Source organism: Meriones unguiculatus, chromosome 5 (genome assembly GCF_030254825.1).
Source record: "Meriones unguiculatus strain TT.TT164.6M chromosome 5, Bangor_MerUng_6.1, whole genome shotgun sequence".
Taxonomy (NCBI): Eukaryota; Metazoa; Chordata; class Mammalia; order Rodentia; family Muridae; genus Meriones; species Meriones unguiculatus.
In genome coordinates, this window is record NC_083353.1 from 118,078,141 (window position 1) to 118,150,229 (window position 72,089).

Here is a 72,089-nt window from a genome sequence, read left to right on the forward strand (position 1 = left end):
AATATGAGTTCTCAATGATAGTAAGCCCCCAAGGTCCAATTTCACCTGGGATTCCTTTGCAAACCTCAAAGATTAAGATCCAAGAGGCAACAGAAGCCAGTCCCTCAGTGTTCAGAGTGCTAGAAAAATTAGATTAGTTCCTTAACCATTCTCCAGTTGGATATAGGTCAGAACAGCTGCCTATGGCTAGATCCGAGGGCCCTATATTATCTTGAGAATGAAACTAATCAACAATAAGCCCTATTTCCAGCCATAACAGCTATAAATGGACCAACTAAGCTCACGTGGGTAACCTCCAGAAAATGGGTGCCTGTTTAATCTCACCAGCATATACTCTAGATAATTCTGTATGAAGATTGTTGTAGCCATACATACCAGGTCAACCCCAGGAATGGCCGTTAAGTGTATCTCTAGGCCCAGAGACAACCTGGCTTGTTTGTACTAATTAATGGCTTAACCACGTGCGTATCTTCTGAATTGGTTGTACTGGTGGAAAACCTACTCCTTTGTGACCTTGTGCATATTATACTGCAGGTGTTCATCTATAATGGAAAAAATAAGACAGGGCCCAAGTCAGTCTAGGATCTGGGCTTCCCTATATACTATGAGCCAGCTCCATTTTCATTCCCCTGTTGGTAGGGGCAGGCATCACAGCCTCCATTGCAGTTGGAACTTGAGCTCTATTTATGTGAAGTAAAAACTTTGAAAATCTCAATGTTCATGTAAACATAAATCTGGACTATCTATCAAACTTAACTTCTCCTTAACAGGTCCAGCTAGATTCCTTAGCCACGGTTGTTCTTCAGAATTGAAGAGTATTGGACCTCCTCTTTATGAGACAAATAGGTCTGTGCATGGCATTGGGAGAAGCCAGTTAGTTCTATGCCAATCCGTCAGGAATAAGTAAAGACAGTTCAGCCATGGGGGGTGGGGTGGGGGAAGGAGGGAGGGGGAAGCCTCCAGGAAACAGAAAGGAAAGAGCCAGCAAGAATCTAACAACTGGTACCAATCATTGTTCTTCTGGTTTACTTACACTCAGGGCTGGGCAATTAATACTTTTGCTCCTTGCTTTCATTATAGGACCCTGCTTACTCAACTGCCTAGTTAGCTATGTAAACAGAGAATAAATTCTGTTAAAATACTACCTAAGGGAATGATATAACCACCTGCACTCAGGTAAATCCATGATTTGACTCATGCCCATTGAACCAGGGAGGGACTCTAACAGGCCCCTAGGGCTTGTAGGTTACCAGGCCTTAGCACAACAGACACCATGATGAAAGTACCGTTCAGGCCTTGGAACCCAGAATGTAGACAGCACCACCTGCCAAAATGAGAACCAAAACTTAAACCATTAAAGTCCGTAGTTCTGGGAAAGCATCTAAATCTTAGTTTTGGCTTCTGTAGTTTTCTTCTGGCTAACTGCTCTTGATAAATGAGGTTTGTCAACCCAGTATAATATTTTTTGTGCTCAAAAGTCACCCTGAAAAATATTTGAGATTACACTGGGTTCCTGAACACTGGGTTTAGTCACTGGCTGGCTAAGTAAAGAACTTATGTTTTTTTTGAACTCATGTCTGAATGTTTTTCTCTGATGGATACCTTATAACCTGACAAGTAGATGGGAAGAAATAATCATGTCCAGGACTGATACCAATAAAATATAATTAAACACACAAAAAAATCATTCAAAGAATCAATGAAACAAGGAGTTGGTTTTTTGAGAAAATTAGCAAGATTCCTAAACCCTTAGCCAAAATAATTAAAAGATACAGAGTGAGGTTCCCAATTCATAAAATTAGGGAGTAATGGGAGAGGATATAACAACATACAGCCAAGTCCAGGTTAGTAAAAACATACTTTAAAAATCTGTAGTCCACCAAATTGGGAAAACCTAAAAATAATGGAAAAATTTGTTGGTTAATAAATATTACCTATCAAAGTTAAATGCAAACCAGACAGACATTTAAACAAACCTATAATCCCTAGTGAAATAGAAGCAGTAATTGAAGTTCTACCAACCAAAAAACAAAACAAAACAAAATAATAATAATAAAAAAAAACAAACCCAGAGCCAGAGCCAGATGGTCCAGAGCAGAATTCTATTAGAATTTTAAGGAAGAATTAAGGCCAAATATCCCTCAAATTATTTAATAAAATAGAAGCAGAAGAAACATTGCCTAATTCCTTTTACCAGGCTATAATTATCCTGATATCTAAACCAGATAAAGACCAATTGGTATTGTAGTCCATTTTCTTAATGAACATAGATACAAAAATTTTCAACAAAATATTTGCAAACTGAATCCAAGAACACATCAAAAAGACCATCAGCCATGATGAAGAGGGCTTCATACAGAGATGGGGGGGTCATTCAACATATATAAATCAATAAATGCCATCTACCAGATATTCAGACTGATGGAAAAAAAATCACAAAAGACCTGGAGGGTATAGGAGCTCCACAAGGAGAACAACAGAATCAGGAAATCTGGGTCTTTTCTGAGACAGATACTCCAACTAAGGACCATGCATGGTTCTAATCCCTGCACAGATGTAGCCTATGGAATCTCAGTCTCCATGTGGGTTCTCTAGTAATGGAAACAAGGACTATCTCTGACATGAACTCAGGGGTTCATAACATGACATGGCTCCTTCATCACCTTCCACCCTGGGGGAGCAGCCCCACCAGGCCGCCGAGGAAGACAGTGCACCCAGTCCTGATGAGAACTGATAGGGTAGGGTCAGATGGAAGGGAAGGAGGACTTCCCCTATCAGTGGACTTGGAGAAGGGCATGGGAGGAGATAAGGGAGGGAGGGAATGAGGAAGGGGGCTACAACTGAGATACAAAGTGAATAAACTATAATCCACCTTCCCGATGGTGAGTGCTCTCTGTCACGAACAATTCCACATTTGGCTAAGGCTGAGGATCTGGCTTGCTTCCATGTATGTGGACCTATCTGCATTGCCCACGTGGCACGCCTGGGTTGGCTACCCAGAGGCTATTTAAGCTGTGGGCTGGCTTTCCCCAGGGTCCGAGGATTGTTCAAGGTTCCTGAATAAACTGCATTGAAAAAAAAAAAGAATGTAAGACAAAAAATATATATATATATATAAAAATTAAAAAATTAAAGAAATTCTTCTATGATTATGGAAAATGATAAAAATTAAATATTTATATATTTAAGTAGCAAAGAGCACCTGAAATCGCTGTAGATGAGTTATTGTACTCATAGTTTCTATCACATAAGCATACATAGCAAAACATGATTTATCTGGGAGATTAGGTGTATGTACTAAATTCCCAACATAGAATCTTAAACCTAGCTCCAAGTGTGAATTTCTTCCTCATGGTTGACTCAACAGTTTCAAAAATTCATTTAAGAAATAAAAATGGATGTTAGTTTAAAAAAAAAGGGAAGGAAAGGAAAAAAAATCACACAATCATCTCATTTGATAAAGAAGAGGCCTTTAACAAAATCCAACATGCCTTCATGACAAAAGTCCTGAAGAGAGTATGGTGACAAGGGACATGTGTCAACACAACAAGATGGTTTGCAGTAAACCACAGCTAGCATCAACAGGAATAAAGAGAAACTCAAAGCATCTCCACGAAAATCAGGAACCAGAGAAGGATGTCCATTCTGCCTGTATATAGTCAATAAAGTACTTGACATCTTAGCTAGGGCAATGAAGACAACCAAGAAAGTCAAGGGGATGCAAATAGGCAAGGAAAAAGAAGCGTGTCTCTAGTTGCAGATGATATGATACTATAGGTAAATGACATTAAAAATTGTATTAGGAAACTCCTACAGATGATAAACACTTTCAGCAATAGCAAAGACATAAAATTAACTCACAGGGAAACAACATCTTTTATAATAGCTTCATTTTTTAAAAAAATATCTTTTGATAGTTAACCAAACAAGTGAAAGAGTTTTAAAACATTGAAGAAAGAAATTGAAGAAGGTATAAGAAGATGAAAACATCTTGGATGCTCATGGATCACTACGATTCATATAATGAAATGGCTGTTCTACATAAAGCATTTTCCAATTCAATGCAATACCAAACAAAATTCTTCACTGATCTTGAAAAGACAATCATTAGTTTTATATAGAACCACAAAACCAATACCAAACAAACAAAACAGAAAAACAAACAGGATAACTAAAACAACCCTGACCCTTTAACACAGGACTGCCAAGAGAAACACTGTCTTGAAAAATGACAAAGAAAGAAAGAAAGAAAGAAAGAAAGAAAGAAAGAAAGAAAGAAAGAAAGAAAGAAAGAAAGAAAGAAAAAGATTTTCAGGTAAATGGATAGAGTTAGAAAAATTATCCAGACTGAGTTAACCCAGACCCCAAAAGGCAAATATGATTTGTATTCACTTATATGTGAATGTTAGCTGTTACGTTCTCAATAAGCAGATTATAGTTCAGATAATTACAGAGGTTAACTATAGAGTAAGGAACTAGGTTGGAGGGAAATTTTTTCCTAGAAAAGAGAAATAGAATAAATACTTCTAAATGGACAGCCACATGGAGACTGTAATGGGAATATTAAATAATGAGAGTGAAGGACCAGGAAAACAAGGAAGGGATTATGGGAAGAGACAGCTAAAACTAAGGGCCATTTGAGGAGCTTTATTGAAGTTGTTATAGTGAAAGCTTCTTAAAATGCGTTCATATATGAGATAAATCTAAATGGAATAACTAAATATTGGGGAAACTAAGCTCCAACTAGACATCTCTTGCCATGAAATGAACCTCCAGTGTGGGGAATGCATTACCTCTGATCAAGTTTTTGTCCAAGGGGGTCCCATGGAAAACCCATATAACATGAGCTTCTGGACACAAAGTGATGGTGAGGCCCATTTGCTGAATGCAACACTGCATAATTCGCTGAAGAGAAGTCTAGCTGGTGACCACCTAGGGCCTCCGTCCCTGCTGACTGGCGTTCATGGTAATGGAAGGCACTATTCATGCTGCCAGCAGAGAAAGGGTTGTACCAACCCAGATACAAATACTTCGATCTACAACGGTTACCAGCCTTTGAGATAAGCTGATGCAATAATACCTCAAAAGTTGATGGAATTTTTAAGGCCTACTCCATAAGATGGAACCCATGTCTGAGATGACAAGTGGCCAAGAACCTGAGATTAGGTAGGCCATGGATGTAGGGAAAGCTAAATACTACTGTCCTGCTAAAGGAACACAGCAATAAAATGATTCCTAATGACACTGTGCTATATTCACAGATCATTGCCTTGCTCAGTCTTAATTAGAGATTAACTGTGTGGTAAGTGGGACAAATAAAGACACTCACAACAGGACAGTGTTCAGAAACAGAGGGACCACAGAACACTCAGCCCTAAATGAAAGATCTTTACCAAATACCTTTCCTTGGGGTCTGGTGAAGTCTGCAGAAGAGGATGCAGAAAGATTGCAAGACCCAGTGGGGATGGAGAACACCAAGGTATGAGACCTAGAATCAACAGGACTGATGGACATATGAACTCAGAGAGTACAGCAGCATGCTCAGGGCCTGATCAGGTGTAACTAACCCAGAAGGATGCGTCAGTGCAGAGAGCAGATGTGGACACGAGCTCCCATCCCTAAATCCAGAAGCTAACTCCAATTGATATACCCCCTGCAAAGAGAAACTATTTCTCCACTGGTCTCACTGGACACACAAATCACATTTAGGTCTAGGCCACATACCCAGAAGCAAGCAGATGGCCTACACAAAACAAATGCAAAGTATTTTTGGAGGTGTTTTGTCTCATAGTGGTTTTCCTGGATTAATCATTTTAAACTTACATGTCTTTTGGTTACACATTATGGTTTTGGATTTTGTGTTTCTATGGGATTTCTATGTGTGTAAATGTGTGTCTCTGCATCTGTGTGTGTTTCTTGTGATTTTGGTTCTTTTTTTCTCTTTGTTTTGTCCTATTCTGGCTTGTTTGTTTCTCTTTCACCTTATTACATTAATTTATTTTTTACATTCTTGTTTATTTTTTAATGAAAGAGAGAAAGAAAAGGTGTGATTTGGGTGGGTGGGAGATAGGAGGATCTAGAAGAAACTGGGAGAGGAGGGAAACCATAATTATAATATATTGAATGTAATTACATCTATTTTAAAAAAATAAAATTGAAAACAATGTGGTTAAAACAGCTACAATTCAAATAAAATTTTAAAAATTGTTTGAGATTATAATACATAACATTCATCCTTCTATATTCTCCCTTTAACCCTCCTATATATGCACTTCTTCCTTGCTCTCTTTCAAATTAATAATCTATTTTACATTGTTTGTTACTGCATGTAAGCGTATATATATTTATATATATATATGGAATCTGCTCAGTCTGTATAATGTTATTTGTATGTAGGTTTTCAGGGCAGACCATTTGACATTGGATAACCAACTGGTGTGCTCTTCCTCATTAGCATTTCTTAATTGCCTGTAGTTCTTTGTGTGGGCTGAGCCCCAGTTGGCCATTTATTCTGTGTATTTAAAGCAGGTAGTCAGCACAGCTAATGTTTATGCACTGAATGGTTTCTACCATCTTTCATCTTTGGTGGTGAGCCCAGCCTTTAACAGCTGAGCCATCTCTTCAGTCCTCTGACATCTTTCTATTTCTATTTCTAATTCTTCCTATTCATGAATCTGAGACATGCTCACAGCCCCCAAAAGGGAAACACATTTTTACAAATTTTTACATTAAACTGTGATGCAACACCTTCCTCAGGAGTCTCTTCCGTTCTTCCCAGATAGAGTCGGCAGCTGTGCACTGAAGAGACAAGAACATCCCAGTTCAGCTAAGGAAACCAAACAGTTTTCTGTGGTTGCTCAAGGGACAGGATTGACTTTTAGGTCCATCCATTACAGAAAAGTCCTTGAGACAAATGTGGGTGATGAATCACAAAGCTGTACATACATAACAAAACGTCCAGGTAACTTCTGCCTCACTGCTCTTGGACCCTCTGCTTTTGATCACCTGACATTGTAAAGAGACTAGATGAATGATGAGCATCAAAGACAGTGTTTTATGAGGCAAAAGTTTTGGAGCAAGTTTTGGAGCAAAAGCAGATCACACTCAACCATCAGACCCTTGAATCCTGATGGTTGTTTAAACTCACACATGTGTAGTTACAAGAGTGATGGTTTCAAATATATACCTTTCTTAACCCCCTATCCTATATGCAGGCCACCTTAGATAGAAAAAGGGACTTTTCATAAGTGAGTAAATAAAGACTTTGAAATGGAGAAGGGGTGGAGAGGGGGGCAAGGTCTCACTACATAGCCCTGGCTGGCCCAGAACTCAACATGTAGCACAGGCTACCTTCAAACTCATGGAGATCTTCCTGGTTTTTATCTCGCAGGTGCTGAGGTTAAAGGCTTCCATCACAGCCCACAGCTTACTAAAATATATCACTGCACCCAACCTATAAAACTCTGATATTATATTATATAACATACACACAGATATACACACATATATATGTACTGATATCTACCCGATAACCGCATCTAAACAATGGTGGCTAAAGGAATACTCTGACCATGGAGCAGCTGGTTGCTGCAGCTCACTGCTGTTGCCATGCATAGCAGAAGCATATGTACCATTTATTGCTTGCCAATATTGCTGCCAGGAAAGCAACAAAGTTCAAATTTCATATCTTTCAATTAATAGTGAGTCCTTGGGATTATGAAAAGACAGTAACAGCTGTCCTGATGGGGGCAGCAGTGTCACTCAGAGGTTACTTTCTAGTGAAAGTAGATTTCTATTGCTGTTCTTTTCATTTTTTCTTTTTTATTTATTTATTGCAATTTATTATAGTTTATCCACTTTGTATCCCAGCTGAAACCTCCTCCCTCATCTCCTCCCAGCCCCACTCTCCCTCCCTCTTCTCCTTCTTTGCCCCTTACCTATACACTGATAGGGGTGGTCCTACTCCCCTTCCATCTGACCCTAGCCTATCAGGTCTCATGAGGACTGGCTGCATTGTCTTCCTCTGTGGCCTGGTAAGCTCACCTCTACATGGGGAGTGATCAAAGAGCCAGCCACTGAGTTCATGTCAGAGACAGCGCCTGCTCCACTTACTAGAGAACCCTCTTGGAGACTGACTTGCCTTGGGCTACATCTGAGCAGGGGTTCTAGGTTATCTCATTGCATGGTCCTTGGTCTGAGTATATGTCTCTGCCAAGACCCCTGGGCTCAGATTTTTGGTTTGGTTGGTATTCTCGTGGAGCTCCTGTCCCATCCAGGTCTTTCTATTTCCCCTTTCTTTCATAAGATTCCCTGCAAGCTGCCCAAATGTAACTGTGGAGGACCAGGACATTACACATGTATAGAGATTAGTAAAATACATTCATGGGAAAGCTTACTAGTAATATAGCCATCTATGACCTATTTTACATATGAAAAAGCCCTGTGATAGCAGATACAAAAAATTTTCAAAATATGGGATTGTATACAGAGTAATCTACGTTTTCTTGTTATGTGACTTAGAAGCTAGTTTGTGCATGAATATTATTCAAGCCATGGTTACAACTGTTAGTATTTTGGAACACAACCTGCTTCTGGGTTACCTAACAACTTATGATGTCATCATATGTCACCAGCCAGGTGGCCACAGGGTGTGGTTTCCTTGCCCCTTAACGGGACAATTGGACACGTGGTCATTCTCTTGCTTCTCTTGCTTCTCTCTTCTCTCTCTCTCTCTCTCTCTCTCTCTCTCTCTCTCTCAGGATGCCCCCTCCCCTTTTCTCTCTCTCTCCCTATCATGTCCTATTCCCCCCTTCCCTCCATACCCACCTAATAAACCTCTTGCATAGAAGATCGGTTGACAGCCTCATTCTTTTAATAGATCTAACATTGGTGCCATGACTCAGATAGGGTCTCTCCTGGCTTTGGTAGGACCCCTTACAGACTCCTGTAATCTAGTAGGATGATTTCAACCGATTTTCTCTGCTCTATGTCTAAAAACCCCTACTTTCACTGCTCTCATGCAAACACTTGCTCTGGCAGCAGCTCAGCGCCCACGTTCCACTCCTGCTATGGCTCCTGCTGCCGCCTGCACCAGCTGACAGCGACACTCTGCCCCTGCCAGTGTTTTGAGTCGGGAGACTCACACAACGCAAAAATCAACTTTGGAAGATTTGGGGCACTGCTTTAGGTAAGGAATTTCTAAAAACCCAACATAGCTGCAGAGATTTAAACATTTCCTGTGATACCTCCCCGCCATGTTGATTTTGGGAGGAAGTGGGTGGAACCATGGCCTCACCATGGACTTTCACGTGGTTGTGGTGCCATTTTGAATTCAGGCAAATGGGCTCCAACTTGCTGTGCGCTCCCCCTCCCCCGCCAAGCTGCTTTCGTTTTGCTTCTAGCTCCATGCTTTCTTCTAACTAAGGGGCTATTTCCAAGCTTTTTTCTTCCTGATTTCTATACACTCTATTCTTATATTTTAAAATGTTTCAAATTCTTAATCTAATGCTTTAGATAATTTTCTCATTGGGTTTACATTTATAAGCCTTAATCATAATTAACTTGTTTTTTTTTTAATCTTTTAGAGTAGGCCACAACAATGAGCTTCATTTTAAATTGGCATGGATTTTTATAAAAATTCAAAGTTACATATTATTATCTTATGATTCAATCCTTCTTCAAAGTAAATTTTATATAAATAATAAAATTTCAAAGTTATAAATATCTATTTAAATTAAGTTGGTTTAAAATATAAATCTATTTTTTTTTATAAATCTAAACACCTATGTCTTTTTTTTTTTTTTTTATAAATCTAAACACCTATGTCTTTTCGTTTCCTAAATTAATAAAGGCTGTTACTGTCTCCTGCTATGTGTTGCTCAAATATAATTTTAAAATTGCTTTATGCTGTTCTATTATATTGTTGGTTTTAAACTTATAGCTCAGGGGTTCATTATTACATACAAATTGTTTACCAATATTCTAAATTAAGATCTATTAATTTTAGAGGTATTTATTTATGTTAAAGCTGGGTCAATTTGCTGTATCTCTACTATCAAAAGGTTAAAATATGCTTGGTCTTGTTTCTAAAAATGATGTTATTAATCTATAGTATAGCCTTAGACTATTATAAGCTATAAACTTTTATATACTAAATCATACAAAAAACTCTCAAGCTCTCACTTTAATATATTACATTCATGACTTTTAAGGTGCTAACTTAGCAAGGACAAAACCTAAAGTCCTAATATTTAATGGTTAACAAATGCAAGTTAATAGTCATCTCATATATATATATATGAGATGACTATTAACTTGCATTTATATATATATATATATATATATATATATATATATATATAGTCCTATAGATGCAAACATGGTCTCACTGCAATTTTAATAAACAGCTGAGGATGGTCCTTGAGTCACCATATAGGAGTTGGTAAAAATAGTAATAGCCATCCCGACTGGCTCCAGATCTTAGCTGTGCTCTGAGGCTGCTGGCATTCCCGCACAAAAGACAGGTCTACAGTGAGCCATCCTGACTGGCTCCAGACCTTAGCTGTGCTCTGAGGCTGCTGGCATTCCCGCAAAAAAGGCAAGAGTTTTACATAGCCAAAAGTCAGTTCTGCCAGGTGACTTTTTCAAGTGCAGCCAAAGTGGATGCTGGTCCCTTTGCTGATGCAACATGCCATAGCTAGCTGCTGGCAGACTGGCCTCTGGAGGTCAAAACACTCCCAAGCAGGCTTGTCCTCTGTGCCCAGCCAAGGAGGTTCAACCAGCACAAGAGCCACAGACACTTCCAGCCTTCTAGCTCTTTGGCCTGGCGGAGGACAAATGGCTTCCTGACTCAGCAACCTCCACAACTCTCATCCTGCACTGAGCAACATCACAGGTCTGCTTTTGATCTCACAATGAGGTCCCACGGACATATTGCCAACTTCTGTGTTGGGAGACTTCAGGTGCCTTCCCAGGTCTTTTCACATGCAGGAGACCAGGCCTTAAGCCTAAGTCCTAGAGCTGCTATTTTCAGGCCTAGACACAGTCCAGACTCAAGAAACAGGCCTAAATTTTAACCTTTTACCATCCCTTTAGCTAAAGGACAGTAAATGTTCATAGCAGTTTCAATTATGTCTCATGGTAAAAACTAAATACAAAAGTCCCTTTCAAAAAAATAAGCATATTTGAGAGTCTTTAAAAAAGTGTCGTAAGGTTGATAAGTACAAGTTATTCATGTTTGAGAGCCTAAAAATGTGTCTTAAGATTAGTAATGCAACTTATAAATGTTTGAGGGTCTAAGAAAATGTTTTAAGTTTGGTAAATGCACGTTATAAAGGTTACAAGGTCTAAGGTGATTTAAGGTATCTTAAATAGGTAAAAAGACTTAATATTTCCTCCTGTTGCTATGTTACTGTTGTATTGACTGTCCAGAGTTTTAACATTTATCAATAGGGCTCTCATTTATTAATCTGACTCTGATACAAAAACATTCCACTATACCAGGTACTATTATGGTTCTAAGCTCAAGATTGTAAGCCTCCATAATATGTATGCTTATACTAAAAGTTAAGATCAAGTGAGTTTCCCTTTTACTTCATAAAAGGCTTTTGCCTTTTCAGAGCTCACCTTAAAAAATACTTATGCTAGTAACACAAATATGTATGTCTACTGCCTTTTTCTACAATGCAGATATCATGATACTAACATGTCTAAAGTTTTATCTCCTTCTTAAAACTTAAAAGTAATTCTTGTAAGCTGCAGAAAGTCCACCTAAATCCACCTCTCAGGTCAACTGGACTCCAGATAAGTACTGCACTTATTGCCTATCTCAAAAGGTGGGATTCCTCCCTTTTCCGTGGTTTTGGGACTTCCTTTCCTGGCTACCAGACTGCTATTTACTGCATGCAACATTGGCTGGACTGGTGAGTTCTCCTTATTGACCAGCCACTAGATTGGTGAGTTCACTCCATTTTTTCAGTATAAAATGCCTCTCTTGTTAGGGAAGCTTGACCACAGAGTTCCGGCAACTTCACACTATCTTTTGAGACGGAAGGATCCCCTTCAGCCATAGCCTTAATTGTCTAGGGTTGATCCTCTATGCTGACCCCCATTTTGGGGCCCCACTCTTCCTCGGGCAGTAGGTCCCCACTGGCACATGGTTCCTTCTCCCCCTCTCTTGCTTGCTCGCTCGCTCTTGGGAAGACCTAGTGCTAGACAAACCGTTGTACCCTCGGCTGTGCCCTGCTGGGGATCTGCGCCCAGGTACCTGGCCAAAAGCTGATGAGCTATTGGACCATGTAGCACCTCTTGCTTGAGTCACACCTTGCCATTGGGATGCCATTGGAAGGTCCCTGACTTCTGCCCCCAATGGTAGACGCCCAGATGCCCGCCCCTCCAAATAGAATGTCCTCTGGAGGATTTTAAGCTTCTACACCTAGTGCCAGCTAGCACCAGGGCCTGTAAGTTTACACACTTATGTAACTAAACCTCCCCTCAATGACAGATCCAAAACAAAGCCTTCTTTAAATACTGCCAGTGATTAGGTAAATAAAGGTCCCCCCAGGTAGACAGAGGTTCCTATGTTCAAGTCTCATTGATTCAAACCTTCCACCTCTGTTTGCTCTCCCAAAAGTTTTCAATGTATACCTAAAGGATTTTTCTCCATAACCTACTCAACTTTATCTTTTGCCTATATATATATGTTTCAGTGTCCTGCCAGACACAGACTGTTTCCTATAGCCACAAAAACAGTGCTAAATCAGCTTAAAGTGTTTAACTCTGACCTTACAGACTTCCAACAAGCTGGATTTCCACCTTCCCTCCCAGCCATGGATGTTCTCATAGACCCTGGAAAGCATCAAACCAGCCTGTTCTTCCTGGATTTGGCCAGCATTTCAGCCTTTTGACCTCCCTACAGCACCCCCAGTGTCAGCAGGAAGTAGCCAGAAGAGAATCTATGTCCGTTATTCACTTCTCATTAACAAAAGGCTGGAATGATGTGCTTCAGGACCAGGACAAGCAGCTCTAGGTTCTCCCAGCATTCCCCAGTCTCTACCTGCTGCCTTGCATGGCTGGAAACTCTCCTATTGACAACCCTCTACCCTAAATTTTCCAGGGCAGAAGCTTCCCGTACTCTTGACCTTGTAATCTGACCATTTTGTTGCTATAATTCTCTCTCTCAACCCCTTGCATGACAACCAAGAGCTGCTTCCAATGAACCTAAATTTATATACTTTAACTTACTTTATAAAAAGCAGCCCAAGCTCTTCATTTTTTAATTATTGAAAAAGGGAGGAATGTTAGTATTTTGGAACACAACCTGCTTCTGGATTACCTAACAACTTATGATGTCATCATATGTCACCAGCCAGGTGGCCACACCAGGAAGGCGTGGTTTCCTTGCCCCTTAAAGGGACAATCTGACACATGGTCGCTCTCTTGCTTCTCTTGCTTCTCTCTTCTCTCTCTCTCTCTCTTGAGGTACCGCCTCCCCTTTTCTCTCTCTCTCCCCATCATGTTCTGTTCTCTGCTACATGAAGTGCTAGCAGAACACCGAGGAAGGTACTTTCCTGAGTGAGCCATGCTTGTATTAATCTGAGAATGAAAAAACCGATTATGCCCAGTGGTGGTGACACATGCCTATAAACTATAAATTTCTGGGCACTGTGCAGTATAACTGCTGGATATGCTACAAATCCACTTCCTATGTGTGTAGTCTCTGCTGCCGATCATTCAGGTAGGGGGCAGAGGCAGGCAGATTTATAAATTCAAGGCCACACTGGTCTACAAAGAAAGTAACATTCAGGACTGCCAAGAATACACAGAGAAATCCTGTCTCAAAAACCTCAAACTAACTAGCTAACTAACAACAAACTTAAACATAGACTACAAAAACAGAACTTTAAAATATTTATTTAATTTCAGTATTTATTTGCGTGTGTGCATGTGTACAGTGCAAATTTGGGGTCACAGGACAACTTGCTGCAGAAGGTTTTCGCTTCCAACTTGTGGGTCCAGGTGTCAAACTCAGGTTGTCCGTCTTAGTGGCAAGTGCCTTTACCTTCAGAGCCATGTCCCTGTGCCTGACCCAGTACTTGATAGGAGTAAATCTCTGTCCTCTGTAGTGATGCACAGCTACCATCCCAGTCATCTGGGGTTAAACTGTGGCCTTGTTATGAAACAACATTTACAAGAAGGGACGGTGGTAAGCGTCAGTAGTGCAGCATTTGCCTAGCATGCGTGAGGAGGTAGAATTCAAATATCCACAGACAAAGTAAGAAGAATTGCTCGTGACCTGCTATTTCGTCCTACTTGGGACTCATCAGTACAGTGTAGCACCTGATCTGATTTCTTAAAAATATTTTGTTCTTAAAATTTAACAATGTGTAAATGATTACAAGATTAGGCATCAAATATTTTGAAGGAGATTCAGGAGTTAACGGTCTCCTGATCTGAAATGAACCTAATAAGAATAAAATTCAAATGGCTTATTCATATATAAAATTCTCAAAAAAAATTAAATTGGGTAAATAAAATGGCATTTGCCTGTAACATATTCTTATTCTGTTTTAATTTAAAAATGAAAACTGAGAAAAAAAGTGTAAAATCATCTTGCAATGCTATTAAATCAAGGAGTGAACAGCACTGATTTTAATCCTGTTTAGATCTACCTTCATATTGGTCATTGACAATTGTAGATGAATGATGACCATGTTTATAACAATCTGTGGAGGCCACCTACCAATTATCATCCTTCTTTTGATTATTGAGTCATTTCCATGGGTTCAGTCACCCTACCATTTTAGGTCTACTGCATTCAAAGCAAGAATCAATAAACAAATTCATATCTGATCATAAATTGGACCTCACTAACACAAATGTGTTTATAATTTAGGTTGGAGAGGTGAGTATGAGTATTAACCCATACTCAAACCCTATTTGATTTAGAGTCATCTCTGCTCTCCTAATTCCTTCTGTCTATAATTTTCTAAGCCAGTTTTCATCATTGCTGTGAACACATATTACTGATGGGTTTGATAATGATTTGGTAGATCAGTAGTAGAGCAGCAACTGTAGATAGCAGGTCACAGAGCATCTGTTTCTCACGCATGCTTTGGCACATTCCCTAGCCTGGATTTAAAATTTCTGGGCACTGTGAAGTACAGCTGTTGGACTTGCTACAAATCCACTTCCTAGGTATGTTGTCTTTGCTGCTGCTGATCCTACTGTCATTCAGGTAGATACCTTCTCCTCCTCCTCCTCCACCGGAGAGAATCCTAAAGCAAACAAACAAACAAACAAACAAAAATTTCTTCACAGGTGAACACTGCATTCAAACACCTCAACTAGTTTTGCACCTAGCATCTGTTACATCTTCAGGGTTCCACTTGAACACCACACCTTTGTCATTAATCCATGTGGAAACCTGCAATGTGTACAAAGCTTTTGACTGGTGCTTGCTGTCACATTCAAATGGAGTGCTGCCATGGGCGGCCTCACTGAGGGCGATTTTCAGTTTTACTTGAAGTATTTTACACATGTATAAAAAGCAGGTGAAATCCCACTTCTTAGTACATTTCTGCAAGGTCTTTGATGGTGGACATGACTAGGTCTGTGTTTTACCATTCTGATAAGATGCTTCCATTCAAAATGGCTAGCTTTGCTCACACCCAAGAGCTGTCTCTGTGCTCTTTGATGAGGAGGCTTCAGGAGGTTCCCAGTGGCCCTGGAGTCTCTGCTTCTGTGAACAGGTGCAGCTGTGCAAACAGAGGACTGACAAGTCTTACCCATGCAGTTCTGCACTGGCTTCCTGGGATTTGGAGCTCTCCCTACCCATCTATAGTTCAGACACCAAGTGTTTATCAGCTCAGAAAAGTCCATCATTGGTGATGGACCAGAGACCATCTACCTCAGATGCCATCCTCAGGCTAAAGATTTTGAGTGAAATCACACTGAGAAAATACATTGGAAACGATGGCCAATAATTGGGAGCACTTAGAAAAATGTAGATTTGTAGAATATGAACACTCCTGTGGATTAGCTCTGCTTGTGAGCTCACACCCTACCTCTGAGGCACACCTCCACTTAGAGGGTCTATATTTCTCCCTTTCAGGTAAAGTTGGCCTCCCAGGACACAGCCATTCATCTCTTACAGTGAAAACTCACACACATCGCAACAAATGATCATAACAGAAGGAAAATTGGTCTGAACAACATACAAGTTGTTATACTCAGGGTTGTCTGTCCATCTCCAAGGGTGCTCTGATGAGTCTCTGTGCAGGCCAATCCAGTGGTCAGAAGCCCCCGTGTACCTCTTCAGGAAATTCTGTGATAAAACATGGAAAGCAAATACATGTGTCTCTCGACTTCTGATGACCTTTGAGCCTCTGCCCTCCAGCCTCCTCTCAGGATGGCAGCAGGTTGGAACTGAAAGTCATCAACTTTGAAGGCTTAAAACCCTCACTTCTCAGTGGATGCATTTTACATCCATAATCCAAAATACATGAATGATCACCATCCCACTGTGGCTTGGAAAATCCTTGGTTAAGAATGTCCTTGACATTTGTAGCAGATGCCACATTCAGTCTGCAGCAGGTGAATGCTTGGAGGGAAACTTACTTGACCACAAACTGTCTTAGGAGATAGTACATCTCACCTGGCAGGTCTTCCTATGAGCACTACATGATAACATGGCTCTGCAATGTCTCACGGCTTGAGCCAGAAGTAAAAACATCAGCAGATGGCACAAACTAATGTGTTCCGCGTATGCCCAGTTTGCCTGGGTGATATTTTTCTTCATCCTTAAGTCTCAAGCTCTCTCTCAAAAGATAATACATAGTAAAAAATTAGCTATCATTTCTTACCAGCTCTTCTTGGCTGTCATATAGAGCCAGATGGGCCTCTAGTGCCATGCAGAAGGTCTGGCTGAATGTCCAGTTTCTCATGTCTTCAGAAAAATAAAAACATTTACTCCCAAATCCAATCCATCCACTTCGGCAGGTAGCATAGCAAGGTTCTCCACTCTCCACAGCCCAGTTGTTTCTTCTCACTAAAATGCAGACAGCGCCATGCAACACTCAGGAACATTTTCACATCTGGTTACTTTGTCTAGCCATCCCAATCCCAGCTGTGAGGTGTGTGCTTGAACTGTAGCTTTTTTTTTTCCAGTTTCAAGATATTTTAATTTCAACCATTTTTTTCTTTTCTTTTTTTTTTATTGATTGTTGTCTTGTTTTTATTTTTTACTTTTTTTATCAGTTACATTTTATTAACTTTGTATCCCAGTCATGTCCTGATCCCTCATTCCCTCCCAGTCCCTCCCTCCCTTCCTCATCTCCACTGTGCCCCTTTCCAAGTCCACTGATGAGGGGGACCTCCTCCCCATTCATCTGATCCTATTTTATCAGGTATCTTCAGGGCTGGCTGCAAAGCCCTCCTCTGTGGCCTAACAGGACTGCTCCTCCCTTGGGGTTGGGGAGGCCAAAGAGCCAGTCATTGAGTTTCTATTAGAAATAGTCCTTGTTCCCCTCACTTTGGGAAACCAATTGGTTACTGAGCTACCACAGGCTACATCTGAGTGGAGGTTCTAGGTTATATCCATACATGGTCCTTGGTTGAATGTCAGTCTCAGAAAAGACCCCTCGTTTAGAAAGACAGATGGGATGTGCATTGAAATTATGACAGGAGTCTACTGAGCGCATCGGAAAGACTCTAACTAGCAGTGTTTTCAAAGCAAAGACTCATGAGCAAACCTTTGGCAGAGTACAGGAAATCATAAGAAAGATTGGGAGTTAGTCTGATACAGAAAGGATAGCAGCTCCACAAGAACCAAATATATCTGAACTGTAGCTTTTGTAATTGATCACCATGACCCCTCCTAGCATGAGAGTCCCCAGTCCAGTCCCTTCCAGTAGGGCTCTTAAGAAAATGCTTTTCTTTTCTTCTTTGTATTTTTGTTTTGAGATAGAATCCAGCTATAGCCTCCTGCCTGGCCTGGATCTCACTGTGTGGCCTGCACCTGTCTGGAGCTGGTATCAATCCTCCCGGCTGTGCCTCCTGAGTGCTGGGACTAAAGATACCATACCCTGCAATGAAATCATTTTTAGGCCATCATCCATTTAGTTCTATCTCTGATTCCTGGAATCCTCCAGCTTCCTTTCCCATAATTCTCCTTCACAGCCTCCTTTCCTGACAAAAGAAAGAAAACTGCCTTCTTGTCTGGATTTTACTATAGAGAAATGCCAGCTTTACAAACCATGATGTGGTCAAAATAATTTTTTGATATCAAAATTTTTGATCCTGGGCACACATATACATACACATTAAATATATGTAAACATCAGAATGGCTACCATTTAGAAATCTGACAACTGTGCTGGGTAGTGATGGAACACGCCCTTGATCCCAGTATGTTGGAGGCAGAGGCAGAGGCAGGTGGGAGTCAGCCTCTGTAGAAGCATGTGCAGCAATAGGGACCCTTGGTTACTGCTGGGGGAGTGAAAACTGAGCCAGCTTGTAGAGAGGTCCCTCAGAAAACTTAAAAATAGACTGCCAAGTGACCCAGCTGTGCCACTCTTGGCAGGTAAGAAGAGCATTCCGTATCTACCACAGAGATACCTGCACAGCCAAGTTTCTTGCTCTCCCAGTTGCAACAGTAAAGAAAAGACCTGACGTAGATGCCCATTAACGGAAGAACCGATAATGCAAATTTATTATATGCATAAGCAGAATATTATAAACTTATAAGGAAAAATGAAATGTGTAGGTATGTGGGGGAATGTAGAAAGTACAATATTGAGTAACGTCACCCAATCTGAGAAGAAAGAAACCCACGGCACTCCCTCACATGCAGTCCCAGTCTCTACTGTGTGGTGTAGACATCTGTGAGGGTGAGCATGGCATGCCTTGTAGAAAGGAGACCAAGGAAGAATGATACAAGGAGATGAGGAAGACCAGGCTGCAAGAAAGGGCCTGTAAGCTGAGAAAAGGGTTATAGAGAGAATTGTTCTTCTACTTTCAACTCTGTCTTAGTTTTTGATTTTTTGGTGGCAGATAAGTGCATGAAAATGTGACTGACAGTGAAAGTCTAAAACCATAACCAAAGCTCCATAGCTCCAGAATGGCTCTTCTCTGTGTGGACATTTCTGAGCTACACAGGGTTTGAGACTTGGCAAGTGTTTGAGTGGCTATGTTGACGGAGCTGTGTGCTGCGTTCACCTGGAATTCTACTATAATAAAGTGGTGTGTGTGTGTGCAAGTGTGCAGGCATGTGTGTGTGTTGTGTATGTGCATGTGGTTCCAGAGGACAGCTTAGAAAAAGAACATACACTTCTATACCTTCATCTTTTTCTTCCTTTAACAGATCAAAACGAATGTGCTGCTGTTTCAAAGGTCCAGTGAGTTTCAAGAAACACGTGATCTTTGAAGCAAGATATTTAATACCAGAAATGACCCCCAATTATTTTAGTGAAGGGGTCTTTGCTGTAGTTGATCCCAGTCCTCATATCCAGTACCAAGGCTCCAGTGAAAGGAACAAATGTAAAGAACACTGAAGGCGATGCTCACTTCTTTTTATCTGACTCCTCTTGAGTTGCATAATAGTTTACGTTACACTAAGGTTTATTATGTTTGTCCTATTTAGACACATATTATCCCTTAGTTCAGTCAAAGTTGATTGCAGTTAAAGCAATATTGGGTGTTGTTGGAGCACACCTTTCATCCCAGCACTTGGGAGAAAGAGGCAGGCCTATCTTAAGTTGAAGGCCAGCATGGTATAAATAGTGAGTTTCAGGACAGACAGGGCCACTCAGAGGAACCCCTTCTCCAAAGACATATATAAATATATATATATGACTTATGTATATATGTATAATATATAATAATAAAATATGTAATATACAATATAATAGTATAATATATAATATAATGTATAATATATAATATAATATAATATACAATATATAATAAACTAAGTAATATGTATAATGCACACAATATAACATAATATCCATATACACAAAGCATAAGGATGTATGTCAACACATACATTCATATAGTATGTATGCATAGTGTATATGTATTTATATAATATACAATATATAATAATAAATATAATATATAATGTACAATATATAATAAACTATATGATATGTCAAGGCACATAATACAATATAATATCCATATACACAAAGCATATGGATGTATATCAACACAGACACATGTAGTATATATGCATGTTGGATATATGTGGCATATGTATATTACATATCTCCACACACAACACGCAATACCTTATATTGCATACTATATAACATACCGCTGTATATGTATAATACATGTAACAACGTGATGGAACATTTACTCCAGCAACGGCAGTAAAACTGTAAAGATTTTATCACGTTACTCAGAACAGTTTACAATTAGGAATCACATATTCTGGAACTTTCTATTTAATATTTTCTAACCACGGTTGAAGATACTAAGTTAAATCCTAGATCATGGGGATTCGTGCCTTCCCAACCATATTACTTTTCACTGCCTCCCTTCCTTCCAGCTGAAGCATCCTTCTTGAGCTTCCCCCTCTGAGATTTTCTCTTCTTGTTCCCTATCTTGAATAGTTCGCCAGTGTAAACATATGTCTCCTGCATCTCTGTCTAGAGCTTGCTGATGTCATCTTCCCAGGGAGGCTGAGCCTGGCCTCCTGTGCACACCACAGCCTGTGCTGTTCCTTCACTGCAGCTTCCTGCTGGAGCCTGAGTTCCCAGGGAACAGGAATTTCCAGTGTGTTTTCTCACGCCCTTCCCACAGTGCCTGGCTCACAGTGGTCAGTAAGTATTTACTGATGATGGCAATGTGGACAGAATGTTACAGAATTTGGAGAATAAGTCGCTTACCTGACAAAGCAACAGAAAGCACAATTACTGCTACAGTGAGGACTGTGATCACTGCATAGCAGCAGTAAAGCTTAGCAGGCGACTCAGGGGAGACGATTCTGAGACATTTTCCTTGAAGCTTTTTACCTGAAAATATAAATATATGAGAACATCAATTTCAAGACCTTTTATAGAAAAAGATAATTTTACCCAGAATCATTGTACATTTGGATTTCACTCCCTAGTGCAAACCTCCTTCACCAACGTTCTCAGTCTGAAAATTCTGTCTTTGACTCCCACATGACTAGAGGAAAGGGAAACAGAATTTTTGTCACAGAGTCTTCCAGTTATTGAACTAAGGGCTAGTCAAAGAGCAAGAAACAGAACGAGTGAAGCTCAGGATGAAAAGAGATGACAATAAGGTTACATACAGATTTAGTTCTGTAAGAACAGACCTGGTTAGGACCTAGGGGAGCATAATAATAATAAAAGTATAAAAGCAACCTGCCAGGTGTGGTGGCACAGGACTGTAGTTCCAGTACATGGGGAGTAGAGGTAGGAGAGTCAGGAGTTCAAGACCAATTTTGGCTGAAATTGAGTAAGAGGCTGAGATGAACTAAGTTAGACTCCATTTTTTCAATCTGTCTATGTTTCTAACAACTAACTGAACAACCAACTAACTCTTAAGTGAACAACCAACCAACTAACTCTAATGAAGAAAGTACATGGAATTCAACATATTAACGGAATAAGAAAATTAAAAACAGCATTTCAGTAAAATCAGCAAAAGCATATGCAAAATGCAATGTAAATTCAAAGTAGCAACTATCAATACATTTGGAATTGAATAAACTTCCTTAAGGTAAGAAAAGCTAAAATCATCTGAGACAGGGGACCTCAATTAAGAAAACATCTCCTGTTAGTGTGGTGGCAGAAGCTTTTGTTCCCAGCACTGCAGAGGCAGGGGAATCTCTGTGAGTTCAAGGACAGCCTGGTTACAAAGTGAGTCCAGGATGATTGGGCTCTGTTATACAGAGAAACCCTGTGGTTTCTGATTTTGTGTTTTTAATGTGTGTTTCTTGTGCTTCCTTCCTTCCTTCCTTCCTTCCTTCCTTCCTTCCTTCCTTCCTTCCTTCCTTCCTTCCTTCCTTCCTTCCTTCCTTCGCATCCTGGTCTTAGCCCCATCCCTCCTCACCTCCCAATCTCACCTGCCCCTCTTCTTCTCCATCTCCCTCCCCTATTTCTCAGCAAAGGGGAGCTCCCCCTTCCCATCCATACCAGCTCCTCAAGTCATATCAGTGATGAGTGTGCCCCCCCTCACAGGGGGGAAGTAACTGAAAAGAGAGTCCATGTCAGAGAGACACCATTCTCCTATTATTAGGGAACCCACATGAGACCTGAACTGCTCATCAGTTACATTTTTGTAGGGGGCCTATGTCCAGTCCATGCAAGGTCCTTGGTTGGTTGTTCAGTCTCAGGCCCCTCGTGGCTCTGGTTAGTTGTCTCTGTTGGTCTTCTTGTAAAGCGCCTATCACCTCTAGATCCTTTTCTCATTTCCCCTACATTTTCCTAATTAGTGACTGATGTGGAAGGGCCAGTCCATCGTGGGTGGTGCTATCCCTGAGCTGGTGGTCTTGGGTTCTATAGGAATGCAGGCTGACAAAGCCACAAGGAGCAAGTCAGTAAGCAGCACCCCTCCATAGCCTATATCAGGCCCTGCCTCCAGCTTCCTGCCCTGTTTGAGTTCCTGCCCTGACTTCCTTCAGCCATAAACAGGACTATGGAAGTAAACATCAAATAAACCCTTTTGTCCCCAAATTGCTTGGGTCATAGTGTTTTCTCCCAGCGATAGAAATCCTAATTAAGATACGTGTTTATGATACATCAAAAGAAAAATCCCACTACAGTCAGCATGAATGTTTTCCCCAGTAACACAGAACAAGGTCAAGGTGTCTGCTCACTGTTCTAGTGTGACTCTAAAGGTCCTATTCAGCGCAATAGGGCAAGAATAACAAATAACAGTCAAGCCTCATAGAGATAAAGGACTATATGGGTATATCTACATATAAATTTCTATTGAAAAGAGTCTGTTGAAGTGCTCTAAAATAATGAATGACATTGCAATGCTGCAGGAAAATATTTCAACACCAAAATTAACTTTCACTTTCATAGACCAGAAATTGTCAAATGCAAACTAATGTATAAGAATATCAGCACTCGAAGCACTGCCAAACACACATTATACATGTAAGAAATATGTTCATAAACAGTGTCTGGAAGAGCAGCAAGTGCTCCTAAACTCTGAGCCATTTCTTTAGTTCCTACCATTCAGTTTTTAAAACTATCAGCACATTTTAGGTACAGTTTCTTGAGGATGAAAGAGAGAGAGAGAGAGAGAGAGAGAGAGAGAGAGAGAGAGAGAGAGAGAATCCTTTTTAGGGACCAGAGCAGAGTGTTTATTATACTAAATCCAATTTATTTTTCTGGTGTGTTGATAAGATCTTTTGGATCTTAGTTTCATAGAAAATTCTTAACCCTTTTTCATTCTAGTTGAACTTTAAACAAAGATGTCCTTTGTATTTAGTAATCAAGATTCAGGGCTTTCTTTTTCAATTAGGTAACACACAACTTTACCTTAAAATATCTCCACCCCTCTCCCCACAAAAAAAAAAAAAAACAGTGGCTGTTACACTTCTGAAAGTTATTTTATCTATCTATCTATCTATCTATCTATCTATCTATCTATCTATCTATTTATCTATCTATCTATCCATCCATCCATCTATCCATCTATCTATCTATTGACTTGCATATGTGGTCTTTCTTGCTTCTTTTCACATTCTTCAACTTCCTTCTTTTTCTTCTCCAATTTATACCTCAAATGTTTATTATGGAAAATCCCATGGATATACAAAATCAGAATGATAAATTCTCACCTCAGGCTGGCATCTCTCACAGAAATGTAGAGTGTGTATGTGTATCTGTGCAGCAAATAAAAGTGGTTTCAGGTATGAGAATTATTGGCTAAGCTTAAAAGCATCTACATTCCTCTCTACCTTGTTTTTTGTTAAGTATGAACACTGTATTTAAGGAAAGCTAATATTCTTTCACTAAACCAAACAAGGGAGCAAAGAAAAATTAAAGTAATGGAAGAAGGCAGAGAAAATAAAAATAAAAGAATAAATCAGACAGTTTTCAAATACAGAAGACAGTTTCCTTTCTGAAGACTGAAACATAAATTTGACAGGATTCTTTGTTTCAATAATGTACCACAACATAGAAATGCCAGAGGATTCATTGAATGGGGGAGGAGGTTCAGCCAGCCCCAGGACACCTCACCTCCCTCCTTTCTTTTGAATCACAGTGGATCTGAGAACTATGAGTCCCAGAACCACAGATGACATCCTCAGCTGTGCACATTGAAAGCTGTGCTGTTAGAGTTTCCTTCACATAAGAAGCATGTTCTGTAGCAACTTCCTGTATTTCACTAGAGTGAAGTAGCAAGCTAAACACACACCCACACCAAACACAGACTGAAGAAAAGAATGAAAAACAAATCGTGACACAGGCTGTTATTATAAATGTATTGTTCATTTCTCCTGCCCAGAAATACTTGCACATTTTATACTCTGATAGAGAAACTATTATAACAGAGGCCTTCAGTCATCTCTACTTTTAAAGAAACCCACCATGACAGGCCACAGGCAAGAGGGTCAGCTCCTCTGTGTTCCTGGTGAATCTCCCCTCTATTATTTTAGTTTGGTTCAATCACATTGAAATACTTACCCATGTCTATTTTTTGCAGGCAGTCTGGAGTAGCAGGCTCTGTCTTCAGCATGCCTATGGAAGTCTCTTCAGTCTTTGCAGCACCCATCTGTGAGCTGAGGGGAAGCCACTCACTGAATTCAGGAAGAGGTTTGAAACTTGAAAGCCTGGAGAGGGAGAAAAGCCTTGTGTTCTGTATGTGCTTCCTGCTATGCACTTTGCCAACCCAGCCCAATCAGGTGATTCCTCAATCACTCCTTATCAGTCCTTAGCAAATCACCTCTCAGCACATAGATTTCTGTTTGGCAGAGAAACAGAATTACAAAGTAGGAGATTATGACATGAAATGAAGTTTATATTATGAAGTGAACTTTAAACACAATATATGAAACTGATGAATGCTTTAGAATTTGAAAATGTTCCATACTTATAACTGATTCTTTAAGAAAAATACTGCTTTGATGAAAGTTGATGTTATTAATTAGATGAAGTGTTTATTTTACAACAGGGTCTCACTCTATAGCTCTGGCTAGCCTCAGTTATCACTGTGTAGACCGGGTTGGACTCAAACTCACAGATATATGCTTGGCTCTGTCTCATAAGAGCTTGTATTAAAAATTCAAGCCACCACACTTAGGCTATGTGTGCTAATTTTGGAACAATTTTACTCATAGAATATCTAGATTTGGATTTTCTGATAATAGACAATATTTGTATTTCAGAGAATAGTTATATTTCAGGGATCTGCTGAAATGTAGATAAAGGCAACACACAGCTACAGAGCTATGACCTATCCAAGGACCAGCTACTCCATTCCTCAGTTTGTGCTCCACAAAGGGCAGACACAGATTCATATGAGAGGGCTCATTGTATTATGATTTGCAATAAATAAATTGGAAGGATACAGCATTCGTGTCAGCAGTTTGCTAAGGACCTAAGTACAACAGATAAGACAGGAAAAAGCACACAGTGCATATTTGAAGTGTAAGGTGTGGAGTGTGTTATGGTCCCCTAATGGAATGGACAGTGATAATAGAAGGCAAAGTCCAGGCAGATCCAACAACATGGTGATGGTGCATGTGTACTTTGCTCTGCTTTCTTTTTTTTTTTTTTTTAAGAGAGAAGCAATAACAAACCCCTAGGGAGACCATTAAACATCTGTTTTATTGGCTAAAAAGACAAGTATATGAATTTTCAGGAGTGATTCCTTACAGCTAATAAAAGAAGTGTTTGTACCTATGTGGTAAGGTGCTGTGTAATACATGGTAAACAGCTCCATTTTTACCAAGTGCAAACGCATGTACTTACACACACCATAGTGTGCAGGGCATGAAAAGGAAGAGCCAAGGGAAGAGGACTTATAAAAACATTGGGTTGCTTAGTTTAAGAGTGTCACTCCAAGAACACGGAACAATTGTCCAGAAACAAGGAGACTCGAGCCAGATTGAAGTGGATTCTGATCTTCCAACCCAAAGAACCAGTGTTTATTGTGGCTGTAGCTTTACCAAGCTTCCAGCTCATAAAAAACTGCAAAGCCAAAATTTGCACCACCTTCAGCTATGCTGTCTCTCAGTTGATAGCAAAATCACTAATTTTCAGTTAACACAACACGGGTAGTGTCTGCTTCCTCTGAAAATCTTTAGCCAGCTACCATCTACCTTACACATAAACTCTATTATTTAGATAAAGTTTTGTCCTAGACAATGAGCCAGACGGTGCCTGATTATCTTCTCCTATCTCAGTCTAAAGGTTGGTACAAGGAATAAGGGCTGAAATGCCAGATCAAGCAGATGAGATCATTACAGGAAGGCAGAGAGAACAACAGACTAAGCATTGAAGAGCAAGACAGTCCTTAAATATTAAAATCTCTTTTCAAGAGACAGTAGTAATGACTTGCTTACCTGAAGTTGGCTGGAAGCTTCAGCAGATGTTTCCTGCCATTGCTGACTTCCTTCCCCAATCCTGACCTTTGACCAGCATTTCAGTCTTCCTGGGCCCTGACAATCATGTCCTAATTTCAGCTGAGAAGCAATGATAATTACAGAAGAGAGTGTGTGATCCCTTATCATCAACAATATCAGATCCAAAGGAAACTGCCAAGTCCTACAGGACCACCCGGGGCTGGCAAAGTGCAGGCTCTGCTGGAGCAGTCTGGAATGCTGGTCCAAAGCAGGGGCTCAAGCTGTTAAGGAAAATTAGGAGACCTGAGGAAATTCTGTCAGAAACATTTTTTTATTGACTATTGTGTAATTTTGCCAATTCTTTCCTGAAAGGAAAGGACCTGAAAAGGGAGTGGTTATTTTTTTAAGGAATATGAAAATCAGTCTGCCAATGAGATGCAAGAGCTTGAGGCCCAAGAGAGTCCACAAATGAGAGTTCTGCAATAAAATTGGCCTCTGGAGTTTATAAGTTTTTGCCAGCTCATGTATATGTTTAAACATTTCTTCAACCTGGATGGGCTGGTTTACATCAACTGTTCAACAAGTCCAGGGCTTCCTGGTTCTGCATTGTGAATGCAGTTTTAGAGAAGTTTGCAGGCCCCAGCTGATTTCTGGATGGTGTCTGTTAGCTGAGTAGAAATCTGCTGTGGTGGGTACAGTATAGGGACAGAAGGTAAAGTTAAGGAATTTAGGGGAAAATCTTTCTCTCAGGTGTATACTTGAAACATCCAAGCCTGTGGTCCTGGTAGTTGGTTGGGGGGTGTTGAAGAAGACCCAATACCATGGAAGGATCAGGGATGATAGTAGGAGGGAAAGTTTAAGCTTTTGAGTGATAGGAGTGCTTATTTAAAGTGCAGTTTGACCTGTGACAGATGGAGCTAAGTCTGGACTTCCTGAAGCTTACATGATTTTTTTTAAGTTTACAAAAAAACAAAAAACAAACAAACTAACAAACAAAAAACACCCAGATAACGTTTAGATAAATTAGCATGACCATTGTAATCTGCAGTGAAATCTGTAACTATAGGCCTTTCTATGCCAGCTCCTGTTCTGAACAATGACATGCAGACTCATATTTCTTTATGAAATTAGGCATTTTTTTTGCCTTATATTAGGCTTATTCCCAACTAGCTCAAACTTAATTATCCTGTTCATGCTAATATAACTTCCACAATGTGGCTGGTTATCTCTCTTCAGTCTCAGACCCGAATTCCTCAGTCTCAGATGTGAACTTCTCAGCCTGAGTCTTTCCCAGAGTTCCTCTCTTTGTCCAGAAGTCCCACCTTACTATTCTGCCTTTTGCTATAGGCCATAGGCACTTTATTTTAGCTAATCAGAAGGTGTCGTAGGCAAGCAAGGAAAGACAGAGATGCATCTACACAAAGTTTACAAAAACATTATTATCCAACAGAAATCCTTATTGTAGATAAAGCAGTTAACATCTGCCTGAAAATAGTTGGAAGAAACTCATACCTTTGAGTCATAGAAAACAATGAAAGGAAGTTTTAAAGCTTGAGCCTGTAACTATGATAAGAGTAGCCAGTGTGTTATTAAGGTTAGATTAATAGCTCATTAGAATTCCATAGGTAATAGGTGAAAATGTTAACCTTTGTAATCTTAACCACGTGTATCATCTTTAAATCTCATATTCCCCATACTTTCACAACTTTCATTTACATCCTAACAATTACATCACTTTCACATACTTTAAATCACTTTCTTAGATCCTCACAACTTAATTTCAAATCTAGTCATTTATCATGAGACATAGGTGGTTGGTTACTGAAAGCAGGCACTGAAATCAAGCTATTTTAAATGAAAAAAATATTAAATAGTAAAATTTTAGTGTTAGCGTGTTAGCAGCATGATAGCTTGAGTCTGTCCTTACACTGAAACCTGTTTTGTGATTTATCCCATGAGTCTGCCTTTTCAGCAGGAGACCTTGTACCTTTGGAGAATGCAAGGCCATGTTTTTACATAGAAAATGGACAGAGGGGGAAATGGGGAGGGGAGGAGGAGTTGGCTAAAATCAGCTTATTGCTTCTAAACTGCTAAAACTACAGCTAGCCATCAACATCATCAGATATCCTGGAAGAATACATTTCAACATATAATCCAAGAGGCCTCTGTATCAACTAAAATGTCAGAACTATCTGGACAAACAGCCCAGGATCCTCCATGGTGACTTTAATGGTTTTGTTGGGGGCAGAGGGCATCAGTCTTTAGCTGTCATTCAGAGCAGTAAGTCTTCTGCTTACACACAGAGCAGCATCAGCCTTCTGCCACCAGACACGGAAGGTCTGAGAGTCTTTTCTGTGGATGAGGAACTTGGAAACTCACCTACCTTAGTGAGGAAGAATAGGGCAGTCAACCCCACATTGTCCACTGTTTGTGCAGGACCCTGACAGAAGGTGTGACATGGGGCACCTCGGCCCAATGGTCAGTGTTGCCACAAGCCAGGTATTTTGCATATCTGTAGAAGCATTGTCATTAAACACTTTAAATTCCATATTCAGCAGAACTCCTTGAGGGTTTGAGGGCCATCCTCTACTTTATGAAGTATGCCTGATTTTAAGCAAACTTTACTTATTTTTAGTTACTTGTCTCAGTCTTAACTTGAAATCATACATGAAAACATATACAAAGCTTGTCTCTGTAAATGAATTATATTTTTACTTAGCACGACTTCAGGCATAGTTCTGAGCACAGTAAAGAATTTGGTCATTTATAAGTTAACTGACCATTAACTTATATATCTGTTTCTTGTCACCAACCTGCAGTGACACCTGAATCTCACCTGAGTGAAGGCTAGGGGGAAAGAGACAGGGTGACACAAAGAAGGACACCAAGTCTAGATTCTGATCAAGGTGTTGTTCACTGAAAGTCAAGTTAACACTTAAATAGCAGGAAAGTACAAGCAGTTTCTCATGGAGGCAACTTTATTTGACCAAAACTTAGGAGGGCTCACTCAAGGTTACACAGAATCTGCTGTCTGGTTACCATGGTTGCATGGAATTTATTATCTAGTTCTCAGGGTCAGAGCCCTCTGCTGTAGAACTGCTAGGGTCAGTCTCTGAGACACCAAGCTTTAGATTAGAGCCAGGACCAAGAGGCCAAATTCCACTGCTCAGATGTGCACCCCAATTTTGCCATTAACTTCAAATGGGCTGCCACGGTTTCTCTTTAACAGTTTACAAGTTAATAATGTCTATAACGTAAGAATCTCATATTTTTACTCTTGTTAAGTTTGAGTTTTAAAAAGTTGAATTGAAGACCTTTTAGAATTAAAAAAAGTACTTAGTCATGAATAAAATTCACAAAAAGACTGAAAACCTTGTTTTTCTGATACTTTCATAGAGTACCTTTATAGAACATAACAGTTTGCTGTATGACTGAGATTATGCAAACAGCTAAAGCCTAACAAAGTTAGTAAAGACAAAAAAAGCTAGCCATACATCTTTAAGTCAGTTCCTGCTAGTATGAACAGACCTCCAATTCTCTTCAAACTGTTTCACAAAATAGAAACAGAAGGAACATTACCAAACTCATTCTATGAAGCTACAGTCACCTTGCACCTAAACCACACAAAAACCCAACAAAAAAGAGAACTTCAGACCTATCTCTCTTATGAACATTGATGCAAAAATACTCAATAAAAGACTTGCAAATCGAATCCAAGAACACATAAAAGATATCATCTACCATGACCAAGTAGGCTTTATCCAAGGCATGCAAGGGTGGTTCAATATATGGAAATACATCAATGGTGGATGCACCATATAAACAAACTGAAGGAGAAAAACCACATGATCATATCCTTAGATGCTGAAAAAGCATTTGACAAAGTCCAACACCCATTCATGTTTAAAGTCTTGGAGAGATCAGGGATACAAGACACATACCTAAACATAGTAAAGGCAATATACAGCAAGCCTATAGCCAACATCATACTCAATGGAGAGAAACTTAAATCAATCCCACTGAAATCAGGAATAAGGTAAGGCTGCCCACTCTCTCCATATCTCTTCAACATAGTATTTGAAATCCTAGGTATAGCAATAAGACAACTAAAGGAGATCAAGGGGTTACAAATCAGAAAGGAAGAAGTCAAAATATCACTGCAGATGATATGATAGTATACATGAGCGACCTCAAAAATTCAACCATAGAACTCCTTCAACTTATAAACACCTTCAGCAAAGTGGCTGGATACAAAATCAACTCAAAAAAATCAGAAGCCCTCCTGTATACCAAAGACAAAAGGACCGAGAAAGAATTAGGGAAACAACACCCTTCACAATAGCCACTAATCACATAAAGTACCTTGGGGTGACTCTAACCACGCAAGTGAAAGACCTATTTGAGAAAAACTCCAAGTTTCTGAAGAAAGAAATTAAAGAAGATATCAGAAGATAGAAAGATCTCCCATGCTCATGGATTGGTAGGATTAACATAGTAAAAATGGCCATTCTGCCAAAAGCAATCTACAGATTCTATGCAATTCCCATCAAATTACCAACACAAGTCTTTACAGACCTAGAAAGAAAAATTCTCAACTTCATATGGAATAATAGGAAACCCAGAATTTCCAAAACAATCCTGTACAACAACAGATGATCGGGAGGTATTTCCATTCCTGATCTGAAGCTGTATTACAGAGCAATAATGATTAAAACTGCATGGTATTGGCATAGAAACACAAAGGAGGATCAATGGAACCAAATAGAAGACCCAGAAACAAACCCACACATTTATGAATACTTGGTTTTTGACAAAGAAGCCAAAACCATTCAATGGAAAAAAGACAGCATCTTCAACTATCTGGTCCAAGTGGGTGTCTATATTCAGAAGAATGAAAATAGATCCATATTTATCACCCTGCACAAAACTAAAGTCTAAGTGGATCAAAGACCTCAACATAAAACCAGATAATCTAAATCGATTAGAAGAAAAAGTAGGGAAGACCCTAGAACTCATTGGCACAGAAGACTACTTCCTGAACACCAACAGCACAGGCGTTAAGAATAAATGGGACCTCAAGTAAAGCAAAAGACACTGTCATCAAGACAAAAGGACAGCCTACAGACTGGGAAAGGATCTTCATCAACCCTACATCTGACAGAGGGATAATATCCAGTATATATAAAGAACTCAAGAAGTTAAAAAGCAAGAAATCAAGTAATCCAATTAAAAAATGGGGCACGTAGTTAAACAGAGAACTCTCTGTAGAGGGTTGTAGAATGGCAGAAAAACACTTAAATGCTCAATGTCCTTAGTCATCAGGGAGATGCAAATCAAAACGACCCCGAGATTTCACCTTACACCCATCAGAATAGCTAAGATCAAAAACTCAAGTGACAACACATGCTGGAGAGGATGTGGAGAAAGGGGAACCCTCCTCCATTGCTGGTAGGAATGGAAACTTGTACAACCACTTTGGAAATCAATCTGGCACTTTCTCAGACAAATAAGAATAGTGATTCCTCAAGACCCAGCCATACCACTCCTAGACATATATACAAAAGATTCTCAAGTACACAACAAGGCTATTTGCTCAAACATGTTTATAGCAGCTTTATTCGTAATAGCCAGAACCTGGAAACAACCCAGATGTCCCTCAGTTGAGGAATGGATACAGAAATTTTGGAACTTTTACACAATGGAATACTACTCAGCAATTAAAAATGAGGAAATCATGAAATTTGCTGGCAAATGGTGGACCTAGAAACGATCGTCCTGAGTGCGGTATCCCAAAAGCAGAAAGACACACATGGTATATACTCACTTATATAGACCTATAAGATAGGATAAATAAACTGAAATCTATCCACCTAAAGAAGATAAACAAGAAAGAGGACTCAGGGTAAGATGACCAATCCTCACTTAGAAAGACAAATGAGATAGACATTGGAAGTAGGAGCAAACAAGTAACAGGACAGGGACCTACGACAGAGGGCCTCTGAAGGACTCTACCTAGCAGTGTATCAAAGCAGATATTAAGACTCATAACCAGACCTTCTTCAGAGTACAGGGAATCATTTGAAAGAAGGGGGAGTGAGTAAGACCTGGAGAGTACAGAGCGCCACGAGGACCAAATATATCAGGGCACAGGGGTCTTTCATGAGACTGTTTCTCCAACCAAGAACCATTTATGAATATAACCTAGAACCCCTGCTCAGATATAGCCCATGGTAGCTCAGTGTCCAAATGGGTTCTCTAATAAGGGGAACAGGGACTATTTCTGACATGAACTCAATGGTGAGCTCTTCTATCCCCCCACCCCTCGAGACAGGAGCAGCCTTGCCAGGCCACAGAAAAGGACATTGCAGCCAGTCCTGAAGAGCCTTGATAAGCCAGGGTCAGATGGAAGCTCAAGGTCCTCCTCTATTAGTGGACTTGGAAAGGGACAGGGAGGAGATGAAGGAGGAAGGGTGGGATTGGGAGGGAATAAGGAAGGGGACTACCGGTGGGATACAAAGTAAATAACCTGTGATTAATATAAAAAATAAATAAATTTAAATTAAAAAAAGAAAAGTGTTGTAAACAGGGACTCGGCTAGAAGGAGAATTAAAATACATATATAGAGGGTAAATGCTTTAGCAGAGAGATGCCTTGAATCACAGTGGAGAAGCATGACTTCCTATGTCATGAGTACCCAGGAGGAAATATTAGGCTCAGAATCCAGCAGGGCAGAGAGGACATTTACAGAGTGGGCAAGGAGAGAAAAGTGGTTAAAGCAGGTTAGAGACAGAGTAAGCTGCAGGAGAGATCTGAAAAACAGAGACAGCAAGTTCCAGGAGTGAGCTAAGAACATGAAAGGAGGGGAGCAAGATGGGAGACAGCAGGGTAAGTGTCCTGGTGACAAGAATCTTAAACCTGGCAATGCCCAATGCCCAAGAATCTTAAACCTGGCAATGCCCAAGAAGTCAAAGAGAAATGTCCCAAATCAAGGAGGAGAGGCATCCCTTTCCATGTGGTCTGTGTCCAGTGGGGTAAAACAAGCTGCCTGGTGCACTGGTGTGGTTGTAGAAGCAGTAACAGTCTCCAGAAGCTGACAGAGACAGAGAAGGCAGTTCTAAGGTGACATTTACCTGAGGACCAGGAGAGAAACAGATCTTCCACATGACAGATGCCCAGGAGGGCGTAGAAGGCACCAGGAGTCAGGGAGACTGAGAGAGTCCCTGGATCACAGTGGAGAAGCATATCAGCTAAATCTAAAATCTAAAATCTAAAATCTAAATCTAAAATCTAAAATCTAAAATCTAAATCTAAATCTAAATCTAAATCTAAAATCTAAAATCTAAATCTAAATCTAAATCTAAATCTAAAACCTAAAATCTAAAATCTAAAATCTAAAATCTGGGGTTGTGCATGGTAGGTGACAGAAGCCAGGAGAAACAAATGATCCGTACCTTAGGGGATTCAGGTCAGCGGCTTGGTTCAGTTAGGAGAGGCTGGGCCTCTTGGAAATGGGTCCATTTGTACCTCTCCAGGGTTTTGGCACCAGATGCATAAACTACTGTGCATACTGTGATATGACTACTCCAAGGCAGTAGAAAGCAGATGCAAGAGATTGAAGAAGACGTGAAAGGGAAGGGATGTGAGACCTACCTGAGAGGGAGGTATAGAGGTAGCCACAAGCTGGGTCGTGGGCTAGAATGGTTGAGTGGCCTTTAAATGGTAGCTAGGAGACTGCCCCAGTGAAAGGCTTGAGCTTTAAACTTTATGGCAGCCTTCGGGGCGTATTTATACTGCTGGAGGGCCCGAGAACATCCCACTGTGATCATATCACTGATGGTCCAGAGCAGGCTTGATTCCTGTCACAAGGGCACTACACTCTCCACAGGGCACTGTTTCCTCCCTCTAGGACCAATTTACCAGTGCTGTGAAAGCCTTAAAGTCTTGTCTGAGGTCCCAGAATAAGTAACTAGAAAAGTTTGTATTTAATTCCATATAAAACAAGCCCAGCAGTGTAGACCCAAGGCCCTGCTGGCTCCTTCCCCTTCCTGGACTGGCCTTGTCCATCTAGTCAAAGGCACGCCTGGCTTTGACTTAGTAGAGAAAAGCAACTAAGTGAAGATATGGACTGAAATGGAAACATTAGTAAATATGATGCCATCTATTAAATCCAGGAAATATAAAAGCATTTGAGAGTGAACCAAATGGATAAGGAAGGATTCAGTGTCAGTGACTTGGTGGAGTAAGACTCTGTTGGTTAATTTTCTTCACTCTGTGACCACACAGCAGACAGAAAGGACTTTCTGAAGAATTCATTCTGGCTCACAGATTGAAGAAGACATGGTACAGGTCCTCAGCAGGAGCATTGCACTGGCCTGGGGTGACAGGACTGTACAGCAACTTCTTATTGCCTGACACCAACCAGGATGCGGAGAGCTGGGCCTGAGGCTGAAGATGAACCTCAGCTCCCACCTGCAGCTGTCAGGTCTCTGCCCACCTGCAGCTGTCAGGACTCTGTCCACCTGCAGCTGTCAGGACTCTGTCCACCTGCAGCTGTCAGGTCTCTGTTCTCCTGCAGCTGTCAGGTCTCTGCCCACCTGCAGCAGTCAGGTCTCTCCACCTGAGCAGTCAGGTCTCTGCCCACCTGCAGCAGTCAGGTCTCTGCCCACCTGCAGCTGTCAGGTCTCTCCACCTGAGCAGTCAGGTCTCTGCCCACCTGCAGCTGTCAGGACTCTGTCCACCTGCAGCTGTCAGGTCTCTGTCCACCTGCAGCAGTCAGGTCTCTGTCTACCTGCAGCTGTCAGGTCTCTGTCCACCTGCAGCAGTCAGGTCTCTGTCCACCTGCAGCAGTCAGGTCTCTGTCCACCTGCAGCTGTCAGGACTCTGTCCACCTGCAGCTGTCAGGTCTCTCTATTCTCCTGCAGCTGTCAGGTCTCTGCCCACCTGCAGCTGTCAGGTCTCTCCACCTGAGCAGTCAGGTCTCTCCACCTGAGCAGTCAGGTCTCTGCCCACCTGCAGCAGTCAGGTCTCTGTCCACCTGCAGCTGTCAGGTCTCTGCCCACCTGCAGCTGTCAGGTCTCTGCCCACCTGCAGCTGTCAGGACTCTGTCCACCTGCAGCTGTCAGGTCTCTGCCCACCTGCAGCTGTCAGGACTCTGCTCACCTGCAGCTGTCAGGTCTCTGCCCACCTGCAGCTGTCAGGACTCTGTCCACCTGCAGCTGTCAGGTCTCTATCCACCTGCAGCAGTCAGGTCTCTCTACCTAGGAGCCACATCCCAAAGCTCTCAGGCCTCCCCCAAACGGCCCCATGAGATGGAGTCAAACCCATCAGCCTACAGCACACAGTTCACTTTCAAGCCATGACAGGAGCTCTGAGCTCTTCTTCCCTTCATGAGTCAGGAAGAATTCACAGACCAAAGACTCCCTTGACATAACATGATTTTTTTTTCCTGAGGCTTTAATTCACCCCCTTGACTCCTTATATCTATTGGCGAATCTCTACCCCACCTTTTCTCATATTAGCTCCTGAGTAAATGACAGAGAGACTCCCAGCGATGTTCTTGGTGTAAAGCTGGACTTGAAGTTACTTAACTGAAATGAATTTAAGTTTCTGAAGAAAACTAATTAGAATCAGGGTAGGATTAAAAGTTGAATTTAAAATAAAGGAAAAATGAAAATAGTCATTTTTTAAAATTTGCTAAATATCTTCTTTTCCTTTTTCCTGAAGTATGCACAGCCTATTAAGGAAAGAACAACAACAGAAAGGGTTATCTGGAGAGTCAGAGGTGGGTGCTGGGAAGGGAATTCTGAGCGTTTTGGTTGGAAGCCTGGCCTTCAAAGACTGAAGTTTCTCTCCAGCCAGCCATAGGCCTTCCACCATTCTCTGAAGTACGTAAGAACAACTACAAAATATTTTCATTGGGCATATTCACATTTTTGTTACCTGAATCTGAGGTAAAAACAAACACCAGATAAACCTGAATTTCTTTGTAGTAATCATTTCTGGTCTGGGCAATTGCTACTTTCTGCTTTATACATGCAGGACTAGAGAAAGCAGCCTAAAGCTCAGGAGAGCTGAGAAAGCAGACAGAGGGAAGGAAGCAAATCAGGAGAAGAGTGTGGAAGGTGGTGTGGGCAGGCCTGAAGGTCTGGCTTTGTACCTGTGTGTGAGCAAGGGCTTGTGAGCGGTGGGGTGGGTGACTGGAGTTGTTGGAGTAGCTGGTGCTAACTGGGATGTGGGTAGCCTGGAGAAATTGTGTAGAAGGAGGGGCTTTGTGGCTGTCGGCGGGATGCGATGGAGTAATGTGTGACCATGGAGTCACGCTTTCATGTTTACAATGTGAAAAAAAAATGCGTTTCCAAGGCTGTTTGTGAACTTCTGATCCTCCTGTCTCTGCCTCTTCCAGGATATTCTATTTTCACCTAGGACAGAGCAGGATACTTCCCCAGCTGGTCTAGCAAAAATACTTCTATGACGCTGAGTCCAGCTGTGACTCCAAAATTTAAACCTCAAATACCGTGATTGGTGCAAGAGTCAAGGGTCTGGTTGATCCAAAGTGCTGTGACTGGTCAGAAACTGACAGCCATGAGGGGTCCAAAGGCCTTTTCCCAAGCTTCTCTGGGAGGTAGCTCTGCCTCACTGAAGTCTGCCAGATGTCTTCCTGTGTGGCCTCCAAACTGCCCATGAGCGGCCTTCTCCAAGCATTTCAGGTTGAGCTGGAAAAGCTAGGGAAGAAGCAGCAGGGAGAGCAGAGAGCAGAGGCCACAGGACAGGCCACAGAACATCAGGGGCAGCACCACTGAGGGTAGGCAGGCCATGCTGTGACCACTGCAAGGCAGCTGCTGTTGACAGCTGAAAAAGAAGGAGGAAGAAGAAAAGAAGGAGGAGGAGAAAGAGGAAGGAGGAGGAGAAAGAGGAAGGAGGAGGAGAAAGAGGAGAAAAGCCATTGATCAGTTTGCCTGCAGCCAGGGCAGGAGGGAGAAGGGGAGAAGGAGAAAGAGGACAAAGCAAACAGAGCTGAGTACGAAATCTTTCTGGACAAGGGTTTCAGATCCAGAGCTGAGAGCTGAAACAGGTTCTGCCAAAGGCAGAAATCAGACCCTGGGGCCAGACTTCCTGAGGACTGAGGGTCATGCGCATCGAGATTTGCGCAAGGAGTGAACACTAGGGGGCGCCATCTGCCGCTGAGTCCCAGAGGATAGCAGGGAAGCAAAAGTAGCCAGGATCAGACGTGGGAGAGCCTCTTTCCTACCCAGGCGGAGGGAAAGAGCCCTCATCCAGCTGATCGCTGACATTTCCATACACAGCGCTTAACTATCAGAAAAACTTGATGGGGACTTCACAGAAACATGACTCTGACATTCTGTTACTACAAACTGCATCAGAAACGAGGAAAGACAAATCTGAAAGCTGATGCACAATTCACATTAGAATAAACATTGTAGAATAAATAAAACAATCTCAAATGGAAAGCTCTTTATACTCAAACAATAGAGAGACAATTTCAATAGAAAGACCTCCCACAGCAGCTTAGATTAAAATAATAAAACATGATAATGGGGGGAGGAAATGAGCTGTCAGCAGTTAGCAGAGACATGAAAAATAATAAAGACTAAAGGAAAAAAGACTACGTTAGAAACGGTGAATATAAAGCTGATCCTGCCAGCAACACTAAGGCAATGAAAAGCATAACTATTGAAAGACTCAGGAGAGCTCATGTGTGAAAGTTAATATTCTTGAAGGATAGAGAACACAGAAAGAAGCTGAACTTTAATACAGTAAGCTTTCTAAAAATGGCAAGTCAGTCTGAATAGCCCATGGAACCCTCTGAGCCTAATGAAGTTCCTCGTTTTCTTTGTGAAGAGCCAGTGAGTCAGACGTGTGGAAACATCAGACATGATTTAGAATCTGTCACGGTCATCTCAATGGCTATAAATAAAAGTCAAGTGTGTGTGCTCTCTAGGGAGTCAGTCAGTGAGCAAGCCATGTTCTTATGGCTGTCCAGGTCTCAGACACATGTGTTAGTGTTGGCTGAGGAGTAAGATCAGCTGGGTGGTTTCTTTGCCTCTCTGAGCTAGCAAGCTTTCACCCCAGCATCTAGCTCTTGAGTCTTTATTGGTAAAATTAGACATTTGAGCTTTGTATTAAAAACAACAATTGCTGCTCCAATACATGGCACTGGCAACATGAACAGAGAAATCATGCCAGCTGTGGTCAAAGTGAGACGCCATCAGATGTGGGAAGTCCTCAATGAGAGAGTTAAAAATGGGAAATGCCATAACACAATGCTCTAGGACCATGGACAGTGCTACTTTAGAAGCTTGAAGATAGAAGCAGAAAATGAAAGCTAAATGCCTTAACTGAAATTGGCTCAACATTGATTATGATCATATTTTATCCTTAATATTAATAGACTTAGTGGATTTTGTGCCCTGCCAAAGAAAAAAGTTTTAGAGATACAGGAAAAAGAAAAATATGGGAAGGGTATTGAAAAGATACAAGCCTTAGAAGAAAAGTTAGATTTATAAATAAAAATGAGAAAAATATTCGAACACAGACAGAGATTTAGACAAGAACCTACCATGCCAGTGCATAATGAAACTGAAGAGGTTGTTACAAAAACAACCTGACTTTATCCAGTTACTCTACAAGACTATACTTACTATACTGTACTATACTATACAAGACTGACCAGGAGGCCATAGGCATCCCCAAGGTTATGAAGAAGTTAATTGGAATATTTCTTTATTCACTTTGCTAATGCCTCATTTAAGATCATGACTTGGCACAATTTACTTGGCACCATGATTACTGTTTTGCTGTCACTTTCCCCACTTTTTTAAACTTTTATTAATTACACTTTATTCACTTTGTATCCCCCCATAAAACCCTCTCTTCTCCCCTCCCAATCCCACCCTCTCTCCCCTTTCTTCATGCATGCCTCTCCCCAAGTCCACTGATAGGGGAGGTCCTCCTCTCCTTCCTTCTGATCCTAGTCTATCAGATCACATCAGGAGTGGCTGCATTGTCATCTTCTGTGGCCTGGTAAGGCTGTTGCCCCCTCAGGGGGAGGTGATCAAAGAGCAGGCCAATCAGATTATGTCAGACGCAGTTCCTCTTCCCATTACTATGTAAACCACTTGGAAACTAAACTGCCATGTGCTACATCTGTGCAGGGGTTCTAGGTTATCTCCATGCATAATACTTGGTTGGAGTATGAGTCTCTGGGAAGACCCCTGTGTTCAAATTTTCTGGATCTCTAGTTCTCCTTGTGGAGCTCTTGTCCTCTCCTGATCTTACTATTTCCCACTTGCATAAGATTCCATGCACTTTGCCCAACAGTTGACCATAAGTCTCAGCATCTGCTTTGATACCCTACAGGGTAGGCCTTTCAGAGGCCCTCTGTGGAAGGTTCCTAACTTGTTTCCTGTTTTACTCTTCTTCTGGTGCCCATCCTCTTTGCCTTTCAGGATGGGGATTGAGCATTCTAGACAGGGTCCTCTCTCTCTTGATTAGTTTCTTTAGATGTACAGATTTTAGTAGCTTTATCTTATATTATATGTTTATATGAGTGAGTATATACTGTGTGTGTCTTTCTGCTTCTGGGACAGCTCACTCAGGATGATCTTTTCCAGTACCCACCATTTACCTGCAAATTTCATGATTTCCTTATTTTTCATTGCTGAGTAATATTCCATTGTATAGATGTACCACAATTTCTGCATCCATTCGTCAGTTGAGGGGCGTCTGGGCTGTTTCCAGCTTCTGGCTATTATAAATAAAGCTGCTACAAACATGGTTGAGCAAATGTCCTTATTGTGTGCTTGAGCCTCTTTTGGACATATGCCCAGGAGTGGTATGGCTGGATCTTGGGGAAGCGCTATTCCTAGTTGTCTGAGAAAGAACCAGATTGATTTCCAGAGTGGTTGTACAAGTTTACATTCCCACCAGCAGTGGAGGAGGGTTCGCCTTTCTCCACACCTCTCCAGCATGAGTTGTCACTTGAGTTTTTCATCTTGGCCATTCTGATGGGTGTAAGGTGAAATCTCAGGGTCGTTTTGATTTGCATTTCCCTAATGGCTAATGACGTTGAGCATTTCTTTAAGTGCTTCTCTGCCATTCGGTATTCCTCTACAGAGAATTATCTGTTTAGCTCTGTTCCCCATTTTTTAATTGGTTTACTTGGTTTGCTGCTTTTCAGCTTCTTTAGTTCTTTATATATTCTGGATATTAGCCCTCTGTCAGATAAAGGGTTGGTTAAGATTCTTTCCCAATCTGTTGGCATTCATTTTGTTTTGATGACTGTGTCCTTTGCTTTACAGAAGCTTTTCAGTTTCATGAGGTCCCATGTATTGATTGTTGCTCTTAGAGCCTGTGCTGTTGGTGTTCTGTTCAGGAAGTTGTCTCCTGTACGAATGTGTTCTAGGGCCTTCCCCACTTTTTCTTCTAACTGATTTAATGTGTCTGGTTTTATGTTGAGCTCTTTGATCCACTTGGACTTTAGTTTTGTGCAGGGTGATAAGTATGGATCTATTTGCATTTTTCTACATGTAGACATCCAGTTAGACCAGCACCATTTGTTGAAGATGCTTTTTTCCATTGTATGGTTTTGGCATCTTTGTCAAAGATCAGGTGTCCGTAAGTTTGTGGGTTTATTTCTGGGTCTTCTGTTCAGTTCCACTGATCCACCATTCTGTTTCTATGCCAGTACCATGCAGTTTTTATTACTGTTGCTCTATAGTACAGCTTAAGATCAGGGATAGAGATACCTCCAGAAGATCTTTTATTGTAGAGGATTGTTTTAGCAATTCTGGGTTTCTTGTTATTCCACATGAAGTTGATAATTTTTCTTTCCAGGTCTGTAAAGTAGTGTGTTGGTAATTTGATGGGCATTGCATTGAATCTGTAGATTGCTTTTGGTAAGATGCCATTTTTACTATGTTAATCCTGCCAAGCCATGAGCATGGGAGATCTTTCCATCTTCTGATATCTTCATCTAATTCTTTCTTTAGCAACTTGAATTTTTTTTTTTCATACAAGTCTTTGACTTGCTTGGTTAGGGTTATACCAAGGTACTTTATGTCATTTGTGGCTATAGTGAAGGGTGTTGTTTCTCTAATTTCTTTCTCAGCCCTTTTGTCTTTTATATACAGGAGGGCTACTGATTTTTTTGAGTTAATTTTGTATCCGGCCATTTTGCTGAATGTGTTTATCAGCTGTAGGAGTTCTCTGGTAGAATTTTTGGGGTCACTCAGGTATACCATCATGTCATCTGCAAATAGTGATAATTTGACTTCTTCCTTTCCAATTTGTATCCCCTTGATCTCCTTCAACTGTCTTATTGCTCTAGCAAGGACTTCAAGAACTATGTTGAAAAGATATGCAGAGAGTGGGCAGCCTTGCCTTGTCCCTGATTTCAGTGGGTTGCTGGAGGCTTGGACTTTCCAGGTGTCTGCAGAGCTAGCTTGATGTGTGACCCATGGATCCAAGATGCGATGCCCTCTACTTTGACGGCAGTTGGTATAGTGGTGAGCAGGACATAATAAGGACCCTTCCACTGAGGTTCCAGATTCTGGCTGCGGTGTTGTCGCACATACCAGATCACCAACCTGGAACTGATGGGGCACCTTCAAGGACCCAGGTGCATATGCATTACCAACCTTGCTCCAAATTTCTTTCTGAATAAGCTGCAGTCCTTTCAGCCTGGACAACAAGTCAGAGTTATCACTAATTATGTCAAGAGGGTCCCCAAGAAGAGTCAGGGGAGCAGGAACCCCATATAGTAGTTCGAAGGGAGTCAGGCCCAGTAAGGAGGGAGAATTTCTGACTCTAAAAAGGTCCAAGGGACAGAGCACCACCCAGTCACCGCCAGTCTCCATGGTCAATTTGGTGAGAGTCTCTTTTAGAGTTCTATTCATTCTACCTGTCCTGAACTTTGGGGTCTATAAGCAGAGTGTAATTTCCAATCGAGCCCCAGAAACCTGGCCACCTCCTGACTTACCAGAGCAATGAAGGCTGCCCCATTGTCTGACCCAATTACCTTTGGAATACTGAACCAAGGAAAAATGTGTTCCAGAATCTTTTTGGCTATGACCAGAGCGGTTTCTTTCTTTGTGGGAAAAGCTTCCACCCATCCTTCTGACAGGATTTTCACTCTCGAGTCACTCTCTCAGTCAGAGCGGTGAGGTTTAGTATTCGGTACTGGGATTGGCGGGCAATTTCAGCCAATTTCTTTGCCCCCAAGTGAGTCCACTTACGCATCTGAGTTATTAATTTCTCAGCGTCTTTCTGTGGTAGAATAATCTTACCTTTGGAGTCAATCCACACCCCCACATCGGTGTCAAATATCCTGTTTTTGCCGTATTAGCTTTAAGTCACTTTCTGAATAGTTTAGTCCTTCTTCTCTGGGCAGCTCAGCAGTCAGTACCACTAGGACAGAGTTTCCTCTGGTGGCTGCTTTAGCCTCCTGATCAGCCATCTTATTCCCCTTTGCTGCCCTGGAAGTTCCCTTCTGATGTCCTAGGCAATGAATAATGCTTACCTTGGCGGGCAGCAACAAGGCATTGAGCAAAGCCAGAATCTCAAGTCCTTTCGTCATCCCTCTTCCTCTGCTAGAACCTGCAAACAATCATGCTCCGGGGGCTGGATTTCTGGATCCGGCAATAAGGTGGCAGGGTTTAGCCCTGTCACCGGGGCAAAGGTGACTCTATCATCATTCAAGAGCAAAGCCTGGTAATGCGTCATTCGGGCATTCGTGAGCCAGTGATCAGGTGGCTGCCTATGACACTCTCAAGGGCATGAGGAGCATAGATGGTGAGGTCCTGTCCCAGGGTCAGTTTATACTAGTGCTGCCACTGCCATTGGCCATCCTGCCGCTACTGAATCAAGCTTTTTGGATAGTTAGGCTACTGGTCTCTTCCAGGGTCCAATTTTCTGTGTTAGCACCCCTTTTGGCCATTCCCCAATTCTCGGCCACACAGAGATGGAAGGGTTTGGTCACATCAGGGAGTCCCAATGCTGGGGCCGACATTAAGGCTTGTTATCAAATGCAGCTTGTTCATCCTTTCCCCAGATGAAAGAGTTGTTGCCCTTTGTAAGGGCATACAGAGAGGCTGCCATCTCAGCAAATCCTGGAATCCACAGCCAGCAAAACCCTGGTGTACCTGTTTCCTGCAGAGCTGGGCCTTTTTTGACAATGCTCTGTAGTGGAGCTCACTCAGCTCTTGCAACTGCCGGTGGCTTCATTAAATATGGTCCATGTAAGCTGGACCGAGACCCCTGAGTCCAGGTCTTTCCATTCAAAAGCGAAAATGTCTTGGCTGGTAGGGCTAAGTTGAAGACAAAAGAATCCTTAAGGTCCAGGACTGTATAGCAAACCCTCTCAGGGGGAAGGGAACTCAACAGGCTATACCAGTTGGATGTATTGGTTGGGCACAGTAGGTTGTAAGTCCATGACCTGTTTGTAGGTTGAGATCTTTTCGGCCCCAAGACGTCTAATCATTCGCTCAAATCCTGTACGGGTCAATAGTCGTTGCTCCCAGGCTTCAGAACTGGCAGCAATGGAGTATTCCAGGCGGATTGGCACCTTCTGAGAACCCCTAGGTCAAGGAGCCATTGTATGTGAGGGCGGATCCCATCACAGGCTTTCTTAGACATCCGATATTGCCACACTGCGATGGGGGTAGCCTGAGGCTTCAGCTCTATCTGAACTGGGGGCTGTCTCTCTGTTTTTCCTAGGCCAGCCGTTTCAGCCCGTGCCCTGGTCAATGTCTTTTTCCAGACTTACCACCTTTTCAAACAGGCAGTTTTCATCTTCCAGTTGAATCGTCAGCACCTGAATCACCTGTGGGCCATCTGGTCTAAAATGATATGGGCCCCTATCTTAGTTAGGATATCTCGCCCTAACAGTGGGTACAGGCATGTGGGGACTACTAAGAATGAGTGGGATACCCGGCCCACTCCAAGGTCCACCATTCTTCGGGAGTCCATGAATATTGTTTACATCCAGTGGCTCCTTGGAACCACATTTTTTTTTCTCTCTTTTTAGCTCCTAAGTCTTGTAACAGAACAGAATGCTGGGCACCAGTGTCCCCAAGAAGTGGACTGGCTTTTTTCTTCCTTTTGGACAATCCTTGATCCAGTGTCCTTTCTTCTTGCAATAGGCACACTGATCCTTAGACAGAGGGCCCCTCCAATTGCTAGGAACTCTCTCCCTATCTTTATGACTCTCCTGCACTATGGTGGCCAGGATCTTAGTCAACTTTCTGTCTTGCCTCTTAATCCCTCTTTCTTTCTCTCGCTTCCTGCTCTTTCTGCTTTCTTTTCCCTTTCTCTTCTTCTGTCTCCCGGCTGTAGAAAACCTTTTCTGCTACCTGCACTAGATCCTTCAACGATTTGTCCTGTAAACCCTCTATTTTCTGGAGTTTTCTATGCATATCTCTGGCTGACTGGTCTATAAAGGTTATAGTCATCATTGCCCTATGCTCATCTGAGGTAGGGTCATAGGGAGTAAACCGGCAGTAAACCTCCATCAGCCGTTCAAGAAAGGCTGCGAGAGATTCATCCGGCCCTTGAACCGTCTCACTTACCTTCATTAATTGGTGGGCTTTCGAGTGGCCCCACAGAGACCCACCATTAGAGTCAGGCAGTAGACTTTCAGATGCTCTTTACCTCCAGGTGTGTTTTAATCCTAGTTGGGGCAGGTGAGGGGAAAACCATCATCAATCTCATTAGGGAGGATGGAAGGCCCCCGTCCATTCCCAGCACATTCTTTCTCACCTCAATGAGAACCCACCCCAGTTCCTCGGTAGTTAGGAGGGCCTGCAAGAGTTGCTGGCAATCATCCCAAGTGGGCTGGTGTGAGAATAGGACAGATTCAAACAAATCAGTTAGAGCTTGAGGATTTTCAGAAAAGGGGGTTATAGTCCTTCCACTTGTTGATTTCCATCGTCATCAGGGGGCCCATAGGCCCGCAAAGGAAGGACCGTGGAGTCTGGCTGAGCTGCTCGGCGACTCCATGTTCCCATCCATGGATCACTTTCACTTTCTGGATCTGGTGGCGACTGCAGCGGTGCCGAGGGACTGGCAGCACTCTGTTGCAGACCTGCTGGGGGATTAGTGGGGGGAAGGTCAAAAAGAAGTCACAGTCTGTCCCATAATAATATCGTCCATCAAGAAAGTCAAAAAAGCAACAACGATAGAGACAAAGAGAACATGACAGGCAATTCATGGCAGCCATCTCCGATGAGAAGCAGATGGGAGGAGTACCATCACGGACCTGGCCTCCCCAGATGGAGAGGTGCCTCCTGGCAGCTGACTCCTACAGATGGAATGTGGAGCGTCCTCCAGTTCCCAGATACAGAGTGGTATACCAGAAATCAGACTAGTTCTGAGCTCAACCTCCGAGCCCAGTCTGATGAGGATTGGGAAGGGGCATGCTGTTTCCCGGCCAAATGCACCAAAAATGTAAGACCTGGAGTCTCACCACTCAGGATCGCGCCCTTCCCAGGAACTCTCACAGACCACAGCTTGATGCAAAAGCAAGAGGTTTTATTGCTATCACCATAGCGTCACCCCTCCAAAAGCAGGAGACAACCCCAAACATGCAAAGCACAGGGTTTTTATACCTGCAAATCAGGACATTTTTGCTCTATAGTTTACAGCTGGTTGTTTCTCAGAACAGTTCACCTGCCCTTCAAGAGCTCTCTGCACCTGGCTTCAATTCAAAGAATCACAGTTGTTTCTCATTCCCAGGTGGTTCCTCATATGTCCCCCTTTTCATTTCTGATTTTGTTGGTTTGGATGGTGTCTCTCTGCCTTTTAGTTAGCTTGGCTAAGGGTTTGTCTATCTTGTTGATTTTCTCAAAGAACTAGCTCTTGGTTTCGTTGATTCTTTGAATTGTTTTATTTGTTTCTAAGTGATTGATTTCAGCCCTTAGTTTGATTATTTCCAGCCATCTACTCCTTCTTGGTGTGTCTGCTTCTTCTTTTTCTAGGGTTTTTAGGTGAGCCATTAAGTTGCTTGAATGAGCTGTCTTGAATTTCTTCTTGAAGGCACTTAGTGCTATGAACTTTCCTCTTAGCACTGCTTTCATTGTGTCCCACAAGTCTGGGTATGTTGTGCCTTGATTTTCATTGAATTCTAGGAAGACTTTAATTTCTTTCTTTATTTCTTCCCTGACCCAGCTGCCATTTAGTAGCAAGTTGTTCAGTTTCCATGTGTGTGTAGGCTTTTTGCTATTTCTATTGTTGTTGCGGTCCAGATTTATTCCATGGTGACCCAATAGGATACAAGGGATTAATTCAATCTTCTTGTATCTGTTGAGGATCGCTTTGTGACCAACTATATGGTTCTATTTTGGAGAAGTTTCCATGAGGTACTGAGAAGAAGGTAAATTATTTTGTCTGTTAGGTCCATTTAATTCATGACCTCTGTTAGAGACATTGTTTCTTTGTTTAATTTCTGTTTTGTTGACCTGTCCTTTGTTGAGAGTGGGGTGTTGAAGTCTCCCACTATTAATGTGTGTGGATCTATTTTTGTGGTTTAAGTTTTATCAATGTTTCCTTTACAATTTTGGGTGCTCTTGTATTTGGGGCATAGATAATCAGGATTGTGATGTCTTCCTGGTGGAATTTTCCCTTAATGAGTATGAAGTGTCCTTCCCCATCTCTTTTTATTAATTTTCATTGAAAGTCTATTTTATGAGATATTAGAATGGCTACTCCTGCTTGCTTCTTGGGTCCATTTGCTTGGAAAGCCATCTTCCAACACTTTATCCTCAGGTAGTGTCTATCGTTGTGCCTTAGGTGTGTTTCTTGTATGCAACAGATTGCTGTGTCTTGTTTACACATCCATTCTGTTATTCTGTGTCTTTTTATTAGAGAATTGAGTCCTTTGATGTTGAGAGAGATTAATGACCAGTGGCTGTTAGATCCTTTGATTTTGATGTTGGCTGTGGTCATAAGTTTGTGTTCTTGGTTGCTTTTTGTTTTACTATAGTGAGGTTAATTATTTCCTGTGTTTTCTTGAAAGTAGCTAGTTTTCTTGGGTTGCATTTTCCCTTCTAGTGTCTTCTGTAATGCTGGATTTGTGTGTAAGTATTGTTGAAATTTGCTTTTGTCATTGAATATCTGTTTTCTCCGTCTATGAGGACTGAGAGTTTTGCTGGGTATAGTAGGCTGGGCTGACATCTGTGTTCCCTTGGGGTCTGCATGATATCCATTCAGGGGTATACTGGATGAGCTAATTTGGGTCTCCATTTCCTTCCTTCCCTGTGGGGTTTACTCCCGACAGGGACTCCCAGTCTCTGTTGCACTGGGGTGCACAGCTCCGTCTATGCTGGAGAGCTGGGCGTGCAGCAACTCTGCAATCGCGGCTTGAGCCCAGTTCAGTGATGGTGGCTAGTACCAGCTGGTCTGCAAGACCTTTTCCAGGTAAAGACTGGGTGGCCCATGGCCAGTCCTGCTGCCTTCCTTCCCCATGGGTTTTTCTCGTGACTGGAACTCCCCGTCTCTGGTGTTTGTGTGCCCACCGATCAGCCTGGGAAGGTGATCCGGACAAGCAAGCGTGTGGCTCTGGTCCGGCGATCTATTGCCTGCGCGACCCGGGATCTCTTCTGGGTTCTGGCTGGGTGACCTGAGAGTGGACCCAACTGATTCCCATGCTGTGGGGGTTTCTTCTCACCTGGAAAAACACTATCACTGTTGTTTTAGGGCCCAGAGTTCAGTCTCTTGGTCGCTGTATGGAAAATGTTGTCCTGCTCCTCAGACGCAGTGTTCTCCTGGTGCCGCCATCTTGTCCCTCCCTCCGCTTTCCCCACTTTGAATGGAATGGACTTCGTTAGATCAGCTTTAGGTCCCCCCAGCAAAACTAAGGAGGTAGAGCCTGTTTGTATTATTCCTCATACCCTGCACACGTCACTTCGCCCCTTACCAATGTGCTAAGCTGCTGTGATCTTATTGCCTGAGTCCGTGACACATTGTTAACCCTAACTGGAATATTACAGGCATATTAGATTTGAGGAGATTTAAGGAAGAAATCATTTCATATGATACGCATTCACCCTATATGAAGCAAATATTAAATTCATGGGAACTCAGAACAGAATTATTACCCAAGCCTGGAAAGATTTGGCAATAGCAGTATTGCAAGCTTGTCTTCACATGATGGCAAGAGGAGGCTAGGGCCATAAACAATGACACAGGGCTAGTGGTATTAATATTTCCCAGAATCAGTGGCTTGGTGAAGGTCACTATGCTGAGTTACAAAGACAGCTTGAATTTGATAGTCACATCTTGGTATGATGTCTTTTAGCAGCGTTAAATGCTTGGGACAAGGTTGTTGAATCAGTAAGGAGCTCTGTGTCATGTACTAAAATTACACAAGGCTCAAAGGAAGCATTTACTGGATTGTTTGCAAAGACCGAATTCAACTCTAAAGAGAATAGTATCAAATTCAGAAGTCAGGCAAATGCTAAGGGAATCTTTGGCTTTTGAAAATGCTATTTCAGAATGCAAAAGGGTGATTAGGCCTTTAAAGGCAATATCAGCACAAACAGATACATGGATTAAAACTGTGACTGATATTAGATCTCACATTTATGATGCTACTCTGATAGAAGAAGTAATTTCTAAACGTTTTAAGAAAAATAAAAATGTCAGATGTTTTAATGGTGGCAAGCAAGGTCATTTGAATAGAGATTGTAGGCAAGGCATTCCTAGAAACAATGTTGTTTTTTGTTTTGTTTTGTTTTGTTTTGTTTTTTTCAGAGCTAATTCAAAAATAAGGCTGGAGCCTTGTGGATATGCAGAAGGTGTGGCAAAGCTTGGCACTGAACTAATGGATGCAGATCAACAAAGAATAGGCAAGGTAGCCCTTTGCAATCACCCAAAAGAGTCTTCTGCAGGCACCAATGTCAAATTTGATTCAATCATTCCTGTCAGCATTTGGGAAACTCATTCACAGAACAACTAAAAGATGTAATGCTTGTTGTTAAAAATCTACACTGCTCTAGATCTAAGCACGTACAGATCAGCTTCAGCAGATAAAACAAACCAACAAAAAATGAGACAGAGGAGAATGTAAACATTATGGGAAACTGCTATAAATGGTCAGAGACAAAAAGTTAAAAATACAAATAAATGGCATTGAAATTGAAGATTTAGTAGACACAGGAGCAGATGTAACAATAATTTCATCAAAATCTTGTCATCCAGATTGGCCTCTTCAGGAGGCAAATATTCAGCTTCTAGGGATTGGAATTTTATCTCAGGCAAAACAAAGTACAAGATGGATCAAACATTTAGGGTCAGAAGGGCAAATACGAATATTAAAGCCATATGTGGCTAATATGGCCATGAATTCATTAGGATATGATTTGTTGCATCCGTGTGTGTGTGTGTGTGTGTGTGTGTGTGTGTGTGTGTGTGTGTTTGTATCTTACTGGCTGATTCAGGTGCAGATACCTTATAAAAATGTTTGATGAAATAAAGAGAATTTTGTCTTGATGGGGATTACAAAAAGTACCCACAGAAAGAAAATTGGCAAATGAGTGTCTTTTATTTTGTGGAGTTTGGAAAACTAAAGTATGTACTTTAATATCATCGACACAGGTGAAGGATTTCAATGGGCAACTGTATTAAGTTCTGAAAAGGCAGATTCTGTAATTACATATTCACTAGCAGTTATGGCTATTATGTTCATTTCTGTACATGTTAAGACTGGACCTGCTCCAGAATATGTTTCTAGTAAAATGTAATAGCTTTTGCATATTATAACATGAAGTATATTACAGGTATACCAGGAAATCCCTCCATCTCTTCCACTCTTATTACCTCCGTCCCTCTCTTCCTTCTTTTCCTTCCTTCCTTCTTTCCTCCCAGCCCTCATGTACCCTTGCAATCTTATGAGTTCACGATTACAATACCCGTGCTATGTCCAGAAAACAGAATCCTACCCATCGTTCATCTCCTGCAGCCAGACCCTTCACCCCTATTCCACGCTATTCTCCGGGTCTTGGAGGAGATGGCATAGATGTCTGGCTTGAGGCTGAGCCCTCAGCAGTTATTTATTCTCAGAACTTGGAGCATCTTTCACCCCTTTGCCCAATACCCTTTCCCTAAAGAGACTTTTCTGACCAAGACAGAGAAGTGACTCTTCTATGGAGATATAAAGAATTAGAAAGCAGTTTATCTACACGTCCATTTGGCAAGATATCTGTAGTAGATTCCTTCATTGAGGCCACATCACCTCTAATTACTACTCAGTGGGATCCGGTTTCAAGATTAGTTTTGGTTGGGAGATAAGAGACCCTGCTTTCAGTGCTTATGGTTATATGTCCAGAAATAGGGTTGTAGATACCATGTTCAACTACTTTTTTTCTTTCCTTTAATTTTTTTTTTTGTTTGTTTCTTCTGAACCAGACATGGTAGCATACACCTGTTATCCCAGCACTCAGGGAGGCAGAGGCAGGTGGAACTATGAGTTCAAGGCCAGCCTGGTCTACAAAGTGAGTTCAGGACAGCCAAGGCTACATAGAGAAACCCCTTCTCAAAATAAAATTAAAAAAAAAGTTTGTTTGTTTCTTTTCTTTTCTTTTCTTTTTGAGTACTCACCACAGTTTTCCACAGTGGTGACACCATTTTACCTTTGCCCACAGCAATAAATCATTTTATTTTCCCTACATTCTCATCCACACTTTAACATTTCCTCATTTTTTTTTAATTGAGGAAGCTGCTTTGTTACTGTAGTCTTCTAATGTGTAGGAGATGATGTCTCATTGACCCTACATGACTGGTTCTGAATATTGCTCCTGATCTTCCAGTCATATGATTTGCATTGTGCAGTACCTCGTGATTTATCCAGACAACCAGACACAAAGCTCCATGTGTGGGAAGTGCAGCCTGAAACCTTTAGCGTTCTGGTGAGCTGCAGGGACAGGGGAGGGTGATAAGTTCTCAGGGTATTTCTTACCTTGTGCTCTGACCATTGATTCCCCAGTGTTTCTTCAGTTTTATCTCCTCTGTGTCCAACTAGAGCAACTGAGGTCGGGCATTTCCCTTCAACACAGAAGGCTAGAATGAAGCTAAGTTGAGTTTTCTCCAGAAAAAGTGAGCTGACTAGAGTGTGTTGCTCCTGTTGCCTGGTCAGTTGTGCTGTAATAAGTCTCCTTCTCTTAGATTCTGGATTACAAGGGTTTTCTTGTAGTTGTTATTTTTTTGTTTAGTTTAGAGAAGAGCAGACTTTTTTTTTAATAGCAGAGTGGTCGGCCATACATTTTAAAATTGTTTTTCTTCTCCTCTCCTATGATCTTGTGCTATTTCCTGTGAGAGCATGGTCAAGCTCCTGGAGGCCAGTCTCACAGACTGTGCATGACTTCAGACTGGCTCTTGCTCGTGTTTATAACTATCAAACTGACCACACTGAGTCCACAGCACTTTGTTAATTACAGATAACATTTTCTGGTTCTGTCTTGGCTTTTATGATGAGACAGCAGTGCTGGGTTGGACTCCCTGAGCCATAGCCTCTTGCCCTCCCTCCTTGGTTGTTGGTGTCCCATCTCTGTCTTGTGTCCTCACCTCTCTTGGAAGAGATAGAAGAGCTGTTTGGTTTCTGAGTCACCTCGGCTTTCAGATGGAGAGCAGTGGGGGTTCCATTTCTCTCAGGATTGGCTAGAGCACTTTAGGTAGATGCTTATGCACTAGGCCAGGGTGAGGAAAAAGTTTTCCATGGAGTGCTGCAATTTAGCTCTTTAAGAATGAGATTGTGGGTGGCAGTGGAAATTTGGGCATTCCAAAACTTATGGCGACACCAAAGTGCCACAGCTCTTGGCTAAGCTGCTGTGCTAAGCACAGCAGGTACTCAAGCAGAAGTCCACATCTGGTGGGCTTGCAGCAGAGACACAGGCCTGGAGAGGCCCAGGCCCAGCAAGCCTGAGGGCAGCTTCAGTGAGACTAGGTCTGTTGGGGGAAGCATCCCTGGCAGTCCAGAAGCCCCAGGATGTCTGCAGAAAATCTCCAGGGGGGACGTGTGAATCCCATTCCCCCAAGGGAAATGAGGAATCTCGTGCACACGTTGGAAGGCTGATGGTATCACACAGCATGCAAACAGTATGTTTATATGAAGTCAGAGACTTCTGAGCCTCTGGCAGTGGGAGGGATCTCCAGGGTGATTGTGTTTGATTTGCTGGGGTCAAGGGGTCGGGATACTTGATTTGCATGTCGTGGTACAGGGCCTCATTTTCTATGTAGTAGCATGGTACTATCATAAGAAGAAGAGCACAGTACTTAGTTATCCTATGGATAGGGGAAAATCTTCAGGTAAAGTAAAAGGGCCTTGGAAAGTCAAGACACCACAAGGGCATCTTGTTAGCCCTCATTGTGATTATTATCCTACACACCACACACTTGGATGGAAGCCCAAAGGACAAAAGTCGAAGAGTAAAGCCAGCAGAGCCAGTGAAGAGAAAACACTGACCCAGTGGTGAATTGAAACAACCTGGAGCCACTCTCGAGGCAGCACAAACCGTGGGAAATGCACAGCACAGTGATTAGGTCTCTCAGTAAACAAACGAAACCAGGAGGAGGAGCATGGGCTGTGACCTGTTTTGTGGCCAAATGATAACAAGTTTGCTTTGAGAGTAGGTTGGATAAAATGTAGAGAGCTTATTCACTCATTAATTCAGAAATAACCACCTACTATTGTTGTAGGTGGTTATTAATATTTACTATGGGTTTAATTTCTGGTAATGCTGCTGTTAATCCTCAGCAGCTGTAAAACCAAATCACCACACAGAGACTGGGTTTTTAGTTAACCTAGAACACAATGCTGGGCAATATTTACTCCCTCCTAAACCTCCAAACCCTCAGTTTCCTAACATTTAGATTTCCCACATTATACTTGCTTTTTGTGAAATCTTAGGTCTGGTTCATGCTCCAAGTCCTCCAAGCTCTCTCCTCCCACTCCTCCTCCTTGCCCCTTCCTGTTCTCTAGCTCCTCCCCTCTTTCCTGTCCTCTGGCTCCTCCCATTGCACAACATTGTATCTAGTTGCTTTATTTGTGTCCTGTTTACACAAGAGTTGAGACAGGATGCTTATAGTGAGTATCGCAATGCAATATCCAGATTGAAACCAGAGAGTTGGGGGTGGGGAAATCAGCATTTGAATTAACAAGGGTAAGGCATATACATTTTAAAAGAACATTATACCAACATACTATGTGTCAGTGTTTCTGTAGATAAAGATCCAGCTGTAAACACATCCTTTCCTCATAGGGTTTTTAGGATTGGGTAAGTCTGCAGTGCTTAAACACCTGCACCAGAGACTGTGTGGTGTTGAATGCCAGCAAGAAAAACATTTACAGGGAAATTAAGATTTTAAAAAAATTTATTAATTATACTTTATTTACTTTGTATCCCCCCTGTAGTTCCCTTCCTCCTCCCCTCCCAACCCCTCGCTTCCTCTTCCTTCTTCACAAATGCCCCTCCCCAAGTACATTGATAGGGGAGGTCTTCTTTTCCTTCCTTCTGATCCTAGTCTGTTAGGTCTCATCAGGAGTGGCTGTATTGTCTTTTGCTGTGGCCTGGTAAGGCTGTTCCCCCCTCAGGGGGAGGTGATCAAAGAGCAGGCCAATCAGTTCATATCAGAGACAGTCCCTGTTCCCATTACTATGGAACCCACTAGGAGACTGAACTGTCATAGGCTACATCTGTGCAGGGGTTCTGGGTTATCTCCATGCATGCTACTTGATTGGAGTATCAGTGTCAGGGAAGACCCATGTGCTCAGATTTTTTGGATCTGTTGCTCTCCTTGTGGAGCTCCAGTCCCCTCTGGGTCTTACTAACTCCCACTTCTTTCATAAGATTCCCTGCAATCTCCTCAAAGGTTGGGCATAAGTCTCAGCATCTGCTTTGATAGTCTGCAGGGCAGAGCCTTTCAGAGGCCCTCTGTGTCAGGCTCCTAACTTGTTCCCTGTTTTTTCCTTCTTTGATGTCCATCCTCTTTGCCTTTCTGGATGGGGATTGAGCATTTTCGCCAGAGTTCTCCCTCTTGATTAGTTTCTTTAGGTGTACAGATTTTAGTAGGTTTATCCTATATTATATGTACTAAAGAAGTTAAAAAGCAACAAACCAAGTAATCCAATTAAAATTGGGAAACAGAACTAAGCAGGGAACTCTCTGTAGAGGAATATCAGATGGCAGAGAAACACAGAAATGCTCAATGTCATTAGTTATCAGGGAAATGCAAATCAAAACGACCTTGAGATTTCACCTTACACTCATCAGAATGGTTAAGATAAAAAATTCAAGTGACAGCACATGCTGGAGAGGCTGTAGAGAAAGGGGAACCCTCCTCTACTGCTGGTGGGAATGTAAATTTGTACAACCACTTTGGAAATCAATCTGGCGTTTCCTCAGACAATTAGGAATAGCTCTTCCTCAAGATCAAGCCATACCACTTCTAGGCATATATCGAAAAGAAGCTCAAGTACACAATAAGGATATTTGCTCAGACATGTTTGTAGCAGCTTTATTTGTAATAGCCAGAAGTTGGAAACAACCAAGATGCCCCTCAACTTAGGAATGGATACAGAAAGTATGGTACAAATACACAATGGAATACTACTCAGCAATAAAAAAACTAAGAAATCATAAAATTTGCAGGTAAATGGTGGGTACTGGAAAAGATCATCCTGAGTGAGCTATCCCAGAAGCAGAAAGACACACACGGTATATACTCACTCATAAGTGGATACTAGACATATAATATAGGAAATTAAGATTTTTACCATTATAGACAGCATCATGTCAAGGAGAGAAATCAAGGCAGGTCTTCCTGTGAGATGATGCCGGAGCCCAGCCCTGAAAGATGCTGGGGACCAAGGCTAAGAATCTGAGAGATGAGTAGAAAGCTGAACTTGCCAACGTAAAGAGAGAATATGGCTGTGATGTTGTATGGGGAATGGGCATGCCTGGCATGCTGTGGAGGTCAAGGGAGGAGGAACAGTGACAGGTGGAAAGGAATTTGGAAGACATTCGATAGGCTCAGATTAGCTTGAGGACAAAGCCATTGTAATGTCTGGACAGTGGACATAACTTAGAACTCTGTGGATACCAAAACATGCCTGAAGCAGATACTTCCACAGAAATATATTTCGCATGGGCTCTTCAGCGATCAGTGGCTGGCCCATCAGTCTGATCTCCTATGGAACAGGTTGAGCAGGGCAGGATGTCAATGCAGTTCCTTAAATCTTAGTGTGAAAAAGTAGTGATTTCTAAAATCACTCAAAGAGTCTTTGATTTTCAGTTAAAAGAAAAAAAAAAAAAGAAACATGGAGAGGGAGGAGGGAGGAATTACCTCACACATTTGAATAGTGTGTTGTAGCCGATGCTCTGCTTTGAATTTATGAGAACTATTTTATAAATTCTACAAGTTTATGAAGTAGATATTGTCCAGTCATTTTACAGATGAGAAAATTTCTGGTTTATGGAGGTTAAACATATTGCCCCCAGTATTGTATAATACTGTATTATATTATTTTATAGTTTGATAAATTTGAAATATGATTGTTCTGATTACTAGACAAGTAAAAAAGCATCAAGATAGTGACTGTAGAAAGATAATACATTTTACAAAAAAAAAACACTTAGGATTTGAAGGGTGTAAAGAGTGAGAAAAGACAGAAATGCAAAATAATGCACTTCATAAAATAAGAAACATGACTCATTAGGCATATTTTCCGGGCTTATTCATTCTGTGTCACCCTAGTGTTCACTGATACAATTACGTTGTTCTTCTCATATTCAGGATGCCTTTGTGGCCTGGGAATTTTCCATGGTATCTGCTTCCGCCTTCTTGTCCAGCAACACAGCACATCCTACACAGCAGGAATGATAATTCATGGTCCCACTTCTTAAGTCCAACGCACTGTTTCCTTCCATGATGGTCTTGATTCACCTTTGACCACACAGAAGATTGTTTACAGAACTGCTGCCTATAAGCTCAAGTCTCTTCTACAAAATATGGTACTTACACTGGACCTACGTGCATATCCCTGTGTGCTTTAGAGAATCTCCGGATTTCCTACAGCTTCTAGGATGATCTCAGTGCCATGCGTATTGCTGTTATAAACATTTGTCTAGAGAATATGACAGGGAAAGTCTGTATGTGTTTAATAGATTTTTACATGTGAAAAGTTTTAGTCAGCAGGGAACTGGGTCTGCAGATATGGATGGTTCTTAAGGCTATGGGGAGCTGTCTTCTATCTCCTGGGAAAATGTCTACTCTTTCTGCTTCAGGGTCCTCCCTTTCATCACTCTTTCCTCATTATTACTCTCACATTATGTTTTTATCCTGTCTTTTAAACATTTTAATGAAGTTCCTTCTGGATTAAATTGCTGCCACCACCAGGTCCACATTAGGACAATGGCTACCCTGGCCATGTCCCCCAATGGGTCCTCTAATCTTTGGTTTTATCTTACTAACTATAGCCCTCTGTTTGATTAACTGTTTTCAAAGATTTCTCCAGAAGTATATGATAGCAGTCCCAGGATACACACAGCTAGTCAAGTTAAAACTATTCCTGCTTATGAAGTCAACCTGACCTATGGACCCTGGGACAGTCAGCCTGCCCCTCTCCCTTAACCCTCTCTCACAAACAAACAAACAAAACAAAACAAAACAACTGCCAATGAGAGAATGAATTGCCCCTTTCATTTATCTCTCCTCAGGATCTGGAATGACAGATGATGACCTAAAACAAGAAATCTCAGATGAGCTATGAAACTCTGGACTCAGCACAGCCATAAGAAAACCTGCCTGCCAACAAAGCGTAGTAACAGAAACAGCTGCCCTACAAAGCCTCAAGTCCCCTGTGCCTGGGCGCATGGTCTCCATGTCTGCGGAAAACTGGTGTCCTTCATTGTTCTGATTAAAGGATAGCGTGCTTCGATCCTGATCTAACACATATGCCACCATGCCTGTTTTTAAATATATAATATAATATTATTGTATTATATAAAATATTATAAATATACATTATACACATAAAAGCTTAAATTCAACATGGGTGTGCAGACTTACATATTAACTTATTGATTCATTTAGTTGTTTATTTGGTATCTACCACCACGCCTTTCAAAGAAGAAGCTGGAGCAGCAAGCATGGGTGCTGAGAACTGAACCCTGGTCCTTTTGGTTGTGAGAATTCTCCTTAACAGCCTGGCCATCTCCCCAGCCCCCACTTCATTTCAGTGATTTTCATAATAGTATCTGGTCTTACTGACATAAACTCTAGAGAACGAACGAAGCCATTGTGGGATATTCTCAGCAGGGTTATGTGCTTATTTTTAAATATTATTTAAATAGTACAAAAGGTGACATGTTAAATTGTATGTTTAAAAAACTCATCAATATCCATTTGTATTGGACATTGGAGGTTATATTGTAATTTTATGAGGTTAATTTTCACCATATTAGCAAAATGAAGTACATGGATTTCAGCTGTTTACACGTGACTGACGCTGAGAAAATATATTTTGCCACAGCATTTGCTGTGTCCCATGGCTCACAGCCAGCCCACAGCTGTGTGGATTAAACATTAATCTGTTGGCTTACTGGCCTGTTTTCTGTTCCGTGATGTGGATTCTGGGAAATATTTACTTTCAGTGTTTTGTTACCTTTGTGTTCTCTGGCTCCGTTGTTTGATGAGTATGCCTCAGGTAATATTATTTTAAGGAAAACCAGTCATGAGTACACTGTAACTGCTATGACCATGATTATTAGAGACATCAAGCCTGGGTTCTCTGTGACCCCCATGAGCATGGGAGGCAAGAAGCTCTAGTTCAGCATGGCTCAGTAGGTGGTGTTCGCTCAGGCTTCTAGAGTCTGACACCAGGACGATTATTTTAGGCATATTTAAACACAGCACAATTTTAGACAAAAGTTTCCTGGTGGCAATGAACTCAATCCTGTATGCAGAGTAAAGCTTAAGGCATGACTACATCGGAACTCTTTGTAAAGCACTTGGACTTCGTTCATAAGGACGGGTTCTATACATTGACTACATGTGACATCCTCAGGGTCTGGCGAAGGAGGAGCTGATGTGGTCGCGGTCATACAGGCGTCACCTAGGCTATTAACCACCACTGCTCCCATTTCTAAAGTACATGTGACATCTCCCATAGGAGAAACAGTGCTCAAGATAATGGTTCTGGATGGCACAGGGATTACCAGGTTATTAACCATATCTATTTCTAGAATTCTGGGTAGAAAATAGAAGATATATATCTATCTATATCTTCCTTTGAAGAGACAAGGCTGCATGTTTAACATTCCTGGTTCTACTAGTGCTTATCTGTGAACATAAGCATCTCAATGCCCCCAACAACTGGGTGTGTTACCATAGGCAGATCAAGAAAACCCAATGAGATTCTTTTTTTAAACATTTTTTTCTTTATTATTATTTTTTATTACAATTTATTCACTTTGTATCCCAGCTGTAGCCCCCTCTCTCATCTCCTCCCACTTCCACCTTCCCTCCTTTCCCCTCTATGTCCCTCCCCTACTTCTCCTCCCCTACTATCTGACCCTAGCCTATCTGGTCTCATCAGGACTGTCTGGATTTTCTTTCTCTGTGGCCTAGTTTGGTGACTTTGTCGAGGGGGGGTGGTGATCAAAGAGCTGGCTACTGAGTCCATGTCAGAGACAGCCCCTGCTCCTCTTACTAGGAAACCCACATGGAGACTGAACTGCCACGGGTTACATCTGAACAGGGTGTCTAGGTCCTCTCTGTGCATGGCCCTTGGTTGATTCATCAGTCTCTGCAGGACCCCTGAGCCCAGATTTATTTTGGCTCTGTTGGTCTCCTTGTGGAGCTCCTGTCCCTTCCAGCTCTTTATCTCCCCCTTCCTTCTTCCATAAGCTTCCCTGCACTCTGCCCAAAGTTTGGCTATGAGTCTCAGTATCTGCTTTGATTCCCTGCTGGGTAGTTTTTCAGAGCCCACCTGTGAAAGGTTCCTGTCCTGTTCCCTGTCTTTTCCTACAGGATGTCTATCCTGTTTGCCCTTCTGAATGAGGATTAAGCCTTCCCTGGGATCCTCCTTCTTGTTTAGCTTCTTTTACTATAGATTTCAGTATGTTTATCCTACATTATATGGCTACTATCCACTTCTATGTGGATATATACCATATGTGTCTTTCTGCTTCTGGGTTACCTCACTCAGGATGATCTTCTCTAGTTCCTTCCATTTGCCTGAAAACTTTATGAGATTCTACTTTATACCTATCAGAATGGCTCAGATCAAAAACTCAAGGGACAACTCATGCTGGAGAGGTTGTGGAGAAAGGGGAACCCTCCTCTATTGCTGGTGGGAATGTCAAATTGTACAACCACTTTGGAAATCAATCTGGCCCTTTCTCAGAAAATTAGGAATAGTGCTACCTCAAAATCAGCTATACCACTCCTGGGCATAAATTCGAAAGATGTTCAACCGTACAATAAGGACATTTGCTCAACTATGTTCATAGTAGCTTTATTCATAATAGCCAGAATCTGGAAATAACCTAGATATCCCTCAACTGAAGAATGGATATAGAAATTGTGGTACATTTACACAATGGGATACTACTCATCAATTAAAAACAAGGACATTGTTATTATTTTGTTTTCTTGGGTTTTTGATACAGTGTGTTACATAGCCTGAGTTTTCCTTGATCCTCTGCCCTCTACCCCCTCAGTTGCTGGGACTGCAGATGTCAGACTTCCAGGTCCGGCTAGCTTTTTATTCCTTAACAACACTTACTATCACAACCCTATTACCACCCAGCACTTCACATAAGAGTTACCCCTCATACAAATTTTATGATCTGTTCAAGTTGGCAATCAGGAATGGAGAATGGCGCCAGTTCTTGAAACAGCTCCTAACAACTTTTGCACACAACGATTTTATTCAAAAGGCAAAGAACATATTCTATATGTTTTTCCTAAACAGCGTCTTCAGGGCCTGGGGGGAATGGCTCAGTCAGAAAAGTACTTGCCTCCTAAGTGTAAGGATGTGAATTCTGCCCTTCAGAGCCCACATAGGAAAGCTGAGCCTGGTAACATGAGTTCCAGGGAGTAGAGCCTCGTGGATCCTTCAGACTTGCTAGTGAGTTAGCTTAGTTTAACCTGCGAGTTCCGGGCTCAGTGAAAGAACCTGTCTTAAAAACAAAATAGTAATTGAGGAAGCTACATGTCTTATTGGAGGTTGCTCTAAAGCTAATTAGTGGCACTCAAGATCTGGTTATTGACCACCGGATCCACCCATCCTTGTTTGTGTGAACCTGCCTAAGACATTATGCCTGATTGGTTCAATAAATGGCCTGTACCTGGGCAGGACAGAATGAGATAGGTGTGGCTAAGGTTCCGGTGCTTTGGAAGACCAGAGAAGTGAGAGACTCCACAGGAGACTGTAGGAAATAGGGGAAGAAGGGGACGCCGAGGTGGGTTAGTGTGGAGAAAAAAGCCACGTGGCCCGAGAGAAAGGACTCCGGTAATGGAGTGGAAGGGTCCAGAAGAAAAATAAAAGCAAATGCTGGAAGAATCAGACTAGCCTTATAATTTATATTTTTTAATTCTCTCAGTACTCTTCCAGAGCACAGGAGAATGTAATAGCCCCTCCTGACCCTAGCCATCTGCATGGATGGAGATAAGGAGAAGACCTCCGCCCGGTTGCAGAAGGAAATAGCAGTGAATCCAGATGGTCCTAATTCTCCTCCCAAAAGCCCCTTACCTTTTGACTAAAGGCACGTAGCCCCGTTTCTCAGAGACCACAGGATGAGCAGATTGCTTTTCCCACCTTTAACAATGGCCTAGTCTGACCACAAAATGTCAGTTCCTTTTCTCACCTTTAACGGTAGCTGAATCTGCACATATCGGAAACCCCAGATGTCTAGCTGACCGGACCTGGTGCCCACAATAGACCCTATATCCGCTCCCATGATGTCAGACCTGTAACCCCCTCATCTACCCCTTTAAAAACTAGAGGCTACTGAGAGTCGGGGCTGACTCTACAGAGTTAGCCCCAGCTTGCTGGAGTAAATAAAAACCTCTTGCCAATTGCATCAATTGCAGCCTTCTCTGAGTTTCCTTCACAGCAAGCCTCTTTGGTAGTTAGGCTCCCTGCTGAGCCTAACAGTACCGTGGGATTATGTATGGAAGGTAGACCAGATGAGTAGCATTAAGGCCGATGACACTGGATGAGGGTTGGGAGATGGATAATAAGGGTATTAAGACAGTGTAAGATAAATATCTGTCCGGCCCATGATAAATGAGACAATTATAAAATCTAACAGGTGTCTGTGTCTGTGAATTTCCAAAGGAAAAAAAAATAGAAAAAAAATGCTTTAATGTTGCACCCAGACTCAATAACTTCCTTCCCCCCTCTCTCTGTCTCTCTTTTTCCCCCTCCCTTTTTTGAGTTTTCAAGTCAGGGTTTCTCTGTGTAGCCCTGGAATTCCTTGAACTCGCTCTGTAGACCAGGCCAGCCTCGAACTTGAACTCACTGAGATCTACCTGCCTCTGCCTCCCAAGTGCTGGGATTAAAGGAATGCACCACAAACCCCTGTCTTCCACCCCCACGCCTTTTTAAAGTGAATTTAGAATTGGTTAGATATCCAGATTTCTTACTTTTGAAGAGAAATACATTGCATATACTTGCATTTCTCATTTGCCAAAGCTCTGAGAGAAAAGAAATACAAAGGACTCCAAAAGTCCTTGGGTGGATGAAGCAATTGGCCTGTTGCAAATACTGGGGCTGCCTCAAAATAAAATAAAACCAAACGATAAAGCTGCAATCCTTCAGAACTCCAGGACTCTGGCTTAATGGGGGTGTTTGGGGACACTTAGCAGTAACTGGAGTAAGGTTGGATTGGGATAACCTAGAATATTTAAGGTGCTCTTATTTTTCTCTCTCTCTCTTCCTCCCTCCCCCTTCTTCCCTCTCTGTTTCTTTCTTAAAGATTTATGTGTGTGTATGTATGTATGTATGTATGTATGTATGTATGTATGGGTGCCCACAAAGACACGGAACAGATCCTCTGGAGCTGGAGTTATAGGCAGTTCTGAGGCACCCAGTTTGGATCCCAGGAACAGAACTCAAGGAAATTTGCCTAACTGCTCATCCAGGAAGTCCTGGTTCTGAAAAAGTAATTTGTCCTCAGAAATTGAGAAATTAATAATAAATCACAAAGAAACACTCACTTCTTTATTTGCACTCATTAAATAAGGAGCAGGCAGCTTTCTTCCAAAACTGTAACCAAGACAGAAAGTAGTAAGTAAGCTATGGTTTTATTTTTTAAAAAGGAGATGGGCCTGGGAGATGGTTCAGGGCTTAAAGGCTCTTATTACATCAGCCTGCCCACCTGACCTGGATCCCAGGAATCCAAGGAAGCAGTAGTGGACTGACTCCTGACCACAGGTTCCCTAACATATGCTGTAGTAGTAAGTGAAGTAGTAAGTGAAATAATTTTTAATTTTTAAGGGGCCGATGGGTAAACTCTCCAGTGTTTCAAGTAGGTGAATATAACTATTGGATATAATTATTCATTGTACAGTAAAAATGTTTTTCAAGGAATAAAGTCGCACTGTTTTCCTAATGCTCCTGAGAGTCAAGGACAAACTGCAGCAAAACTGCAGCACTGTGTTACTTCTAATATTGTCACAGGGGTAGAAAAGAGGCTTTAAGGGAAAGCTTGTGCTTGAGAATAGACTCTCTTACCTGCCTGGAGACCTAAGGTTCCAACAATTTTACAACATCACACAAAGCTCTGTGTCTTCCTGCTTTTGGAGTTGACTTGAAGAACAGTTCCTGCCTCACAGGAGTATTGAGCATAAGGCACTGAGACTCTGCATTTGCTGTCCTTCCACTGACCCATGTCCCTCTGTTCAACATGCTCCAGTGGGAGCACACACGCCCAGTGTAGAAATAAATATTGTCTCTGCTACGAAGCAGAGCCAGTCTTGCTCTTGGCAGTGTGCCTTCCGTGGGTCTGCGCAAATGGACAGGTACTTGCGCCCACCCTTACTGTGTCTCACAGAGTAGCTCACTGTCTAAATGTCTCTGTGCTTCTGGCGATGTATTTCCCAAGCCCAGGTCAGGAATTTGACTTCACCTATGCCACTCCAGGGTTTTCTGTTTTCCGGAACTACTGCAAGCCTTTGATAAGAAAGGGCCAGAGGTCCTTGTCACTGTGCCAGGATCTACTCTGAAACAGATCAGTTACTTATTCCTGGCTCAGGGGATGGGAGTTAGAGGAAGAGGCCTCCAGTTAGGGCACGGCTCAACGACCTTGTGGTCAGTGAGTTTTGCTTGTGTTCAGTTTCATTTCTAAGTCAGAGAGCTCAGAAAGAGAAACTTAAAGTTAAACCAGGAAACAGTAAAGTTTCCAGATGGCGCCAGCATGGCGCCTGGCCCTATTCCAGCAGGATTTTATAATGGCTCATAGTATATAGTTACTAGCGATCTGGAGGTTGGAAGGGAGAGGGAAGTTGGGTGCAAGAGGCTGGAGGAGGAAGGAGAAGGGAGAGAGGGAGGGAGAAAAAGAATGGTAGGAGAGAGAGAAGAGAAGCAAAAAGCTGGCAGAGTGGGGCTGGGAGAGGGATCAGGCCTTGAAGTTGTTAGGTGGGCTTGTCAAGGCGCGGGTTTTCTACTGGCCAGATGAAAAGCCTTCCAGACTTTTGTTACGCTTCCAGGCTCTTGTCTCAGGTCAAGAAGAAGCTGCCATCTTGGAAGCTGGCCAGCTTATTATTTAGCTGTCTGCCTGCTAGAAATATGTCTAACTTCTACTCGCTCCGTATCACCTCTGAAGTTTGGGTAGGGGGCTGGAGAGATAGCTCCATGGTTGAGAGTTCTGGTGGCTCTTGCAGGTGGTAGACCAGGGTTCTGTGCCATGCACCACCCACATGTCAGCTCACAACTGCCAGTAACTCCAGTTAGGGGAAATCCAACACTGTCGTCTGGTCTCCTCAGGCACCAGGCATGGATGTGGTGCACACACCGTATTCAGATGATGCACCCATATGTACAAAATAAGACTAAAGAAATCTCAATCAATTTTTAAAATGTTATGTGTTATATTTTTAAAATTATTTTTAAGCCCATAGAGCAGGTGTTTAGTGGTTGAGGAAGGGTCTTCCTCACTCTAAATTTTTTTTAATATTTTATTTAAAAATTTTATGTGCATAAAAGTTCTGCCTACATATATGTCTATGCTCCACAGAAGTGCAGCAGAGGCCAGAAGAGGTGTCTGATCCTCTGGAGCTGAAATTGTTTTGTGAGTGTGAGCAGTCGCACCCCTATGCCCATAGGTCACACCCATGGCATCACGGTCCTCTGCAAGACCAATAAGTGCTCTTAAGCAGTGAGCCTCTGCTCCAGCACTGCTTGAGCTCACAGTGCAAACGTGATACCACTACTCTGCCGCCGGTCTTTGCTGTGTATCACCTGAGGAAGGTGCCAGTGGGCACTCTCTTTCTGTCCCCACACCACTGACAAAAACATTTCCATATGTGAACATGTTGTGTGAGACAGCCTGAGCCACGGTCCTGAGTCACTCATAATTGGCTCCAGAATAAACAGTCTCTTCTTCCCTGACAGGTAAGAACTAAGTTTAGCATTGACTATGAGGGCCTCCGGCTCTCTCAATCCTGACTCTGTCTCCTAGAGATTCTGCCCCTTAGCACACAGAACCCCCTGACCTCACCCTGGGTGCCCTTTCTTCAACAATGCCCTCAAACTCAGAGGTGCATCGACCCACCCAGATGGTCACTGTCTGGTGTGTGGTATTCAGGGCAGGAAAGGGTTGGTAATTATATTTCCTTTATGTTGTTGTCTTTTCTTCCCAGGTTGATTCCTGTAGGACAGTAAAGCTGGTCTCCCTTATTCCACCCTCCAGTTAAAAGCTCTTTGTCTACGGCACTTAGCAGTTTTATTTATTTCACCGCAGTTCGTTTAATTCCATGTGACACTTTCTCTCCTATCTTGTGACTGTGTTTTGTAAGTTCATGAGCTTAGGGGCAGGAGAAACCAGATAAGCAGGCTGCTTACACAGCCATCCAATAAAGCAGGCTTTTCAAATCTCGCAACTCCACCCCTATGCAAGGCAACGCACAAACACAAATGGTATTTCCTCTCCTCGAGGTTTTATAATTCCTCCCCTCTCAGCTTTCAAGTTTCAGTCTTCCCATAGCTGAAGCTCAGCTTCTCAGCTCTGAAATGGGAACCCCAGACACATCTGTGGGCATGCTCACTGCCACAGACTGCCTGCAGGAGGGACAAATGGGTATGTATGGAATTTGAGCAAACTACAAGAGCAGAGAGGAGCTTCAGCGGGGAAGGGACAGCAGAGGAGCTGAACCTCATGCCAGTGAGCCTGTCACAGTGGATCTCTGAGGAAAGGAGAGGCTGCAGATAGGATTAGCTATGAGGTTGTTACAGTAGTTATACTAATGGAGATACAATACTTGAATAGTTCCTTAGCAAGAGAAAAGAACAGTGACTTACCTTACAGGAGCCAGAGCCACAGACACAGCTTTTGTTTTGTTTTCCTTTTTGTTTTTGCACTTGGCTTGCTAGTCTACTCTTTTCTCAGGGATCTGGTAAATTACACTCTGGTAGATTATGTCAGGTTGATGTAGGATATGCTTGCTCTATATGTCCCATTATGAGTGAAGGAAATTCAAACAACAGCTTTGCATTGTGCTCAGTGACAAAGTTGCCTGGGAAGCTGGGGCTTGTGCTTTGGAGATCTGCTTTAATTAAAAAAAAAAAAACTGGAAGGGGGTGGCATAGGGTGGGGGCTGAACCCACCTAGGACCAAATCCTTTGCATTTTGAGCTCACAGTAAAAAATAGAAAAAGGATATAATGAGGTTCTGTACTTTAATCTTCAGAAAGGAAAGAAAATTGTGTTTCTTTTGTTTTGTAAATGTCTGTGCTTCATTATATTTCATCCTTTTATCTTCTTTTTTTCCTCTTCCCTGTTTCTTCACCTTATATATTTTTTTTATTTAGGGAGAGAATATTGGATTTTGAGAAAACAAAACCAATATTTACCAAAATACCAAATTCATGGCAAATGTTAATGCTCATAACTTAAACCAAGAATTCTCCTAACTGAAATTACTATTATTGTTATTATTATTATTAATGCTGATGATGATGATGATGCTGATGGATCGATAATTGACTGACTGATTGTTTGACAAAGTCTCACAGCTTCTCCCAAGCTGGCCTGGAGCTCCTACTCCCTCTGCCTGAGAGACCAAAAGATAAGGTAGCAGCGATTGTTAAGACGTAGATTAGGCGCGGTATAGTTAGTAAATGCCCTGAGGGGAAGGACCACCTCGCTGCGTTCTTTCCCCACCCACTAGAGATACAGTTGCTAGGAAACTGGACCCTCCCCCTAGGGAGGGACACCTGGTCATTAATGGTCTGGGATCCTTCCTATAGCCAATCAATTCAAAATGTAGCATCTTGACCAATAGATGCTTGCCAGGCAGGAATTGCACCTGCCTTGGGCATGCTGGGATGGACCAGAATCTATAAATCACCCCACTAACCTGGGCGCTGGGCGCTCAGCTCCTACTGCTTCAGCGGTGGGGCTGTGTAGCCCAAGCTGCAGCTTGTAATTAACAATAAAAAGACCCTCATGTGTTTTGCAACGGAGTCGATTCCTGGAGATCTTTTGGGGGCTCGGGAACTGGGTATAACATGCCTCAGCAGGGTTGACTTTTGAAATCCAAATGCTTACCCAGTGGGAACATTTTCTTCTGTGAATGGGGAGCTCATGTCTAAAGTGCACCTCTTGTGTAACTGGAGGGTTTTTTTGGGGGCAACTTTACTCTTTTGAAACTGCAACTGGTTTTGGCACTGAAGTTTTTTTTTTTTTTAATAAAGCTAAAATCTAGGCCAACAATGTTTCCTTTCCTTGTTTTTTTTTTTTTAAGAGATCATTTTCAACATTGCTTTCTAATAAATACATGAAAGTTTTACTCAAACTGTGTTATAAGAGACGTTTGAATTTAGAAGGAGATACGTGTATACAGCATGAGAAAGATGGATGACAAAATTACCATGTATGTATCAAAAATGAAAAAAAAAACAGTATCAGAAATTTTACATGTGTAAAAACAGAAGATTATTGGTAAATCTTACTCGTAATACCATATAAGAAATGTGTGGTGTGGGATCCTGTTTGAACCTGGGGCATTTGATGCTTGAAGTCTCCTCCAGAAGACACATCAGGTACTGTTCTTTAGCTCAATCCTAAACTCTCTAGTATGGTTGTTTTTTCTTTCTTTTTTTTTAATTGACATTGTACACTTACACACACTTTTCTTGTTACATTATGGTGAATGCATTAGAACCCCTCAGCTATTTTCAGGAACACTATACTTTACTGTGAACTCCCTCCTACTGTGCCTTTGACACCAGAGCTGTCACCTCTTTATGGTAAATATTGCCTACTTCCTCTCTACTCTCCCAAGCCCCTGGTAAGAGATATTTATACCTGCCAGCACTTAGCTCTTTGACAGTACAGAATTAACAATTGAAAATACAGAGACTGAGAGACCAAATAAATAAAAATTAGTTTTTTGGGTATTGGTTTAGGGTTTGAAGCACAAGCCTGAACGAAGGCCAGCCAGATGGAGACACGTCCAGCCACCTGCAGGGTAGAACGGCATTTACCACATTCTTTTCCTGCCCACTAGAAATACAGTTGCTTGGAAACTGGTCCAGATGGCCAGGCCAGAACTGTTTATGGATTTGGCGCCTAAAGTAAACCAATCATTTCAAAGGTCTAATTCCCTTACCCAATCATGTAATGCCAAGACATGTAATTCCCTATGTGCAGTTTTTCCCTGTTCCCATAGACTGCTCTGCCACTCCTGCCCTGCCTCTACTGCTTCCACAGGAAGTTTTATGACCCAGGCTTGAGCTTGTATCTAATATACCCTCATGTGTTTTGCAGCAGAGTCGATTCCTTGTGGTCTTTGGGGGGTCTCATGAACTGGGCATGAAAAGACCTGGTCCTTGGTTATAGTATCAGTCTCTGCAGGCCTCTCTGGGCCCAAGTATTTTGGCTCTGTTGTTCTCCTTGTGGAGTTCCTGTCCCCTCCAGGTGCTTCCATCTCCCTCTTTTTCCATAAAGATTCCTGTGCTCTGCCCAAAGTTTGGTCATGAGTCTCAGTATTTCCTTCCATACCCTGGCGGGAAGAGTCTTTCAGAGGCCCTCTTTGGAAGGCTCCTGTCCTGTTCCCTGTCCTCTCCTACTTCTGATGTCTATCCTGTTTGCCCCTCTGAATGAGGATTAAGCATCCTCCCTAGGGTCCTCCTTGTTGTTTAGCTTTTTTAGGCTATAGACTTTAGTATGTTTATTCTATATTATATTATACTAAGGGCCATGCATGGAGAGGACCTAGACCTCAATTTCAAAGGAACCCCTTTGCCTGCTCATTTTCCAAGTAGGTTTAGCCCTGGTAAGGGGTACAGGGGCTGTGTGTGACATGAACTCAGTGGCTGGCAGGCTGATCACCTCCTCCTGGGGCGGGGGGAGGTGCAGTCTGGAGGAGGAAGATGCAGCCATCCTGGATAAGACCTAATAAGCTTGCTTCAGATAGAAGGCAAGGAGGTCCACTCTTATCTGGGGACTAGGGAAAGGGCATAGGGGGAGAAAAAGGGGGGGGGACTGGAAGGAGCCAAGGGAGGGGGCTGCAGAGGGGATAAAAAGTGAATGCATTGTAATAAATAAATACATATATATATATATATTTAAAGTTAAAGAAAGAGAGAAAATACAGAGACATGCCAGGTGTGATGACAGAGGCTTTAATCCCAGCACTTGGGAGGCAGAGGTAAGCAGATGTTTGTGAGTTCAAAGACAGCCTGGTCCAGGAAGTGAGTTTCAGGACAGCCAAGGTCTTATATAAAGAAGCTCTGTCTTAGAAAACAAAACAAGAAAATAGAGAAACACTTTGATGCAATGTGAAGAAAGATCACCTCAACAAACAATGAAAAAAATAAATGTTGAGAATTTTATATGTAGCCAAAATACAAAGGACATTATATGATGCTTAAAATCCTCTAATCTTGAGAATTGTCTATCTTTTTAGTTTAAGCACAGGCTCCCTTTTGTCTTGGAGATGTGGAAAAGTGAGTAAATATAGTGGTTAAAGTCAGTGGGAGCTTTTTCAAGAGCATAGTTTAGATTCAGTTTTGTTTAAATTCAATTCATTTTGTGTAAGTTTTTATGAGTTTTGAAAACATATAATAATTATTGCTCTATCACAATGAAATACAGTCCTATAACTCCACCTAAATTTTTCTCAGGCCCTTTGCAGACTTTTCCCAGACACTCCCTTCCTCTGTTCCCAAAGAATAGTCACCCCTGGCCTGACATTTGCCTTTTCAGAAGCTGTTCACCTGGATTCCTGCAGTCTGATAGTCACCCACAGGCTTCAGTTGTGTGTCAAATACAAACGATTGCCCTTTGATTGAAAGAGACCATGTTCTAAGCATCATTGGTCTAAGAACAGTTGTGGATTCAGAAACACAAAAGCAGCTCAAAATACCACATCTGCTTTTAATCTGCAGAAGTTTAAAAAAAGAAGCCAATGGAAAACATGTGGATTAAATTAGCTCAAGCAAAAACAAGTTGGTGACAGTTAGAGCTATCAAAAACACACATGCAAACACACACTCACACAAAAAAGTAAACCTACAACTGTGTGATCAGCCTTGTAGGATAAGCAGCAGGACAGCTGGTTTTATGGTTCCCGACTCTAGAGCTTGCTGAGGACACAGAGCCAGAGATGAACAAGGACAAGCATATGGTCCACTTTGTCTTTTTAATGCCTCTGCTCCGGTGCTCAAGAATATTGTTGACATCCTCAGTGTTGGAGGATATTTGGCCTATGGCAAAATGTGAATTTAAAAAACATTTTTAGTTTTTTATAAGAATCTCTAAAGTTGCTGTCAGTGCTCATGTGAGGCAAACACAGGTTTTCATTTCTCTTGTGAGAATATGAAGGTAGCAGGGCCAGGGCAAACAGGGAGTATATTTTCATTTTAACAAACTCATGATGTGTTTTCAAGTGTCTTTTCCCAACCCGGTAATAATGCACATACTCAATGCACGATCTTTGATAACCAGTGGATACTTAAGTGTTTGACCCATTCTTCTTCTTTTCTTCTTTTAGTCGCTGAGTTCTCGAGCTCTCGAGATGTTCTCTACACAACTTCACTTTGATCTATGTCTTGCAGAAATTGTTTCTAAACCCTCTTTGCAGAACTCAGGAAGGAGATTATTTTAATTAGTCCAAAGTCTAAATGTTCCTTTTTTTTCTAATTTGGATAAGAATTTTGGTATTATACTTCAGACATGTTTAGTCAAGACAAGTTCACAGAGATTTTTTTTTTCCTCTCTCTTTTCCTCAGATAGTTTTATAGTCTCATGGTTCATGCTTGGGTCACCTCTCACAGAGGTAATGTGAGCTTTTAGTATATAAATACAGAGATTGTCTCAGCATTCTGTGTTGCAAAGATAGGTGGAAGGTGCAGGCAGGAAGAAGCAAGAGTGGGCCAGCATGCCCTGTGCACAGGGGGCCAGGTCATCCTCCTGGGAAGATGATAAGTCAGGCCCAAATGTTCGACTTGTTTCTCAAGTTTTATTATTTTTGTCTTTCATTTTATTATTATTATTTTGGTTATTATTATTATGGTTGTTATCATTATTAATATTAACTTTAATATTTTGGCTTATGTGTCAGCACTTTTGCTAAAACCAAACTTATGTCTTTGTTTCTGTCACTCTGATTTGGTGGTGTTGTTTCTGCAAATTTGGCCTTTTTTTTTTTTTTCTAAATTGTTCAGCTGTTCTTTTGCCTTTTCATGCAATTTGAAAATTACCTTGGCTGTAGAGATGGCACGTGGTTAAATGCATTGTCTGCTCTTGCTCAGGACCTAGGCTCAGTTCCTAGTACTCTCATGGCCCCTCACAACTGTCAGTAACTCCAGTTCCAGGGTAATCAAGGCCCTCTTCTGCTGTCCTCAGGCATCAGGCATGCACACAGTATCTCATATTTCACCCATTAGGTATGTCAGTGTGTTCTATTACATGTATGTTGTTATTTAATTAATTATCTTACTAGGTTCTTTAGGACCAATTTTAATGTAGTCCAGGTTGACTTCAAACTTTCTATGTAGCAATACTTCCTTCAGTCCTAACCGTGCTCTCCTTATGAAGAGCTCCTCCCTTTCCCTTCCCTCCTTTCCCCTCCCCTCTCCTGTCCTTTCCATATAGTTTTGTGTTGTTTTCCAACCTAAACTTCAATCTTTCTCTTTCTTGTTCTTTCACTGACTCTTCATTCAATAACTGAAAGATTCTATGGCAACAAATCTGTTCCCAGTCCTTTAGTCTTCTGTGAGCCATGGATGTGATTTACAGACCAGGACCTTCTGTGAAAGGCTATACGGTGACAGAGTACAAGCCAAATATACAGATGACTCTGAGTACATTTATCTT

General features: G+C 41.9%; 2 protein-coding genes across 3 annotated transcripts in view; one reads left to right on the plus strand and one right to left on the minus strand.

The window, feature by feature from the left end:
- Positions 1 to 13,895: 13,895 nt before the first annotated feature.
- LOC132654308 (C-type lectin domain family 2 member E-like) lies at positions 13,896 to 24,873 on the minus strand. Of its 2 annotated transcripts, XM_060384272.1 has the most exons (6): positions 24,657 to 24,856; positions 20,892 to 21,017; positions 16,863 to 17,047; positions 16,218 to 16,324; positions 15,244 to 15,275; positions 13,896 to 14,167 (listed from the first exon to the last, which is right to left on the minus strand). In XM_060384272.1, exons 1-6 carry the CDS (start codon positions 24,742 to 24,744, stop codon positions 14,040 to 14,042), a joined length of 666 nt encoding a protein of 221 aa, XP_060240255.1. In that variant the 5' UTR covers positions 24,745 to 24,856; the 3' UTR covers positions 13,896 to 14,039. The 2 variants fall into 2 exon arrangements, with proteins under 2 accessions (XP_060240255.1, XP_060240256.1); XM_060384273.1 differs by having other exon boundaries at positions 13,896 to 15,275; positions 24,657 to 24,873.
- A 40,820-nt stretch (positions 24,874 to 65,693) lies between these two features.
- The window catches only part of LOC110559703 (C-type lectin domain family 2 member D11), a 10,578-nt gene continuing 4,182 nt past the window's right edge, over positions 65,694 to 72,089 (plus strand). The window contains exon 1 of the mRNA XM_021655277.2: positions 65,694 to 65,847. Within this exon, the coding sequence (XP_021510952.1) occupies positions 65,781 to 65,847 (67 nt within the window). The 5' untranslated portion in view covers positions 65,694 to 65,780. The remainder of the gene's footprint in view (positions 65,848 to 72,089) is intronic.

What these genes read in the sequence shown, in the direction of transcription:
- LOC132654308 (XM_060384272.1), bottom strand. Translation starts at nt 24,744, where the DNA reads ATGGGTGCTGCAAAGACTGAAGAGACTTCCATAGGCATGCTGAAGACA. An exon ending in ATGACAGCCAAGAAGAGCTG is followed by an intron (nt 16,325 to 16,862) that starts GTAAGAAATGAT and finishes GTTTTATCACAG; the next exon opens with AATTTCCTGAAGAGGTACAC. An exon ending in AACCCTGAGTATAACAACTT is followed by an intron (nt 15,276 to 16,217) that starts GTATGTTGTTCA and finishes TGTTTGCTTTAG; the next exon opens with GATTCTCTCCGGTGGAGGAG.